Below are 72,089 nucleotides of genomic sequence, written 5' to 3' on the forward strand. Positions count from 1 at the left end.
ATTCAAAGGTCCGTCATCGAAGAGACGGACAGTTCGCAATTAAACACATTCAAGTACAGTTCCAGTATTCCCGAGACATATATCACTATGATATTATCCGGTTGCTGAAATAATGCGTTCGCATTGAGCGAACGGTATACTTCGGGAATATTCTAGAATATGGGATTCAAAATATTCATTGGCCTCACTAGTGAATTACCAAGAAATTTTCATCATTATGCTAACTTAAAAGAAATCGTGTCAATTTGTACGAAATTCTATTCGATAGGATCGTATTCACAAACGAACAGAACCGGGTAGAATATAATATTACTAATTAAAATTGATTCTAATAATATCCTCCTCCCTGTGTCGATATCCCTCAATGCTGAGGGTGGTGGCCTCATGAGGCATTGAGGAAAATACACATGGTGGGGTCCCGCGTCTTTCTACGGCAGTGCTTTTGGAAGATCCTTAGTTCTTCGAGACCGCTGAACTAATATGATTCTAATATATTCTACTGATTCTAATATACGTACCGTATAACATGCGACAATTTTAAGATTCTTTCAATAAATTGAATGCGTCGTATATTGGTTAGCATCACAGGTGAGCTGGGATCGGTACCTATAAAATTTGATACCCGGGATCTGAGTATACTTATTCTTATTTCATATTTCCGTACCTATAATAAAACAAATCGTTTTAACATATACAAAACAAATTAGCTCGAGACCCCGAGGAAAATAATACACACGATTACTGTTATTATACTAACTAATAGGTAGTAAAAAGATGGTTAGGAAGTCTTTATTGTCGATAAGCGCCTGCAACAGATTATTAAGAGTCCAACCTGTCTGTGATTTTAGAAAAAATCACAGATCACACTCCACTATTTTTGCTTAAAAGATATTTAATTAAAATTAAATTTCTGCACTGACTGGCTCCCGAATTCCCAGTTGGAGACCTGCGCTGCGCGTATTCTGAATATTGACTGACTTTTTAAATTGGAAATTATAATGCACTAAATAGAAATGCTGAAATTGCAAGATATGGGATATGAATAATGAAATTACGATCTTGACTAAGACAAAACGTCGTTTTTCTGAACGGACCATAAGACCATATAAATAAGACTTTTAACGGGACAAAGCCGGTTTGAAAGTTCTCTGGCGCGTGGCAATTTTTGTAAGCAAAATTAAAAAAATGTTTATGAATAATGAAGGCCAATGTTTTTTTTATTATGAAAGGATTACTGATGGGTCGTTGACCTCAACAGCTTCGCCAGGGTGGGCGCCTGCCCTTGCTTGCCCAAGCAAAATTTTTGCTAACCTGACTGAGCCCCTCCAAAAGAAAACTGACAACTCAAAACCAGATACGATCATGACCGAAACTTGCGATATTGATTAAAATCGAGATGCTATCGGTCTGCGAGCATAATGCAAATTCCAAATTCGTTCAAAACGTATGATTAGCATTGCTTTGAAACGGTTAAAATTTCCAAAAACAAACGAAATCTCGAATATTTATTTGTAAAGGTGAAAGAAAACCTTTTGCGTGCTGTCGTAATGTGGTTGACGAAAATACGGAATCAGAGCAAAGCGGAGTAAGTCACGGTTGTCTGATATAATACAGTTACAGTTTTACACTTTGGGACAATAAAATTGGATGCTATTTTCGTGATTTATTTTTTATGATTGAACACATGCCTTTTTATGTTAATTCACGAATTAATTTATTATATCAGTGTTTTTATTTAGTATTCTCATTACATTACAACTAAGGGCTAATCTTGATCAAAGATATTTAAATATATTATTATTTTTACAGTAGGTTAAACAAAGGTTTTTACTCCCATTTACCAAAAACAGTTTCACAAATGAACATACAGTGTACCTGCATTCAAAAACTGCCCACATATATTAGAAAGGCAGTACTGCCATTTGAAGTTCTCTTTGAGGTTAAATAGAAATATTATAATAAATTAAGTACAACTAGTCTACTCTTCAGATTAGATGGATATAGATAGGAAAAACTTACTAGTGGTGGTACTCTTGTGAGTCCGCACGGGTAGGTTCCACCGCCCTGCCTATTTCTGTCGTAAAGCAGTAGTGCGTTTCGGTTTGAAGGGTGGGGCAGCCGTTGTAACAATACTGAGACCTTAGAACTTATATCTCAAGGTGGGTGGCGCATTTAGGTTGTAGATGTCTATGGGTTCCAGTAACCACTTAACACCAGGTGGGCTGTGAGCTCGTCCACCCATCTAACAATAAAAAAAAAACAAAAAATAAATAAAAAAAGACTTGTGGCAGTTGCTTGAGCGCATTGGTATATCGTAACTATTTCTTTTAACTAATGATCAGACAAACTATTGTTCCCGTAAGATCTTTGTAAAGAAAAGTTCTACCCGATACTAGTCAAAGAAACAATCGGTCAAAGAAACGTTCTAATTTAATGCCAGTCCCAATGCAATTTGAAGCTTAATGTAATTTGAAATGTTCACGATTGACTTTCACGGTGAAGGAATAACATCGGATAATAAAAGGCTTAGCTGCAAAAATTATACTGTGGTAAGACGTCTTGCCCGGATGGATAGGTATCACTCTGCCTATTTCTGTCGTGAAACAGTAATTCATTTCATTTTGGAGGATGGGGCAGCCGTTGCACTGTAAAAACGGAGATTTAGAACTCATATCTCAGAGTAGATGGCGGCAACAACGTTTTTGATGTCTATGGGCTCCGGTAACCACTTTACACCAGGTGGTCCGTAAATCGTCCATCCAATTAAGCAATGAAATAAAATGCAATTCAGATATGAACTTTATGTTTAAAGCCAAAAGGGTCGCTTCAGGCTGTGATCTAAAAAAAAAAAATTATGACTTCATTTCGAAAAGTGAGATGTATGCGCTCTCAGCGTGATCAAGAGTATTTAACGCTTTTGCAGTTTCACCTGGAGTGTATTTCATCAACTCAATAAAATTCCCGTTTTGCTTGGAGAATAACTGAAACGTTATAAAATATAAATTCAATTGGCACTTAACTGAAATTTCAGAAAATACCGCATTTTACAAAATTTATTACCTTCACGAGCACTAACAGGGAAAACTTTCAAATATTATTGGCCTCAAGTGTACAATGTACGGGCGTGCAGTGTAAGGAAAGCGTAACAAAACGGGTTTAAATTGAGCTCACAATCACTTATTGTGCTCTTAGTTGCGTTTTGAGTTTATAATTTGTATTCTTGCTGTTTCAAATAAATTATAGAACATGTTATTTTGATAACATATTCAATAATTTGTATATGGCTGTATTTGTATTTACAGTAAATAAAAATTGTCGTTGTGCTAAAATTCCATAAAGCTCGCATTGTGTTTGATTCTTTTCGACTTTAGTTATTACTATTGAGACTTCGGCAAATTTCGACGTATCTGCTCTTATTTTCTATTTTCTTCAACCAAAAGTATCAAATATTTATGTACCACTATAACTAAACAATAGATTGTATAAAATAAATGTCAAATCATAAAATTAAATAATACCGTTTCAGTCCACATTGCTAACAGTCATTATTTCCGATTAGAAGATATTATTTTGTTATTTATGTTTTGTATGTTTTGGACTAACATGTCAAGACAAGCGATGCCATTTATTAACTCCGGCAACCTCTTGGTATCGATATAAGTACACGAGTTGATTTGCTTACACATGTATATACATATATAAAATACCATACTTTGTAGCAATATATATCTCTATATATAAAAATTAATTGCTGTTCATTAGTCTCGCTAAAACTCGAGAACGGCTGGGCTGATTTGGCTAATTTTGGTCTTGAATTATTATTTGTGGAAGTCCAAAGAAGGTTTAAAAGGTAGATAAATATAAAAATGCTCGGAATTAAACAAAAATAACAATTTTGTTTTCCCTTTCATGTGTCCCCCGTCGGATGGATTCCTTTTGTTTGTTTTAAGTTTATTTTATACAAAAGTTTAGGTCTTATATTTCTCGATTGAGGCACTAAGAAGCCTGCAGGGTCAACTAGTACATTATAATTTCAAATTCAAACAATAGAAATCTATCATCGTACTAAAAATTCCCTATGGGAATGCGGTAAGTGTTCCGGACGAGCGGACCGGAAGTTCGACACACGGTTCCCTTCCGGCACGTCACGCCGCCTGACCGGAGCCCTGCGGTTGAGCTTTTTTACAAGGGTCGCTACATTGAGAAGTCACCGAATTGATAGGCGAATATCGATATCGATTGAAATCGAATTTTAGCTAATTCGGCCATGGTTCTACGGGAGATAAATTTAAAATTAATAAAAATAATCATAAACATACCCTTAATATTTTTTTCCTTCTATCTATGCTGATAGCCTAGAGGGGCTATTTCAGTTTCACCCTAACATGTAGGTGAGCTCACGGGGCTCAAACCGGAAATGTTACACTGGCCCTAGCAAGAGCAGTGCTTCGCAGAATCTACCACCGGATCGGAAACGCGACCCACTAAGAAGATCCGGCGAGAAACTCAGTGGGCTGTGTCTATGGGTTAATTCACTCGTCGAGCCCTTCGTCGCAAGCGACGGTTTCGACGAGGACGGTGGCCGGAACCTTCAATACATATGCCCTTATGCTCATTTTGTAAGATTTTATATGATTATATAACAGAATAGATATGTATAATAAATGTTTTTTTTCGTAAGCTACATAATAATCATCAACGCAACATTTATCATTAAAAATATTTCCAAAACTCGATAAGAAACTAATCGATAGCAAAAACGGTTACTCAAAGTGATAAAACAGCTATCAATAATTGATGAACAGCCAGTCAATAATTGTCAGCGCGTCAAAACTACTATTTGTTACTTGAATAATTAATCGATTCGAACAACTGTGTTCGAAAACAGAGATCCAACATAATTGCCCCATCACTAGTTAACAACAGATAGCTCTATCTATACTAATGTTATAAAGAGTAAATATTTATTGTTTGTTTGTTTGTATTGAATAGGCTCCGAAACTACTTAACCGATTTGAAAAATTCTTTCACTGTTTGGAAGCTATACTATTCCCGAGTGACATGGCTAAAACCTTGTTGAAAAAAATTAGGGTTCCTTACTAAAACTCCAAATAACGTAACCCAAGGTGTAAAAAAATTACCTAAAATATTCCTTACATCGCGTGCCCTGCGAAAACCATTGATGATAGAATAAAATAATACTCTACGACTTTGTAAAACACATTATTATTTACAAAACGTCAAACATCGTTGAAACTTTTGTTAAAGACCCGAGCAGAGCCGGAGCGGGCAGCTAGTCAATATATAAGAATGTTCCGATACACGATTCCCTTGCTTGCCGATGTTGGGACAAATTGAATGACGCATACTTTCGCAGTCTAGTTTTAGGGGCTAGCCTGTAAGGGGATGAACAAAGGGGTAAATAATTCAAACAAGATGAAGGTTTTAGAATGACGTCAGTCAATTTCGGATAATTGACTTACCATTAACTACTTACTTACATGCTTTATAAATTTTTAACGCATATTTTGAGGTGATGATAACATTTGCAGTGCAGGCTGCACAAAGACGGTAAATAGCAGTGGCTGTTTAACATAATAATATAAAGATTCGATGCCCAATATAAAGAAAAACACGAACGCAATCGAACAAATCAAATATCTTGTGCTGCAATAGTTTCACAGTCCACCTGGTGTTAAGTGCTTACTAGAGCCCATAGACATCTACAACGTAAATGCGCCACCCACCTTGAGATATAAGTTCTAAGGTCTCAAGTATAGTTACAACGGCTGCCCCGCCCTTCAAGCCGAAACGCATTAGTGGTTCACGGCAGAAATAAGCGGGGTGGTAGTACCTACCGGCGCGGACTCACAAGAGGCCCTGCCACCAGTAATTACGCAAATTAAAATTTTTCGGGTATCATTTTTATTACACGATGTTATCCCTTCACCGTGGAAATCAATCGTGAACAGATATACGTATGTGGTTCAAGTCATACGAAGTTAAATGAAATAAACGATAACTTATATTTAAAAACAAATCTTGGTAAATAAATAGCTTTTGAATTTAGATGCAATCGAATTCAATTTGGAAATTTAGAAAAATGTCACAACGTCTATAGATTCTTTTTTCTCAAATTCAATAGACTTATTTCTACCCTCATTGGCCGTTGACCTCCGTGTACTCTATACAATTAACAATTTCAAAAGAAATCGTTGCGAACGAGTCTATCGGAATACACAAGTGGCACTGTCAATAAGCCCGGTCATACAGCGCCTTAATTCAATAAAATCAGACACAGCGACGCGCCAACAGACGACCATAAATATTAATTGTCCACCCTAACATAGTTTATTGACACAAACAGACGACACTGATGTATATCCATAGAATGTCGGATATAAGTGATGTTGTATTCTAATGAGTTCAATGACCAGTTTTTTTTTTAATAACATCGATCAGTTCACAATTTATCTTTTGTTAAGTAGTTACGAGATCTTCTTATACTCGTAGACAATGGATCTGATTCTGAAATTGAAAAAAGATAGATAAATCAATCAATTGGAATAATGGATTCTGTAGTTTTCAAAGGTAAATAGATGATTAGTGTGTGTTATCGTCTTCTGTGGACTCAGAGAACATAATCTATTATCATTAAGCGAAAATGGTTTTAATTGTTTTATTTTTTATTGCTTAGATGGGTGGACGAGGTCACAGCCCACCTGGTGTTAAGTAGTTACTGGAGCCCATAGACATCTACAACGTAAATGCGTTACCCACCTTGAGATATAAGTTCTAAGGTCTCAAGTGCAGTTATAACGGCTGTCCCACCCTTCAAACCGAAACGAATTACTGCTTCACGGCAGAAATAGGCGGGATGGTGGTACCTACCCGTGCGGACTCACAAGAGGTCCTGCCACCAGTAATTACGTAACTTATAATTTTATGGGTTTGATTTTTATCACACGATGTTATTCGTTCACCGTGGAGTGGAAGTCATTCGTGAACATTTATTGAGTACGTATTTCATTAGAAAAATTGGTACCCGTTTGGGATTGGGTCTTCTTCTTCTTCGTCGCTTTCTTCATTACTGAAGGTCGTGTCCCTGAAAATTGACCGTGGCCTGTCTCGTGAGCTTTTTCCACCTCGTCCGGTCCTCAGTTTCTCGAATGGCGGTTGCCACTTGCGGGTTATGTCTACAGTATACTATAACCGAAGAAAATAAGCTTTAGTGCTACGTATGTAATTAAAAAAAAATCAGTAATACAGCACGCACCATAATTACCGCATTAAATCTTCATGAAATTGCACATCGGAACAAAGTCCTGTTAAACATTAATTACTTTGAAACTAATTTAACGTGAAACTCGTCAAACAGTCGGCCATTCGCACGTTTAATTTTTCATTAATTGTCGGCCAGTAGCGGTACTCGACGAGCGTCGGTTTATTATTCAAATACTCAAGTTATGTACTTGTTCAATATCGTACTTAGTGATTATTTAAAGATACATTTACTTAATACGCTTTAAGGGTTCAGAGTTTTTGTACGTTATAGGGTACTGATACAGATATTTGACTCAAAATAAATAAAAAACGACTTGCGTATTTACTAGGAGGGCATCTTTTGAGCCTGCACGGGTAAGTACCACCACTCTGCCTAATTCTGTCGTTGTACTATAAAAACTGAAAAATAGAACTCATGACTCATTTTTTTCCTACCTATGTTGATAGCCTTGAGAGGCTATTTCTCTAGGATTACGAAACAGTCCAATGCTTTGGTCTGGCCTGGGCCGTACTACCCTCGAATCGATCATCCTACGATTCTCTCACAGTAACCGAAGACTGAAGTCTGAAGGAGGAGAACGAAACATTTTTGAATCTATATATATAAAAATGAATTGCTGTTCGTTAGTCTCGCTAAAACTCGAGAACGGCTAGACCGATTTGGCTAATTTTGGTCTTGAATTATTTGTGGAAGTCCAGAGAAGGTAGAAAAACATGAAAATGCTCGGAATGAAATAAAAATAACAATTTTGTTTTCCCTTGGATGTATACCCCGTTGTACGGATTCCTTTTGTTTGTTTTAAGTTTATTTTATACAAAAGTGTAGGTCTTTTATTTATCGATTGAGGCACTACGAAGTCTGCCGGGTCAGTTAGTACTATATAAAAATAGATCACCACTGACGGTGGGGACCGAAGCCATCAGAGGTTGAAGTTCCAGAGTGCCTCCTCAGAACATACACTGTGTCAGTAATATTTATTTTTGCTATTACGAAAATGATATGCTATTTTGTTCATCCATTCTTGTTCAATGCAGCGAACTTTATTATTCAGACGTTTCCCTGTTTGAATATTTAATAGTTCACTTCATAACGAAGTATAACGTACTTTAGATAATGGTATGGTTCGAAGAGAAAATGAAGCACATTATAATATATTTTCAGAGAATAAACTCTTTGTTTTAATGCATAGTGTTCATTTTGTTCGATGTTAATTTTCGGAGCATCCGATGAAATAAAATTTCGAATAAATTGTTAGTAAATTATTTGATATTTACTAAAGCTTTTATAGCTTCCGTCACTAGTATTGACGGTGAGGCAGATGACGTATTTTTGGGGCTAGTATTATCCAAAATATATCCACTCCAGTTTATCAGACGTTCATCACCGGTATCTTCATTTGGGTAAGACCTTAAGTGTCCAGAAATATCAATAAAACTAATGCGAAATCAAATTTTTGAAGCTATACTAAAAACTATAATATTTCAAAAACATTAGCCCGAGTTTCATGGATTCCCAAAAAAAGGCTCATAAAACAAGCAAAGCGGGTAGAGCCGTCCTAATATTGTTTTTCGATAACGCGCAGTCAGCTAGCTACTCACCCTGTGGTCTATTGACCGCGCATTTGCTTAAAATATCGCTTTCATGTACCGCATTTTGTGGATCAAGTATGTTCGGTCGGTTTTTGGGATAAAGACATCTATAACGTCTCGGGTTAGGTCACTTTTTCTGTGCACCAATTTATAAGTAGCGTTTCGAAGATATTATGTTTTAAAGTGCTCTCTTAATAATTCTCAAGTGCAGACGTGCATTAAACGTTCTGTATGTTTCAAGTTTATCTGATCGAAGTTTTAATTAATGAAATTATTTTCTACCTTTTTTTTTTTATTGCTTAGATGGGTGGACGAGCTCACAGCCTACCTGGTGTTAAGTGGTTACTGGAGCCCATAGACATCTACAACGTAAATGCGCCACCCACCTTGAGATATAAGTTCTAAGGTCTCAAGTATAGTTACAACGGCTGCCCCACCCTTCAAACCGAAACGCATTACTGCTTCACGGCAGAAATAGGCAGAGTGGTGGTACCCACCCGCGCGGACTCACAATAGGTCCTACCACCATTAATTACGCAAATTATAATTTTGCGGGTTTCATTTTTAAAACACGATGTTATTCCTTCACCGTGGAAGTCAATCGTGAACATTTGTTGAGTACGTATTTCATTAGAAAAATTGGTACCCGCCTGAGATTCGAACACCGGCTCATCGCTCAACACGAATGCACCGGACGTCTTATCCGTTAGGCCACGACGACTTCAAAACAATTTTGAAGAAATTACAGTTATACGAACTACTTTATAAAGTAAAAGATTGTGAAAATAGTGTGAAGATAGTAAAAACATTATAGAGGAATACCTCTACAATATTTTCACTCCTAACCAACACTCCTCCACCACCTTCCTTAAGTACTGGTAGGTTATTGTATTTTTTTGAAATCCTGTGGGCAATACCATCCTGCTTATTGAATTAGTAGTGAATTACCTAAGCCCCCTGATCACCATCTTGAGTTGACAATATATGACTGACACGGTGGTGCAGTATTAGCACCCCTGACTGTAGCGCGGTGGGTCGTGGGTTCGATTGCCACATCCGGCAAATATTATGGGACCAGCAGGCTTGTTTGCTCTTTGTCCGGGTGTTTACTATGTATATATTTAAACGCATATAAGTATGATGGACAGTCTCTGATACCCATAAAACTGGGGATCCTAAATTGGAATCGAATGACCGTGCGTGATTTCTTCCCAATATTTATTATTATTAGTCATTATATAACAGTGACATCACCGTATGGGGAACACATAAATCACTAAAATCGACAACGACACTATCTCACAAAGTATCCGGCAAATAAACGACGCACGCATAGTAATAGTGTTTATGCAAATTAATATACAATATGTATGGTTAATCTGCAAGTGATATCGCCCGGAAGACGATGTCCATTGCTATCTTTGACGATGAGTTGAGTTTGTTGAATTATCATGAAATTGAGACACACTGTTGTCTGTAACATCAAGCATTTTATAATTATTATTTTTATGAGGACTTTACGTAGATTATCCGTAATTATTGCACTTTAGTTATTGACCATACCGAAAAATCTAGAATCAACGAGTATGAACTTCAACATAATTTTAATTTACATTTTTATTAGATATTACATTTTAATTTTCTCCACGAAGTTTCTTACAAGCGCGTAGAATCTTATAAGAATACTAGCTGTACCCGTCCGCTTCGCTGGGCATTTTAGATTAACATTATGAAGTCGTCGTGGCCTATCGGATAAGACGTCCGATGTATTCGTGTTGAGCGATGCACCGGTGTTCGAATCCCGCAGGCGGGTACCAATTTTTCTAATGAAATACGTACTCAACAAATGTTCACGATTGACTTCCACGGTGAAGGAATAACATAATGTAATAAAAATGAAACACGCAAAATTATAATTTGCGTAATTACTGGTGGTAGGACCTCTTGTGAGTCCGCGCGGGTAGGTACCACCGCCCTGCCTATTTCTGCCGTGAAGCAGTAATGCGTTTCGGTTTGAAGGATGGGGCAGCCGTTGTGACTATACTGGGACCTTAGAACTTATATATCAAGGTGGCGCATTTACGTTGTAGATGTCTATAGGCTCCAGTAACCACCTAACACCAGGTGGGCTGTGAGCTCGTCCACACATCTAAGCAATAAAAAAAAGGCTAATGTGAATGGATAGAATACGCTAAAACATCAAGATATTGCTATAATTTCATTCCATGCCGCCGTAGTTTGAATGAAAACATTTTTATTTTCGTCAGAAATAATTAATGTCTGAAACAAACGTAGCTCAGAGCATTCATTGTTTTAGCGTGAAAGTAAATTAAATAAACCCTTTGCTAAATGATTTAATTCTAAAAAGACTTTTTCATTCGCGTATTTTGATGAAGTTTTATAATAAATAAAGATTCTAATGTAACTAGAAACATTTTAGTTTGCGAAACAAATTTAATTGTTTGCTTAAATTTACGACTACTCGGCAAGAAAATTCTAGAATAATTTTACAATGAATTACATTAAAATATCTGCCACGACGCAATCGTGGATTCCGTTTGATGCTGTTCTAGCAAACATGGATTCATCTCGACTCTTTATAAATATGTATTTTGTAAATTTAATCAGTGTTTTACGTATATTTTTAATAGCATTAAATCTTCAGTGAGTGTACGGGCTCTTTATTATTTTTTATTTTTCTTTTCGCTCAAGTACCTGTCCCTGTGTTATCAATGTAACCATACAAAGCTGCGTAATGCTTAGATCCCAACAAGTGACGTAAAAATTTTCAAATTTAAAAAAATTATTACGTGCAAAATAAATAAACAAAGAAAGATCGGGTTTTAGAATATATTTTTTTATAATTTTAGTGAAAGAACATGACAGTCGGCTTGTGTCAAAAGCAGTATTCGGGAATTTAGGTAGATAAATAATATTTTTAACGGGCTCCAATAATTTTCTTTTTTAATTAATTACTTCTATTTGCTTCCAGTTTATTTTTAAGGTGTATATTGTGTGGGTTAGGACGTCCAGTATATTTTCATTGAGTGCTGCGACTATTCCGAGATTTAAAGCCTACTGTGTTCCCCAATTTTACTGACTAAATACGTAAAACCTGGAAGCAAATGACTTCCATTAAAAAGAAATAACAGAATGTATTTTAATAAACATGATTCACAACATTGAACAAAATGAAACTTTGAACTTCTCTAAGTGGTGGATAGTTTCAGATTGTCACGTCTTTAGGATCCAATAACCTAATATCAAGTTCGAACATACTGCCTAATTGTCAATGCATACTATTTAACTGTGCTTAGTCTAAAAAAATATTGAATATTTAACTTTAAATTTTAATACGAATTTTTTTGTTATAACGGTCTCCAAAAAGATTTTATCTACCAGTCTTGATAACCTTACGTACAAGTGAAGTATTGGAATAAATTATCCAATAACTACACAATACGGTGAGTGCTTCCGATATGGTCCGTTTGATACCGGACGCCAGTTGGCTATGTCGGTTAGTTACGTAGCCGGATTCGAACCCCACACACGTGGTTACCCCACACGGTTTCTTATTCCCACTAAAACAACGAGAAAAAAAACCTATACGCGTATTAATGGCATTAGAACTGTATTTAAAAAAATCGCGGTACGTGATTGGTCGACTTCGTCTCCATAGCCCAATGGATTAGAAATGTCAAAATTTAGCGGGAAAACTGCTTTGAATTGTCAAACTCTATTTAATTATTTCTTTTGAGTCTATAAGTGTGTGTATGTGTGTAGCATGAAATAATAAAATCAAAGGACTATAATTAATACTATTTGTCTTTCACAATTATAATTTTTATTTCATAAAATAAATTGAAATCGTGAACGTGCATCTTTTGTGTAAGACCCCGAAGTGAATCTGTGTTTTCTTTGGATTTTCTCCAGCCTCAGAACAGAAAATGTGGTGGCTACTGAAATTTTCGATTGTGCTACAATGTAAGTTTTATAAAAAATATTTATCTTTTATAATTTGTTTCTTTGATTTAGTATTGAATATTCTTAAAGGTCGTTTTAAATACGAAACAACTAAACTTAAACAAAATAATGATATGATTAAAAGTTTTACGGCTTAATCTCTTAATTTACCGTTTTCGTAGAAACATCGGAAATAATTTAAAAACAGTACAAAACGCGAGAGAAGATCGCAAAAGCAACTTTAACTTCATATATGACTCGTAAAAACCGAACGAATTACCACAATCATATAATTTTGGTTCTACACTCTTATACATTCCATTCTTACCAATCCTACAATCCTTATAAATATTGGCCAATCGTCGCTAGGTACTCGAAGTAAAATTGGCACTTCAATATATTATTGTATATATTTTTTATTGCCTTTGTAGGCAAACGAGCATACGGCCCACCTGATGGTGAGTGGTTACCGTCTCCCATGTACTTCAGCAATGCTAGGGGCAGAGCCAAGCCGCTGCCTACTGCTAAACTGTACTACTGTATATTTACTACAGAAAATACGTCTCCAACAAATGTATCAACAGAAACACGGAACGACTGTCTCGCTGACTGACAAATTCTATACTGTTCGAGATGGTATACAATTTAAAAAGGACTTACGTTATTTTATTTACTTTTTTTTCCCACTTCAACTAATGGTCTAGAGAGACCATATCAGCGTAACCTTAACTAGTAAGTGAGCTCACGGGGCTCAAACCTGACGATGTTGCTAACACGAACCCTAGCAAGAGCCGTGCTTCGTAGAATCTACCATCGGATCGGAAACGCGATCCACTGAGAAGATCCGGCGAGAAACTCAGTGGGCTGTGTCTGTGGGTTAGTTTACTCGCCGAGCTCTTCCGATCCCGAGGGTTCGACGAGAACGATGACCGGATTTTATTTCCCAGAATGTTCTTCGGTCTTATACGTTTTTTAACAAACGTTAAATATTTCCAAAAAAGGGTTACAGTGCATTAATATTACCAATAATCTACCTATCAAGTATTAAGATTAATAAGTGAAACAATTGTTAGTCCAACGTTAATAAGACTTCGACGTGTCAGGACAAAGAGTCCATCCTTAACAGCTCTATTTACACCCTGAGTCTTATCTTAAGTACAAGTGACAGAGCATGTTGCAAGCCCACATGATTGTGTATCATTACATTGATTATTACTGTCGTGAAGCAATCATTCGTTCCAGTTAAGTAAAGCAAAGTAAGTAAAGTAAACTTGGATCAAAAAATTTAAATTGTTAAATATTGAGGTACACATCAGCATTCATCCTTGTTATTTTTAGGCTCAGCCAAAATGACTTAACGACCCAAGGAAGATGGCATAGCTCGTAGTCATGTATATAGGTGACTACACTGGCTGCGTCCACCAAATATACCTGTAATTCACGACTTTGTCCATTACGACTGAAATAGTACTAGCCATCTCTCTTATTACAAGCTACTGTAAAACTATTAGTGCGATTTTACTAATACTAGTGGTCCCCGCAGTAGCCGAAATTCGACTATAATTAATTGAAATTAAGAGTTTAACCTTTATTATGGCTCTATTGTCCAACACTATTATACCTCTATAATCATACAGATATTAATATATTCTATATAATACAGATTTCACCAAAACTACACTATATTCGATAAATAATATTAAAAACAAACAATATTAATCTATTCTCAATTTGACCACAAACTTCAAAGAATAACAAAAGTTTCACAATTGACAATACACCAAGAGTATATTTATCAATGAAGTAGGAAACCTATGGAAATGAAACGTCAACCAAAATTTCGTGCCACTGTGACGTCATCTGGCCACAAAACATGGCGGCTTTAGTGCTGTACAAAAGATTTCAATGTTATCAGGTTTTATCGATAAACGTTCTTGGCTCATTTTATTTTAAATATTGTTGAGTATTATTTATTTGTAGAATTTATACTTTAATGGGAAGTAAGTAGGTATATTGTTATGTGCAAATATAATATGATTTAGATGGGTGAAATCTAAGACAAGTTCGTCCTTCGAATTTGCCAAGTAAACGATATGATGATTTTTAAAAGTTGCTACACTGATTTTATAAAGTTGTCGTTTGTCGCAAAACATAAAGATATGGCGTAGTTCAAAGCCATCAGCCCATTTCTAGCATGCTAAATGTTATCGTATTTTGAGTACGTGTTTTTCTTAGACTATTACAATCTATTTTAATTGTTTTGCTGACTCTAAAGTCCGTAACATACTACCGTAGCGCACCCCAAGGAAGGTGCGCCGCACCATTTGAATCACTTTCGCTTGAGAGTGATTCAAATTTTAAACTTATCAAGGGACCGCGTGAAAAAAAAAACACCTACAGAACATTTATTCATTAATTACAAACGTCATTCCTTGTGACTTCCTCTCTAAAATCACTTAATTATTAAATATTTAACAAATTTACAATAGTGTTTTACTCACTGCGGAATAAAACTATTTTATTTAAATAGTTCCGAAGAGATTTTGTCGGTAGCCTTTTTCCCGAAATATCTAAACAGAATGTCTAAATATGTTTTGATGACATATTTTAAAGTGGTATTCATGATTAGTGTCATGATCAATAGATTCCGACCGAAAAATGGATTTTTCGGATGAGGGCTCCATAATGAATTTAAATACATATAGATAATAGTTTTAGGATATCGACTTTCTTGAGATCCTATAAAATACATTTTAATTATTATTTTTGTATGTTTTAAGCATGATAAATTATGAAATTTTATATAATCAATCATATTAAATCGATATCAAAGTCAATAAATAATGTACAACCCAAAACAGACGGCCGAACTGACGTGACAATGACATTTGGCGCGCTAAACATGGCGGATTTTCGGCCTCATTAGACGGAGACGGAGATATTTACGTATATTCATGTTTCATTTTATGTACGCACTGAAATACTGTTATATTGTTTTCTTGCGAGTTAAAGTGCTGAGTAAGAACGAGATAGATATATGTTTATGTATGTGCCTTCAAAATAGGTGCTATTTATATAAGCAATTGTACGTATAGAACAATATGTCGTGTCCCTACTATATAGGTCTATGATATTTATACGTATGTGTTGTGTCAAATACGTTGTAGTGTCTGTAATGTTTTCTTTATTGATTTAATGTATTTTTTATGCATAATTTAAAAAAAAAATAATCATCCTGCACTTCTTCTCTATGTTCTCTATAAGTGTGGGAAATTTTATACTCCTCCGTCCGCGCAATTTTCGTAAAAAGGGGTACAAAGTTTTTGCTTCACGTATTAGTATAATATACTTAGTCTGGCCATAAATCCTGTTACAATTAAAAATAAACAAAATATTACATTTGAATTTGGAATCTGTCATTTTTATATGATTGCTCATTGAGTTTTTTCATTTTGGCGCCAATACATTGTACAATATTTTGCAATATTAAAATGGAGTGGGGTGATAGAGAAAACCGAATCGCTGTGATTGCATTACACAAAGTAGGTATGGAGCCAAATGCAATTTTTAAAACTCTCCATACGCTTGGTATTAGTAAAATGTTTGGGTACTAGGCTATTAATAGGTGCAATGAGACCTCCTCTGTTTGTGACAGAAAAAGATCTGGTCGTCCACGTAGTGTTCGTACGAAAAAGGTGGTCAAAGCAGTAAGGGAAAGAATTTGAAGAAATCCTGTCCGAAAGCAAAAGATTTTATCTCGGGAGATAAAGATAGCGCCTAGAACCATGTCGCATATTTTAAAAGATGACTTAGGACTTGCAGCCTATAAGAGAAGTACTGGTCATTTCTTAACTGATAATTTAAAAGAGAATAGGGTAGTAAAATCGGAACAACCACTGAAGCGGTACGCAAAGGGAGGTAATAGAAAAATTTGGTTTACGGATGAGATTTTTTTACAATTGAGCAACATTTTAACAAACAAAATGACCGTATTTATGCTCAAAGCTCTAAGGAAGCTTCCCAATTAGTCGACAGAGTGCAACGTGGGTACTTCAGTGATGGTTTGGTGGGGTATTAGCTATGAAGGAATGACTGAGCCATACTTTTGTATAAAAGGTATCAAAACATCGGCACAAGTGTATCAACAAGATACCATTTTGAGAAGGTAGTGAAGCCCCTTAACAACACCATGTTCAATAATCAAGAATGGTCCTTCCAGCAAGACTCGGCGCCAGGTCATAAAGCTCGGTCTACGCAGTCTTGGTTGGACACGAACGTTTCGGACTTCATCAGAGCTGAAGACTGGCCGTCGTCTAGTCCCGATCTTAATCCGCTGGATTATGATTTATGGTCAGTTTTAGAGAGTATGGCTTGCTCTAAGCGCCATGATAATTTGGAGTCCCTAAAACAATCCAAATTTTCCTATGGAATGAGTGCGTGCTTCTATTGATAACTGGTTTCAACGTTTAAAGGACTGTATTGCAGCCAATGGAGACCACATCGAATAAGCTTTTTATATTGATGTATTAAACTAACACATTGTAAAAGTAATAAATGTTATTTGCAATAGTTTTTTTTTGTTATTTATTGTAACAGTATTTATGGCCAGACTAAGTAGACGATTGGAGGAATTATTAAACCTTGTCTGAAATGCCTTCTACGAGCAAAAAAGTCTGCCAACTTAATATTGCTGAGCGAATTAAAGTGTAACAATGATAGTCGCTTTGTATTTTGTAATTCTAATGCACAGGCAGTCTATAGGCACTATTAGAAGCTCCCTGATTCGCTCGTGAAGTTCTAGAAAAATCGATTGCTGTAAATTGTCTGAAATTCGATTATTTTTTTTAAATTCGATATTCGATAAACAATTAAGATGACACTAAATTTATTAACTGTTAAGGTTGTATATTGCAAACTAGTTAACATGATGTGGTCACAAAAATTGTTGTATCAAATTTTTAAACATTTTTCTGTATATTTATATTAATAGAAACTAAAGCGGGTATATTAAGAAATTAAAAATGCAAATACGATGTCAGAACGTCCGACTCGAATGTCTTCGGTGTACGTGCCAAGTTTCTTAAGTAGAATCGATTATTGTAAATTGAAAATGATAGGGTCTATTTTAATACTATTAATATTAAGGTGGATGAACTCTAAGGATGACAATGTCAGTGAACTTTCCACTAAGTAGTTGGCGGAGTTGAATATGTTATATTCGAGAAGATAAAATCCGTAATATATTGAGTAATTAGTAATTTTTCGGCATTTAGAGAGTTCGCTCTGACAGGTTCTACCGTCGTGCCTATTTCTTATATTTTTCAGGGTCTACACACTTTTACTGGTGGTAGGACCTCTAGTGAGTCCGCACGGGTAGGTACCACCACCCGGCTTATTTCTGCTGTGAAGCAGTAATGCGTTTCGGTTTGAAGGGTGGGGTAGCCGTTGTAACCATACTGAGATCTTAGAACTTATATCTCAAGGTGGGTGACGCATTTACGTTGTAGATGTCTATGGGCTCTAGTAACCACTTAACACCAGGTGGACTATGAGTTCGTCCAACCATCTAAGCAATACAAAAAAAACTAGTGTAGTGCAACGTACAAAAATGACTTCGTTACAACTATTTATTGTCGTACGTTTACTGAGTACTGTGTACTGTTTGCTGTCGTGTTTTTTTTTCCTCCAAAATATTCAGTACTTTTTTGGTCACGAAAGAACTTACAAGATATGTCTGTTTCTCCGCTTTAAATACCCTAAAATCGGAAATTAATATTTATCAGTCATGTAAATGAACCCTTATCTTTATTTAGTTGACGTTGATTTGTTAGTGTCGTTTTCTTGTAAGCGATAGATAACCTTTGTTGTGAAATTCAACGATTGTGAATGTGTCATTAGAATCGTATCGTTTAGAAACATCCTTTTCATTCATTTTTTTTTCCTACCTATGCTGATAGCCTTGAGAGGCTATTTCAGCTTAACCTAGCTTGTGTAGGTGAGCTCACGGGGCTCAAACCGGAGAATTGCTAACACCGCCCTAGCAAGAGCAGTGCTTCGCAGAATCTACGACCGGGTCGGAAACGCGACCCACTGAGAAGATCCGGCGAGAAACTCAGTGGGCTGTGTCTGTGGGTTAATTCGCTCGTCGAGCCCTTCGTCGCAAGCGACGGGTTCGACGAGGACGGTGACCGGTGCTTGTATTGCCTAAAAGCACCGTTAATGGATCAGGAGGATCCGTGATGACGTGCTTTGGGCGACGTCGACGGTTTACCATTCGGTCTACAGGATCGGGTATGTAGTTTCCAGCGGCCACGACAAGAGGGTTCTCATGTCGTGCCGTCTTCTCAAAGTGGCGCAGCGATGCCGACTGTAGATACTTACTGACGGGGTCGAGCTCCAGGTCATCGTGGAGGTCCACGTTCCTCTGGAACCATGGTGCTCCGACGGCTATCCTGCAGAATCGGGATTGTATAACCTGAAGGGGTCTCAAGTTGGTGCGGGCCGCGTGAGCGAACACTACACTTGCATACGTCATGACGGGGCGTATACAAGTTTTGTAGAGGGTTACCTTGTTACGGAGGGACAGTTTGCTTCGTCTACAAAGCATTGGGTAGAGTCGTCCTAGTATAAAAGCGGCGCGATCGCGTACCGTTTTTACGTGGGGACGGAATGTCATCCCTCTGTCGAGGGTGACGCCTAGGTATTTGACCTTCGAGGCCCACGGTATGGGATTTTCAGTCATAATATCGATAAATATATAAATATCGATTTTTTAGCCCACTGAGTTGCTAGTTGGATCTTTTCAGTGGGTGGCGATTTCGATCCAGTGGTAGATTCAGCAAAGCACTAACTTTGCTAGGGCTAGTTTTAGCAAATTTGTCAAGCTAGTTTCACCCCATGAGATACTAGCTAAAGTAGGAAAAAAAAAATTGTTTTAAGCATTCGTGGCCTTCTACATTGTACACGTTATTATCTAAGGGGCTCTTACTAGGTACAAGCTTGAAGTGTCCTAGATATTTGGGCATGTTGCAAGCACCATGATCACAGGCTTATAGAACTGTACTCTTTGAATGTAAAAATCGATGTAGGAATCCTTTCAATATTAGTGTTCTAATGTTTCTTTCGAAAACGACCTAATCCATGACCAGACAGGATCTTGTATGACAATCGGCTTAAATGTACTGAGAGACATGTATAAACTAATTCCTTCCGTATTGGAAAGCGTATGGTGAGCCCACTCGGGTAGATATCACCGTGTTGCCTGTTCCTGTCGTGAAGCGGTCATGCGTTTCGGAATCGATGTTTTTATTTGTTGCTTATATGGGTAGACAAGTTCACAGCCCACCTGGTGTTAAGTGGTTACTGGAGCCCACAGACATCTACGACGTAAATGCGCCACCCACCTTGCGATATAAGTTCTAAGGTCTCAGTATAGTTACAACGGCTGCCCCACCCTTCAAGCCGAAACGCATTACTGCTCCACGGCAGAAATAGGGACCTACTCGTACGGACTCACAAGAGGTACCACCAGTAAATAAATAAACAATCGGCTTTGCTGACATCAATGACGATATCGCTCACCGTCAGTTAGGCCGTATGCTTGTCTGCATCCAATGGCAAAAAAGTGTCAAGGTAGCTTTCATTCACGTTATAATGTTTATGGACTCCGGATATCACTTAACATAATGTGGGCCGTGAATTCACTCACAATCCTACGCCTTAAAAAATAAAAGTTGTGTTTTGTATAATCGCTTGGTTGTCATACTTGTAGCCCTGACTGCGGTACCCTGGTATCAGATTACACTATCCTGATCATATTTAGTATTTTTGTTATGATTGAGTTCTAATTTCATTACATATGTGTGCTTTCGGTACTCACAACATGAGATCATCCTAGCAACATCTTTGAATGTGAAACGCTTAATATTATTTTTCAATCATTTCAATAATTAAATACGTGTAATTTGTATGTCTCCAAGCACACCCACGACCACATTAAGCTTAATCCATAAAAAATCTCACATCTTCAATAATTATTTACCCGGATCCGTGTTAATAGAAATACCTGCGTCGAATAAAATCGAAGGTGTTGATTTACGAAAAACCCCGTGAAAATCCACGAAGACGCGAAATACTCAACATAATTGAATCTCGCAAAGCATGCACGCCCCAAGCGTACGGGCTCCATGAATGATGAATCGGCTCCAAGAATTTGACTACAGATTGGATGAGGCTGTTTGAATAATCAAACATTGATTTTTTAAGTTGAAACAAACGTCTCGTTGGCTTATTTTTCAATTGAAAAGTAATTGGTTTAAATTGTTATTAATAGACACAGTCTTACTTATATCTTTAGAGTCTATTAGAGATAAGAGAGTAAAATAACGAAAAATTATGAATGGATAATGAACTAGTATCAAAATAGGAGGATGATATAAAAGCTATTGCTGGACCACGGGGGATACAGGTAGACCAAAATAGAACCAAATGGAAGGACTTGGAGGAGGCCTTCACCATGCTTAATGGATTATTAACCTAAAAATTATTGAAGATGATTAAACATTAAACGCTCACCTATTTACTTTGTATTTTAACAGGAAATAAAAGGTTTTTTATTTTTATTTTGTTATGATTTATAACAAACCAGTAGTCTTACTGATGGAAGAGTGTCTTGTGAGCCCGTATTGGTATTGCTGCCGTGTTAGCAGTAATGGGTTTCGGTTTGAGGGAATGAATAGACATTATACTGTAGAAGTGAGACTTAGAACTCATGTCTCAAGGTGAGTGGCTTCTACTGACTAAAACCTCCTGTCGCTCAACAACCAACGTCCAAACCTCGCGCATGAGACAGAACTCATGAAGAGGCAAAGGGGGGAAAGTGAAGCGTTTAGTGTGGAACACATCTCTCCCATCACCCTCCCCCTCGGGACGCCGGACTGGCGGTCGTCGGCGCCACGACCACAATCCCTCTCGGTCAGCAGGTTATCCGAAGCCCGCCTAGGTGGCGCCAGTTAGAGTGAGCTATCCTACGGAATACCCCGCTGGACCAGAACCAGCGTTGGTCGAGGATAGCCGGCCTTCCATCACCCGGATGCTCTTGCGTAAAACGCGTGCAGAGCAGCTTGCACGTCGTCTTCTTAGGCCTCCCTCACCGGTCCCCAGACCGACATGTGAGGGGGACCCGAAACACTTAGAGGGCCAGGGCTTGGGCGACATCCGCCTCCCTGGCCCCCGCTCGATGGCGGCGGGATTGTGCATCTCTCACGCGCCCCGCCGCCTCCTTCTGCGAGATGGTGCACTCGCAGAAGTCGAGCATCGCCTTCCACGACTTGTTGTCGCCGAGCATCGATGCCACAACACTCGGCAACGACAAGTCGTTTCCTATTTTTGCGACGAGGACACGGCGCCATCCCTCCCATGCGGGGCAGGCGACGAGCGTATGCTCTGCCGTGTCCAAGTCGCAACCACAATGGTGGCACTCTGCCGTCGGCTCGGCTGTGATCCGGTGCAGGAACTCACCGAAACAACCATGTGCAGGGGTACCCTAACCGGAAAAAAAACGTCCGTAACGTAAGATTTTTATTCACTAAATAATCTTGTGTGGTCTTGTACATAATTATTGTCTGATTTAGTATCTTTAAAAAGAGTTACGTATAGCATTTTCATCGGTTTTCATGAGTCACAAACATAGTTAAAATCACTTATATGATTTAATTTGCGATGATTTAATAAAGTGGAAGTTATACCGTAAAAATATTAAATTTGAGATTAGATTGTAAAAAACAGGTTACATTAGTAAGAATTTTTAAAAATTCGAACACCCAGCGACAACACTATCACGGAGTCTTAGTAAAAGTCACATGAACACATCAAATGATTTAAATTAATCAAGTCACCGTCCAATGAAAAACAAATTCGAATCACTGACTATCAACTCGTATGCATTGACCCGGATTTAATTACTACAAAAAAGCATTCATTGTATCAAAAAAATCAGAGCCACGTTCCTCGATTATCTGATAAACAAAAATCGACTTTGTTCACTGCCGTTGAAAGCGTTTCTTAATAAACGGTCGTTTGAAATATGACTGTTCAGTTTTGGCGTCAATCGATAATAATGATGAAAGTTCAAACGTATGGTGCGCAATGACAATCCAATTAACTTGAACTCGACAAATGAAAGGTTTTAATAAAATATTCAATGAATTTATTTCATTTTATTACATTTGCAGGTTTGTTTTAAAAGTATAACTGGCAAAAGGCTTCAGTAATGTTCGTGCTAAATTTAGCATAATATTTTTGGTCATTATAAACTATGTACCGGTGAGGTAACAAACCTGATATTAGGAGGTTTCCGGAGCACTTGGAAATAGATTTAAAGTTTTTATCTTTCTAATAAGCTACTTAATTGTTTAATTAAGTCCTTAATGTGAGCTATTTCATTTTATTTTAAGTCACACGTCTTGTTGGTTGTAAGTTTTTGGTTCTTCTTTTTTTTATTCGTTCAATGGATGGACGAGGATACGACACTTTGCGTTAAGTGATTACCAGAGCCCATAATAAACATCTACAACGTAAATGCTGCCACCCATTTTAGGACATGAGTTCTGAGTCTCGGTCTTTACAGTATAACGGCTGCCCTGCCTTTCAGACCGAAATGCATTACTGCTTCACGGTAGAAATAGGCAAAGCAGTGGTAGCCCCCCATGCGGACTCACAGGACCTGTTCCTACCTGTTCCTTTCAGTAAATACTATGTAGATATTGTATCGTTTGTGTTCCAAATTAATATAATATAACACAGGTATCCTATCCAGTATCCTAATCGTACTCTAGATTATAATACATATATTACATCTCCACCGCCATGTCCCGAGGATTAACTTCGTTGTTGTTAGATTAACAAATACGACAATTTATCTAAGATTACCCGAACTATCTTTTCGGTGCGTATAGTAACATTATATCAATGCTGTATTACTTATCAAATCTAACTTCACATCAACTATTTTTTTGTCTAAGTCGGTCGGACTAACTCGGTTTGTAGAAGTGATGTTAAATTTTTCTAGTCTGACCATAATAATTAGTTTAAAGATTTGAAGATTTATAAAAAAGGCGCCAAAGTCATGATTGAGAAAAAAAATGCACAGATAATATAAAAAATTTGGATATGCGTTTCGTTTCACGCTGTGAACATCTTGAACAACACCATTTAATACCAATTGGGCGGTAAGCTGATCTGCACATCTGTAGTAATGAAAAACGTATTCAGAAAAAATTTAATATACATATATTCGTTTTAAGAACATTCTTCAAGTATATATGCATAAAAAGTCGTGAGGTATTAAAGGGCAGCTCACAGATGTCTCTGTGCTCAGATAAGGGCGGTATCAACCAAGATTGGCGCCGTAAGACAATGTCACGTGTTATGCAAATCGCCGCGGATAAGTTTCGCGGAGTTTCACGCACGGCCGCTTCCAACAGTCCTTTGTCATATGACCATAATTCGTGACGTAATTTACGAAAATCTAGCTCACTTTCAAACGTACCCATAAAATTAAGATTCATCCCTGTGATGTGGAATTGGCTGTAAATTCACGGGATTTTATTTAATGTAAGTGGAGGAGATCACAGATCACAGCTCAAGGCCTGAAAATTTTGATTTGTTACACGCATTAGAAATAAGTCAATTTTTATAAAGCGGTGCCTTCTACGATTTCCAACAGATAAAACAAAAATGCGGACAATATTCCTAATATTCCTAATATTCTTATCTTTTATTCTTTACATTAATGAGAACTGGATTACTGATAGTATTGGATAATAAAGTAATAATAGTTAGTTTGAAATACAAAAAGACACAATAAAAATTGTCCTCAATCTTCACATAAACGTTATGTAATAATTATTAGGAAATCCCAGTTGTCTGCATTCTCAACGTCACCCTATTGTATGGGAAAGTTTTGAGTCTCCCGCGACTGGCTTTAAAAATTCAAACTCCAAGTGACGCTGCAGAGTGAGGCCCTATTAACATTAAGCAAGTCACTTTTGAGACCTCTCGCCTCCAGAAACTTGGGATTGTTCCCTGAAATTCGACACCGGGCCCTTGTTCCGCGTATATTTTTGCCTCGAAATTTGAAACAACCGTAAATTTTACTATGTTTTCCTTTATGTATTCAATGAACTTTGGGAGGCATAAAACATGATTCTGTTAGGGAATTGGGCTGCAAAGTAAAAAAGTAGGGCATTATGATATGGCAAACAGGACTGTGGGCAATCACTGAAGAATGCAGCTAGCTGGGACATTTGATTCAATATATCTGTATACTAGGTGGAATAATAATTGAATAATTAATAATTGAATAATAGTGAATAATAAATGAACTGGTGGTAGGACCTTTTGTGAGTTCGCACGGATAGTTACCACCACCCTGCCTATTTCTGCCGTGAAGCAGTAATGCGTTTCGGTTTGAAGGGTGAGGCAGCCGTTGTAACTACTTAGTCTGGCCATAAATACTGTTACAATTAAAAATAAACAAAATATTACATTTCAATTTGGAAACTGACATTTTTATAAAATTGCTCATTGAGTTTTCTCATTTTGGCACCAATACATTGTACAATATTTTGCGATATTAAAATGGAGTGAGGTGATAAAGAGAACCGAATCGCTGTGATTGCTTTACACAAAGTAGGTATGGAGCCAAATGCAATTTTTAAAACTCTCCATACGCTTGGTATTAGTAAAATGTTTGTGTACCGGGCTATTAATAGGTGCAATGAGACCTCCTCTGCTTGTGACAGAAAAATATCTGGCCGTCCACTTAGTGTTCGTACGAAAAAGGTGGTCAAAGCAGTAAGGGAAAGAATTCGAAGAAATCCTGTCCGAAAGCAAAAGATTTTATCTCGGGAGATGAAGATAGCACCTAGAACCATGTCGCGTATTTTAAAATATGACTTAGGACTTGCAGCCTATAAGAGACGTACTGGTCATTTCTTAACTGATAATTTAAAAGAGAATAGGGTGGTAAAATCGAAACAACTACTGAAGCGGTACGCAAAGGGAGGTCATAGAAAAAAAATTGTTCACGGATGACAAATTTTTACAATTGAGCAACATTTTAACAAACAAAATGACCGTATTTATGCTCAAGGCTCTAAGGAAGCTTCCCAATTAGTTGACAGAGTGCAACGTGGGCACTATCCGACTTCAGTGATGGTTTGGTGGGGTATTAGCTATGAAGGAGTGACTTAGCCATACTTTTGTGAAAAAGGTATCAAAACATCGGCACTAGTATATCAAGATACTATTCTTGAGAAGGTAGTGAAGCCCCTTAACAACATCATGTTCAATAATCAAGAATGGTCCTTCCAGCAAGACTCGGCGCCAAGTCATAAAGCTCGGTCTACGGAGTCTTGGTTGGAAACGAATGTTTCGGACTTCATCAGAGCTGAAGACTGGTCGTCGTCTAGTCCCGATCTTAATCCTCTGGATTATGATTTATGGTCGGTTTTAGAGAGTACAGCTTGCTCTAACGCCATGATAATTTGGAGTCCCTAAAACAATCCGTACGATTGGCAGTGAAAAATTTTCCCATGGAAATTTAGAACATTAAAGCAATAAAAAAAAACATTTTGAAGTCACACAACATTAGCATCAGATTTGACACTAAAAATAATGGTCTAACGTCAAAAGCTTTTAGCGTTACACCATTAGAATCTTTTAAACGAAAATGGATACAAAGCAGACATAGCAAAACCAGAAGGAAGGCTAAGCCCACATCTTCCTCATTAAATGAACAGCCGAAAACATGTTATCATAAAGAGCAAAACAGAATACAAACGATTGCAGTAAACAAAAACACGAGCGCATTGTTCGTCTCATTAAGGCCTCACATGCACAAGACGAACACAAAAAATATCGTAACCACATTCCGGTACTCATATCGCAAACGTACAAAAACGGCGCGTGCTCAAGTAAGCGAGCATCCTGTTGTGCACCTTTGTGCTTGCACGGTACTCGTCCAAGCGTGACCGCGTGTCTTAACGTATATCTTGGGCCTTTAAATACTAGGTTTACCCAAAATAGGGTTGTCAAAATTTAGTACTCAAAATAGGGTTGTCACAAATTCGTACTCTAATAAATAAATCGTTGATTCTATTTGAATTATGTAATAGATTTGGTTTGCTCTATTATGTCTATCAAACTATATGGGTTGACAACGATTCCAATTTACTCATATTGAAACTATTACTATATACTAGTGGTCCCCTGATAGTCGAAATTCGACTATAATTAATTGAAATTATAAGCTTGTACACTATTAGGTATGATTCTATTGTCAAAGACTAATATACTTCTGTACTCACAGATTTCGCTATCATTACACTTTAGACAAATATTAATAAAGACAAACAATATTACTCTATTCTCAATTTGACCACAGACTATAAACAATAAGAAAAGTATGACAATAAACAAATAGTATGCATGCGTGTGTGTCTCAAATACATGGTAGTGCGTGGATTTTTTTTTAAATTGACTTAATGTATTTTTATGCATAATTTTAAAAAATATTAAGATTCTGCACTCGTTCTCTATATTCTCTATAAGTGTGGGAAAATCCATACTCCTTCGTCCGCGCAATTTTCGTAAAAAGGGTACAAAGTTTTTGCTTCACGTATTAATATATAGATATTGAAGAAATTGTGGGCAAGATAAAAAAAGTAACTAATGCCCACTGTTTTTCCCTCCTAATTGTTGGTAGCAGTTAGTACCAGCAACGCATGGTTTGATAGGTTAGCTGACGGAGCTCAACTTGCTAACACTAATCCTAGCAAGAGCAGTACTTCGCTGAATCTATTACGTATATTTTACGTATATATATGAAGAAGAGGTATCGATTGTACTGAAAAACGTTTCTCAAACCCGAATTCATGACGGCCTCCCTACAGACATAATAGCTCTAGGTAATGCTACCTCCCCGTTTGAGCTTACCATTTTTTATCCCTAATTGTCATTTGGCTCCAATTAAAGTAAAACCGATACACAGTTATATATAATTTAAAGTAACGGCTACAATGAACTGTGTATAAATAGAATAAAAAAAGAACAATATGGTGTTTCCACTATATCTTCACTTACTATCGCGTTACGGACTGTGAACAGAGCCTGCGCACGCGTCGCTTCCTCATACGTCACGCTTGGCGCATCTGATACATATTAAAATACTTTCCTCCTTTTTCTTTCTTGAAGGAACTTCGTTATGACGTCCTGCTCTATCTTCAAGTGAATTAATTGGGTGACACGTGCCTTTGCATTTGGTGAACATATGGTATTTGATCATTTATATGTGACTTAGGCATATATATTATGATTATCATTATTTTAGGGTAACTCACCGGTTATTGTATAGTAATTACGGCCGTTTCTAGACCTACATGAGTTCTAGATTCTAGTTCTCGATGGTTAACCCATCTTCCGAATTAGAACGAGTTATTATTTGTAAAGAGGCTCAGAACATACCAGCACTGCCCATTGCACAGTTAAAAGTTATGTGTAGCACTTTTTTTTATTAAACGATGTTTTTCCTTCATCGCCAAAAACATTCGTGAATGTGAATTAAGTGTGTAGTTCATAAGAAGAATTTGGAACTTCCTCCGGGACTAGACATCAATATTGCATCTTTATGTCCATACCTAATCGTTAGTAGCTTAAGGAACTCTTCCAATCCCACGTAGACTGGTAGGTGAGCTCACGGGCTCAACCAGAATTGCTCACACTGGCCCTAGCAAGAGCAGTGCTTCGCAGAATCTGCCGCTGGATCGGAAACGCGACCCACTGAGAAGATCCGGCGAGAAACTCAGTCGGCTGTGTCTATGTGTTAATTCGCACGTCGAGCCCTTGCCCTTGACGAGCTGAATCTACTACCAGATAGGAATCAGAGAAGATCCTGCGAGAAACTCAGTGGGCTATGTCTATTAGAAGTCGCATTACTTAACATAAGTTCCTCTGACGTAGATTCGGCCGCGACCACTTCATTTCTCGACGACAAATCGGAGTAATATTAATCGTATCTCGCGAAAACTTTAAAGGGTTTATTACCGAGAACAACTTTACTATCAAACGAACAAGTATTGCACCGGCCGTTGCTCCTGCGTGCCGCTCTGCTGAACTCCCTGTCCGTCACGGACACTGAACATATGCAGTTTATGATTCATATCCTTTGTACGAAAATGAATTTATAATTTTTTAAAGTCAAGTAAAAAGAAAAAGAATCGGCGATTTAATCTTCTTTTTTTTTTGGAACGAAGTTCCTTATGGAACAATGCGGAGAGGTACCCTAACCGGGAAAAAACGTCCGTAACGTAAGATTTTTATTAGTAATGAACACAGTGTACCACTTAACTTTGAAATAGCATACAAATTAGTAGTGCACAGTGTATGACTTAACTTTGTAATAACGTACAAAAAACAACATATTTTTTTATCATTCATTGACCACGATCTCAGAGCGTTTGTTTGCGCAATACACTAACTCCTATGCAAACAACCGTGAATGAAGTGTACCACAATAAGTTCGCACGTTACCGAATGGCCGTGGGTTGTTGCGAAACCTCCAGTTTTATTTTCTTTATACCTCGAATAGAACTTAAAATTAATATTTTTATAATAAGGAACTTCCGTTTCCGTTGAACCCTATTTGTACGCAAATTACAATGACCTAGAAGTAAACCGTAGAGTACAACTGACATGGAACAAATATTGGAGTCTAAGAGAAATATTCAAGAGTAACCTGCCTACTAATCTCAAAACTAAAGTTCTAAATTCTTGCCTTCTGCCTTGCTTATTATACGGATGTCAAACATGGACGTTTAGTAACAATATAAAAAACAAAATAGTCACATGCCAAAGAGGAATGGAGCATAAAATGCTAAATTTAAAGAAAATACAGAAAATTCGTCACTCAAAAATCAGAAAAATTAGCAAAGCAACTGATATACTAGTTCAAGCCTTAACTTTAAAATGGCAATGGGCTGGACATGTACATGTATTTTCTACATGGATACTAAGTTTCAAGTCAATCGGATGCATGGTTCAGTAGTTATAACGGAACATCCGTAAAAACCACTATAGATTTATATATTAGTATAGATTTGGATCCTAATGTAAAAAATGTACGTAATAATAAGGAAGAAGCTATACATAAGAATAGAAAAAAGCTGTATTTAAATTAAAAAAACAAATAGACATGTATTTTTTTTTTACTATTTTTGTGGGGCATGTGGTGTAATAAGTTTAAGGATAGTAATAAATAAGTATTTGAATAGTAAAGACGCGTTTCATATTCGCTGCAGCGTCGATCCTTTATAACGTTAAAAAACTCTCACTAATCACACAGAAGAACACCAAGAACGAAACGGGATCTCGATCTAGTTTCCTTTTAATTTCATTAAACGTCTACAAAGCGGGCACCCCTTTATGCTATTAACGAAAAGTAAAATATTTGACGTAAAAAGGGACCGTAAAGAATCCACAGAATTGATGGGAACCACGAAACAATATTCGCCCGGATTCCTTTCCCGATAATATGATGTTTCCGGCAGGACGACCGTCTAATGCGTCCTTGTGGAATCCCTTCAATTTTGTACCGGATTATTTCCCGTTGAAGAAAAAAAAATAAAAGCGCCATTTTATCAAAACATCGCTTCCTCGAAATGATATTGTTGGCGTTGAGTGAATTTTCAACGGTATCCGATTTTTTGATTGTTAAAAATATCTTTTGTCCAGAGTTTTTATTTTTTATTTTTAAATAATTCCAGAACTGAACTAAACTAGGTATAATCCTACGATCATATTCGAGTTTATAACCCAATAATGGAATCCTTAGGTAGAAGAGTCTGCGTCATATTATTTATTCGTTCATATTTATTATTATTATTAAACAGAAAATCAACGAGGCCACAAAACAAAAAATAATAATAAAATAAATTTAATCTATAACAAGCTAAACAAGAACAAACCAATAAACACATTATCACTGATTATTTGTAGATATAAAATCCTATAGAGCAACACAATTTAACCACGTAAATGTAAGACATCAAATCATGAGCATTCGTGAGCACACTCCGCGCTACGTACGTACGACGTTATTAAAATGAAAACTTAATGTGAAGTCAGTTCAGAATTCAGGCTAACGGTCCAACAAATTATCATCATCAATATTTATGAACGAAAAAAAAAACTTTCAATCATCCGATACATATTTTGTTCAAAACAAAAAAAAAAACAATTTTATACGCCATCATACATAGCGAAAGCACACGGGTCAGTGTTGCGAGATCGTCCCAGGAGTGATGCGGTATTCAGTTATTATTGATTTTGCCTACACATGGAACAGTTTAATTTTTTTTGTCCCCAACGAAATTCCGACCCCCGGGGCCGACCGCCGTATGTTATTGGCCGAATGAAAAAAAAAATCATACACATGATAGATTGTTTTTTTGTAAATAGCCTCGAGTAGGCACGTTTCGATGCTTACATAACGTAGTAGCCGAGTATCGTATTGAATCGTAATTTGTGATTTTAGGCAATATTTTGTTACAAAGGTTGATAAATAAAATCGGTTACGAGCGACGTAAGATGTTACAGAATCACTGATATTTTTAAATAAACAAGGGTATATAAATAACCAGAATGTTTCAAAACGATTCTGATTGTTATCGTGGATTATAGAAAAAGAAGGTTGAGGCCATCGTTAAAATAGTGATATTGAAGATCATTCCGAATAATTTATTTTAAATTTCTATTAGCATTACAAATCAAACCGCTTCTTCTTTGAATTCCATATACTGAACAAAAGGATGTATTGTATATAATATGACCACCCTGTTTTTTCTGCATCTCAGAAATCCAATTTAAATATCTTTGGTATTCAGTGAACATTCAATACCAGTTTTGGTAATCAGCCTATGCCCATGAGCGACAGTACTTACCATCAGGCGGGCTATAATCTTGCTTGCCTTTAATGGTAATCAGAAGCCCGCATGGTTCGTGTTGTTGTTCTACTTATTTTCTTAAGCAAAAATGGTGAAAAAAGAAAGTATCTATTGAATTACTTGAGCTCCTCAATGGATGATACCGGTATCTCCGTTTTAGTGGCATAGATGGGCAGACGAACCCGTACCTTAAAAAAGAAATCTCTGTTTTAGGTATATTAGAATAATTCCTATCAAACCGAAACATAATAATAGTTTCGCTGCAGTAATAAATAAAACGATAAAACCAACGCCTGCAGAAACACATGTCCATTACTACACATGCAATAACTCCTATCTAAATTACTTAATTTAAAATATACAATATGCCAATTCTTAACACTATTCTTCCAAGCAGCATTGACTAAGTAGTAATATTTAAAATAAAGCATCTCCTTTACGGAAATAAAAAATATACAAGGTTAACTCGGTGGCACAGTATTTAACGCCTCTGACTACTGGGTCAAAGGCTCTGGGTTTGATTCTCACGAGAAAACAAGTTTGCTCTTTATTTTGGATCTTTAACGATGTGTATATTTATTCAAACGTTAATATGTATGTAATCAGTCTCAGTCTCTGTTTCTAATGGTACTTGGGCTTGGAGCCAGCTTGATCGTTTATAATTTGACACAGATTATCTGTTTATAGTATTTTCTTTTGGAATAAAAACACCCACACAAATTATCTAAGCATTTTTCATTTTCGCAGGTGTCAGTTCTGTTCAAATCATAAACATGAGGGTACCAGACATAATTCAGTACGGAACCAAGGACAAGGTCACATTGGACTGTGACTACGTTACCAGTAACGTCACAGGCTTAGTCGTGAAATGGTTCTATATGGACCGATCCACTAGTATATATCAATGGATTCCACCTCAGAAACCTCAAGCTCTGGGGATGTTTAAAGATAAGGTAATTATTCTTTCTCTATCACTTATCTCGTTTCTTCTTCTTTTTCTCCACCTTATCCCACTAGGTGGGGTCGGCACAGCTAATGTTTCTCTACCATTCTCTTCAATCAGCTGTCATCTCAATACTCACTCCTCTCTCTCTCATATCGTCATTCACACACCTTCCATACATCTCCTAGTCACATGCATCTTCTCTCTCCGCATCACATGTCCATACCACGCTAACCGTTCGCTCTTTAATTTGTTGCCACTTATCTCTTTTATTATAGCATATAGAATATAATCTATGATATTATACACTTTTTCCCTTTTTTTATATAATAGACTTAGAATAAAACCAGCGTATTTATTTTCTGTGTACAATAATGTATAATCTAGTTCATATATCACAACAACTATCTAAAAAAAACTACGAAAATTACAACCAATATGAATTACTAGTGGTAGGACCACTTGTAAGTCCGCGCGGGTAGGTACCACCACCCCGCCTATTTCTGCCGTGAAGCAGTAAGTAATGTGTTTCGGTTTGAAGGGCGGGGCAGCCGTTGTAACGATACTTGAGACCTTAGAACTTATATCTGTGGGTGGCGCATTTACGTTGTAGATGTCTATGGGCTCCAGTAACCACTTTACACCAGGTGGGCTGTGAGCTCGTTCGCCCATCTAAGCAATAAAAAAATAAAAATAAAAGTTAAGATTTCATAAACTTCGTTCTTCCAGCTAGACCTAACATACAAAGTATCCCACAATCCGTATACGCAGCACCGAGCTCTGAGGATCATCAAACTAGATCCTGAGTTGACCGGGAACTATACGTGCGTGATCTCAACCTTCCTGGCTGAAGACGAAAAGACGAAACCTATGACTATATTTGGTAAGTTACACATGTACCATGTAATTTAGGGCTTGATAGCTACAATCACTCCTTACAGTAAATCATAATGCAAACAAATTTAACATATGCTATAGATTAATCTTCTTTATTTATTTAAGGATAAAAGTCGTATCTAAGTTACGGTAACAAATTTTTTATATTTTTTGTGTGAATCTAAAACAACATAAAAATTTGTGACTATCCATACAAAACCTTTTTTTTTTACTTTCTTAGTTTATAGTATAATGAATACCATCATAAATTTAATATAATCATTGTAAGTTCAGCCAAAAAAAGGTTTATAAAATAAACATTCGTTTAATAGCTAAAAACTAAAAAACACGCTCCAGTAGCGAATCAATTTAAAAACTTTTACTTCCACCTTTTCAGGCCAAAGTAATTGAGTTATTATATTCGTCATCGTTCCTTGATACGTTTGCAAGTTTTTGTGTTAATTAGACCTTTAGAAGTTGATGGAAATTCGATTTAGCATAATGTTGCATAGATAGCTAGACCCAAGCTAGAGACAAGGCCAGGCCAACAGAAACGCGATGAGAATTAAATTTCAACTACTTTGAAATATACGGCTATCCTTTGAGTCAAAACGCAGAACAATTTTGTATAAACCCACAGAACTAATTTGTGTGGGCACTTAATGCTTCCTCTCAAGTCCGATTTAATTGCTAGAAATATCTCATTATAATTGTTAAATTTTCGCCACAAAACCCAACTTATTATCTCCCACTAAAAGAACACATCAGAACAACCATAACGTACTCTAAAGTTAGATTGCTCAATATACAACTCTAACAACTTCTACCTGCTATACATAGCTTATCATATCACGCTATTATACAATACACAGAATAACGAACAGACACAATGTAACTGTAATGCACAACGGGGCTGCACCTACGCCGCAACACGCTTGTGAGCTGAGACGAAACGGATATTACATCTCAAAACTTTACCTACAACAGAACAGGGATAGCCTGATGATATATTAAATAAGCGATAGCGTTTTTAGTATTTACTTTTATAAATAATTGTACAAGTATTTTGATTTAGGCAGGCAGGCAGGTAGGCAGGTAGGTAGGCCCCTGCTTGGCTCTACTTCTGGCATTGCTGAAGTCCATGGGCGACGGTAACCACTCACCATCAGGTGGGCAGTATGCTCGTCTGCCTACAAGGGCAATAAAAAAAAATATTAATGAAAGATTATAGAGGAAATATTACACAGCAGCATAGTTATGTTTATTGTTGTTTCTATTGACTCCTGTGTCCTATATTTATCTTTTTAATTTCTACTATAAGATGGACTATACTGCTCTCCCAATCAGCGAATTCTTCCGTGCAAGCTTAACATTACTATAGAATCTATGAGGGCATTGTTAATTAATTAATCGTATATTTTTAATGTAGTTTTATATCATTCCATAAATTTCAAAGTGATTTTTGAGTTATTTTCGATTAAACTGGTTAACAAGGTTCAAACATTGAAGCGAGAAGTGCAGGGGAGTTGTTTAATGGATCACTTTATCACACACACACACACACACACACACATCGTGCAATTCTGTAATTAGTGAAACTGCTAAGAGAATAGGCAAAAAAAGGGTGCGTGTACTTATGTACGCGCGTAAGAAGTTATACATTATTTTTATCAAATTTATTTCTTTTTTTTAATTAATATTAAATAATTAATAGTAAATATTTAACGTTAATAATTTAATAATCTTTAGTATGAATTATATTAAATAATAATTTTGTCATTTATATTACGAAAAAATGAATGCTAATAACACTTTTTTTTACGAGTGTACATGCGCGAAAGTTCACCTGCGGCTATATTCAGACTCGCCAAGTTACGTCGGTCGTATTGTAATGATCGATTTAGTGGGCAACTTCATTTCTGTTCATTTTGTGTCACGGTGCGCGCGCATCGTAAAATTTCACTGTCATCAATTTTTCATAACACGCCTAAAGAAGTATAACTTAAAAAAAGAAGACAGTTTTGAATGAACGCTAATATATGTATATAGAGAACCGCTCCGCTCATCCTTCTCTAACAGAAACCTTATTATAATAGCAATGCAGAAGAAACGGTAATATTTAATTTTATTTACGTTAGGTACAGGCTTATGTTATACTAACTTCTGATATAGGCATGGACATCACAATGTATTTAATGCTGTTTACCTCTAGAAATGTTTTCAGTTATACTAACTAAATTTGTATTGGACTAACAGCTATTCGAAAGAAAAAGTCAATCGCATTCTACTCGATTACCCCAATTACTATCTGTATTAACTACTTGTCGTATCTATTTCTACCTTCATAGTATTCCTAAGCACCATGTTAAGATTTCCTTCAAACAAAGTTTGAAAAATGACCTCCATAATAAGCAGCATCTAACTCTACTATTGGCATCGTTTACGATCCTTCACTATCACGTAAATTATATACTTGACTGGTCTTGGAAGTCAAATCAAAAACAATCGACTAACTTTACAGCCTTAAAAGAAATGTATCATTACAGAGCAACAATCACCAGTGATCCTCTTAATGGACCATCAGTTCTGTCATTTGTGTCTCCATTCAGCCATGCGGTCCGTATATATAATACACGCGCCTCTTTTTATACAATGCATGCTCTTTAATGCAATGTATTTGATATCGTGTCTCAAGTGGCGGCATTAACTTTGTAATCTATATAGACCCTACTAAGAGAGATAGAGCTTCATATTCAAATTTAATATAGTATCTAGAAATAAAAAGGGTGTTTTCAGCTTCGCAGACTTATCGAGAAACCTGCTAGTAATAACAGCTTAACATTGCTTAATATTAGCTTTAAGTAAAATGGAAATTCTAGAAAACTGTCATGAAACAAAAACGATCACCCTTTTAACTTAAAAGCAAAGTAAAAGAGTAAGCAAAGCAAAGTATAAGAAAATAGTAAAAATGGCATACATTTTAAACCTGTTATTTAATCCGAGGTCATTCGTTCTAATGGTTAGCCGAAACAAAGGAATATACAGCGGTAATGAAATACAAATGGGTATTATACGGTAAAACCATCAATATTTGGAACAAATTTCACAAAGACCTTTAAAAACTAGAGTTTCTATTGCATTCATTCCACTGCTAATAGAACATATTGCTCATTTTTGTTTAAGATTCTGCTATTAGCTTAGCGATCGCCTAGATCCAATGGAATTTGAGAATGTCTAAGATTTGGATATACGGGCGAGGGACTCTGTTGAAACGAAGTCCTTGCGGGCAAATGAGTACAATAAAACACTTTCTCGTCTCAATGTGCAATCTTAAATGACTTCGCTTGTATCGTAACAGCCACTGCTCCTAAACTCTGGTGGCTGTCTCGTTCACCTCTCATAAATAAGGCGATAATTGGCACCTGGGAGAGAATACCATCACGAGGAGCACGTGGTGATTCTGATGAATGAATGAAATCATTTAGAGCTGTTTTTATGCTCAAAGGTTGTGTTTTGTGATGAGAAGATTGTGTTTCGTCCAGAAACGTTTGCGCTTAAGTATGACAAATACTCATCAAGTGGTTGTGCAACGTTTTTGTTACTGTCCTATTGTATCTTTTAAAATGTGACTTCCCCACAAAAAAAAATTTGGTGCTACAGTATAATTATACTTATATTTGAAGGAAAATTTCTTCTTTAGTCGCATACTTCATTGCTGAAGGTCGTGTCCCTGAAAGCCATTCGTGGCTCTTTGTATCATCAGCTTCCATTTCCTTCGGTTTTCGGCTTCTCTCACGGCGGTCGCAACAGAGAGTTTAGTGAGCGCAGTTATCTGATCTGACCAACGGCTTCGTGGTCGACCGGCGGGTCTTTTCCCTACTACCTTGCCCACCACAGTCAAATTAATAATAATCAAGGAAAATTCAATAATACCCAAATAAAGCGTTTCCAGTTAAAATGCAAATTCCTTGTTGCTGACGTTCGGTATCCATTAAGAGTCGCGTGTCCACAGACTGTTCAATGTTGTTCCAAAACATGGTCGTCGTCCGCTCTCCTACTGGAATTAGAAAACAAAGGTTTACGGTTTCAACTGAACACGATTTGGTGCTCGTAGTAAATTTACACGTCGTACAATTACCCAATTAAAAAAATTACCTCACGTGTTACTGAAAATCATCTATAGATGAGGTCATATTATTGAGTTTGATTTCGTTCTTTCTTTCTTTCTCTCTCTATCACTCTATCTATCTATCTCTCAGTTAGTTATTGTCATTTATGTCGTTATTGAAGTATTTTTTTTTTTACCGATTTTTATTTTTATGGATATACTAGCCGTACTCACCCGCTTCGCTGGGTATTTAAATTTAACATTATTATTTATTATCTTTATTATTAGGGAGTGTATGTAACACTCATATAAATATTAGCCAATCCATTAAGTACATGTATTTTCTACATGGATACCAAGTTTCAAGTCAATCGGATGCATGATTCAGTAGTTATAACGGAACATCCGTAAAAACCACTGTAGATTTATATATTAGTATAGATTATGCCTATGTTTGACATTATTTAATTTGTCAAAAGTTGCTTTGCCCCTGTAGTTTAATTGGCAACATTATTTTTTTATTGGAATTTCATATATAATCTTCTATAGTTCCAGAGAGAAAATTCGACATGATACAAGATCGCCTAGACGAGGACTATTTGAATATCATATGCGCCGTAGAAGGAGTCTATCCGAAGCCCGAACTCAACATACTAGTTGGAAACAGGTAACGAACTCTTGTTACATTCGACTCCGCTACATTTTGTTTTAAGATGACCAAATCAACTGAGTGCTCACTCACTCCACAATGAAGCCTGTAGACATTACAAATACGAATGACTTTTTTTATTGCTTAGATGGGTGGACAAGCTCACAGCCCACCTGGTGTTAAGTGGTTGCTGGAGCCCATGAACATCTACAACGTAAATGCGCCACCCACCTTGAGATATAAGTTTTAAGATCTCAGTATAGTTACAACGGCTGCCCCACCCTTCAAACCGAAACGCATTACTGCTTCACGGCAGAAATAGGCAGGGCGGTGGTACCTATCCGCGCGGACTCACAAGTGGTCCTACCACCAGTAATTACGCAAATTATAATTTTGCGGGTTTGATTTTTATTACACGATGTTATTCCTTCACCGTGGAAGTCAATCGTGAAATTTCCCATATTTAATGCTATTGTTCATTTCATCTTAATGTTCATTGCGGCATATGACATGCCTCACATGACTGCTGACATGACTAATGTCTCGAGCCTTGCCTTCCAGCTCTTGTGGAGCGCTAAAGTCAGGAAATAAATACGGCAGACACTCACCTTTTTGATCAAAATAGCACAAAAATACCTTTTCTCATTTATTAGTAGTGAATGAAAGGCACTTAAATTTGTCTGATAAAATACGTAATAAACAAATGTTTCCGAACGATTTCAAAAAAAATGTGATTTGCGTATTTAATTACAGGTGTTAAGGCATCTTGTGAGTCCGCACGGGTAGGTACTAACCTCCCTGCCTATTTCTGCTGTGAAGCAATACTGAGTTATTACCGAGACAGTTTGAAATGTGGGACAGTCGCTGTACTGTAAAAACTGAGACTTAGTTCTCATGTATCATCGTGGGTAGCGCCATTTACGCTTGTTGAGGTCTATGGGCTCTAATAACTACTTAACATTAATTAGGTAGTCTTAACATCAGCGGTAGGCAACGGCTCTGCCCCTGTCATTAGTGACGTCCATGGGCAATGGTAACCACTCACCATGAGGCGGGTCGTATGCTCGTCTGCCTACACGGGCAATAAAAAAAAGTGGGCCCTAAGTTGGTTCACCTATACTGGCAACAAAAAAAGGTGGCGATACTTTTAGCGGAATCATGGATAAAGTTCGATCCTTAGTTAATGTGTCAAATAAACTACCAACCCTATTTTAAGCATCGCATTCATATTCTTCAACTTTCAAAATGTCTCCATGAATTTTGATGCAGTGAAAAACGTAAGATTATCATTAACGACCAAAATCGAACAGGATTTATCGTATTAAGTATTACAACAAGGAAACTTCGTCGTGCCGGAATAGGTCCGTGAATAATATCGAATGGTTGTCTGGACTCCTGTTTGGAAACACAAGTGTCAAAATTTTGATTCGAAACGTAAATTTTACAACGGTTCGTTACGTTTTTCGGATGACACAAAAATTATATAATCACTAGCGTCCATCGCTTCGCTTCGGAAACATTAAATTTTATTATTGATAACTGAGTCCCGCGATGCTATCCGCGGTTATTGTCGTACCGCGGGTGAAGCCGCGGGGCGAAACTAGTCTATAAGAAATATGCTGCAGCTCAAACAATATATTAAGTGCAAATCGTATCAAAGGAAAAAATAAACCTCACACATGCCTTTCACTATGAAGGAATACCATCATGCGTTAAACATTAAACTTACAAAATTACTAGTGACGGTTGGGCCTATGGTTAGGACAATGCATATTCTGCATTTTTCTGCTGTGATGCAAGCTGTGAAGAATACACACCAGTTCGTACGATGCGAAAACCGCTATTATTTTTTTTATTGCTTAGATAGTTGGACGAGCTCACGGCCCACCTGGTGTTAAGTGGTTACAACACCAGGTGGTTTACAACAGCTGCCCCACCCTTCAAACCGGAACGCATTACTGCTTCACGGCAGAAATAGGCTGGGTGGTGGTACCTACTAGTGTGGACTCGCAAGAGGTCTTACCACCAGTAATTACGCAAATTATCATTTTGTGGGTTTGATTTTTATTACAAGATGTTATTTCTTTACCGTGGAAGTCAATCGTGAACATTTGCTAAGTACATAAATTATGTACTTAACAAATGTTCATTAGAAAAATTGGTACTTGCCAGCGGGATTCGACCACCGGTGGATCGCTATATACGAATGCACCGGACGTCTTACCCTTTAGGGCACGACGACTTCAAAATTATTTTAAATTTTAATAAAACTGCAAAGGCGGTAAACAAGCCAACGAGAACTAAACGTACGAATATTTCGATAATGCTTTTGATAGATCTAATTCTGCGTTCACCGACACAATAATAGACCGTATAAACACTCGCACCTTACGAGTTTTAGTCCAAATAATTTGAATGCTTCTCGAAAGTTCTCTAACAAGCAGAAATTCGAGATGCCAGTATCGAATGCCCCAGCGTACTGGATTCACATTGTTACAACTAAAAGCTATTTTACGAACGCTTTTGTTTCATTAATGCTTCGTTAATCACTAGCCTTTTGGTCTATTAGTCGATACCAGGCCACGGAGCTTGAGTTCAATCACCGATCATAGTCAATTAATTACCTGTACCAGGAGAAATGCCAGGACAAATAACCATCATCAATGTCGAAAACTTTCCATATATAGTTTATGTGGATTGCTTTATCTAATTATTGAAAGCATTTCTTACTTAGGTTTGCAGGTCTATTTTTATGGCACAATATGATATTTCCTTCATGGTGATATCTTTAATTAAATACCCTTTAGGTTGACTTTAGAACCACAGTACTTATTAGACTACACATGACTCATCAGTGATCTGGTGTAAACTAGTTCCTAGACCCCATAGACATCATAGCTTGAATGCCGTCACCCTTGAGAATGAGATTCGAGCTTCAGTCTTATTCCTCTCTTCTTTGAGATGAAAAGTAACACTGAAGTGCTTTGTGGTAAACATTTGCTTAGATGTCGGTACCGACTCATGTAGCTTACGATCCGGCATACAATAATTAATGTCTGTCTACCCTTTTTTTATTGCCCTTGTAGGTAGACGAGCATACGGCCCACCTGATGGTGAGTAGTTACCGTCACCCGTGGACTTCAGCAATGCCATGGGCAAAGCCAAGCCGCTGCCTACCGTTAATTACTCTCCACAAGCCTCTCATAATATATTACTTTTACTGGTGGTAGGACCTCTTGTGAGTCCGCGCGGGTAGGCACCACCGCCCTGCCTATTTCTGCCGTGAAGTAGTAATGCGTTTCGGTCTGAAGGGTAGGACAGCCGTTGTAACTATACTGAGATCATTTACGTTGTAGATGTCTATGGGCTCCAGTAACCACTTAACACCAGATGGGCTGTGACCTCGTCCACCAATATCAGCAATAAAAAAAATATTATTCAAAGAACAAAGCAGTTGGTTTTCCGGTGAAGATCAGAATCTGGCGTCGTACTATTGTAGATTGACACCGCAGCCGATCAATAAATTGTAATATGATCCGCAGGCTACTGATAGATACGAAGTCATCGATCAATTTGATAGACGGACGGTACACGGCGCTGACCACCGCCGTCGTGAACGTGAACTCGCTCCCGACAACTGTGGAGCTGCTGTGCGAGATGCAAGTGCCGCTGGCCAACTACTACAGCAAGAAGAGGGATCTGTTTTATAGAGGTTGGTACTGTGCATAGCAAAAGATCTCGAGAAAGGAGTCATCATTGGTCAGGCCAAGTGGCTGAATAACTCAAAACTCTCAGGCTCTTGATGATCAAAGATCGGATCGGAAATCGAAAAGTTTGCTGCAGCATTTTCGTCCAAGACAAGGGAAAGACTTGAAGAGTTAGAGGGGTACTGTTGAGTGTTTAATGTCCTTAGGGGGTATTGAAAGATGTGGATCATTAAAGTGACCCGACCTTTCAGAATTGATAGGGGCATTCGCGTTTAATCATAATCCATAGCGGTAGCCGCTCAAGACAAGTCGAGCCAAAAACTAGTCTACGTATCTAAAAAAGCTCAGGAATGATCAGGATTAGTGATATTTAACCTGATTTCAACCTAATTACAAACGTCTCATATCTCAGTAGGTGTTTGGATTGATTGCTCCCTGGTCCCGTATCTCCCTTGGTATATGCTAGGATACGATTGGTATATGCTAGGATAGGATTGGTATATGGAGTATAGGATGCCCTTGGTATATGCTAGGATTGGATATGCTATTGACTAGGATCTCTCGTCTAACCATAGTTCCGTTCACAGATCCACCGACAACGACTCCGGAATCACCTAACTCGGCCCCCGCACAGAGCGACGATGGTAACTATGATATTAATATATACCAGAATCCACTGATATAAATGGCTACTAAATATTCAAACTAAAGCATATTTTATATAGAAAGCAATTCCCTAATTTCGAGGGTCAAGCAGTGGGCTCCGATTTGGAACGTGAGGTAGCTGCATGCCACCCCGGCCTCATATCTCAAGGCGATTGGCGTGATGTTCCTGGACCTCTACAACCCTACAGTCAGATTGACCATGAAATTTCCCAATTTAACGCAAATATTTTTATTACAAAAATAGGTTTTAATACTATATCAGTAGTTTGATCAGCGTATACTTTCTTTCAGGCTACAGAATAGTTTCAAGGTCCCAATTGATTCTATTGTTGCTGTTCATACAACGCGTGAGACTTAGGAACACGTGACGGACACACATTGATATATATTTACATATATATAGTTACTATTCGCTGACGCAAATCAAGTGTAAGCATTTGTTGTGTACAAGTCTTTAACAAATAATCGCTTCATTTATCTGACGAATATTTCAACAAAGACCATTGTGCATAGTTTTCGTGACTTTATAGGGCTTTTTTGTCAGTTGAGACACAAATTTTCCTACAGGTAGCCCTCCTATAACACGATTAATACATTCCTACACAGTCCCGTGTTGTGCAAAACCGTGTTATATGAGACTTGATAGGAGTGTAATTTTCTAAATAAAAAAGCTCAACTTCATCATCATCATTCTCCGGCCCTTCTCGCAGTCAACTGGGATCGGCCCAACAAGTTTTCTCCTTCCACACTCTTCTATTATATACCATTTCCTCACTCACTCCCCTCTTACACATATCGTCTTAGAGGCAATCCATCCATTTTTTCTTAGGTCTACCTCTTCCTCTAAAGCCTTCCACATTCATATCTAAAACTCTCTTAAGAACCTTATTGTCATTGTCATCTCAAGTACCTGTATATATTTTTTTACGTAAAATATAGGTAAGCGGTACAATTTCGGTTATTCCCATATTAAACTATGTGTTCATAACTTCATTATCTATAATAAATAATTTTGAAAGAAAATCTCATTATCGTGTTATAGAAATACCGTGCTATAAGAGTGTTACCTGTGATCTGTTATTTACTTACCAATGACGAAACAGAAATCGCGAGGCTTTTTTTTTCTTCAATCCTTCTTCGTCATTCCCTCATTAATGAGGATCGCGACCACACGTATGCAGGTCTATCCATGAGGATCGGTCCTCTACGACGGGAGCCGCCAGTTGGAGGCTGCCCCCAACTGTCCTCCTTAAAGTGTCCTACTTTTTGCTCATTTCCCCTCCGCTTGACCTAAAGTGAGAAGCTTTTTCAAGATTATGCCTTGGAGAGCGCATGATATTTCCGAAAAAGCGTAGTGTCCGGTCTTGGCAAATGACGGAGACCCTCCCTATGATTCGTCAATGAATTCAACAAAAACCAATATTTGATTTATAGATCCATTCATTTTCGGGACGGGAAACTCTTGCATTAGCTATTAAAAATGTTTTAGAATAAGTTATTCTGTATTTTGTAATGTATAATGAAGGTTAGGGAGGTATTTATAAAATGTCACTTTAATTTAGACATCACCTTTAGAAACGCAATCGAAGTTTGACCTTGAAATTGTTTTTTTTTTTAATTTTTCTCGTCAAATCACTATAAAATTAATATAAAAAAATTATATGTATGTACTTATCGCTATATTGTCGACCAAAGATGACGATGTTGATGTTACGACATTCAAAGAACGTAATATATTTTGTATGTGAACATTCCAATGATTCTTGTCTAGTCTGTCAATAAATGTTTTGACACAAAAAACTGCTTGTGTTTTATTTTGGGCTGGACAAAAAGACCGGTATTCTCGAATTGAGTGGCGAAGGTACGCTGACAATCACAGAGAGGTGGTGGGGTCAACCGATCAAAGAAACCCTAGCTATCACAGCATATACACGAATAACTGCTAGTAGAACGTCCACTGGTAGCTACCACCTATTTCTGCCGCTACGCTGTAATCCATTCCGGTGTGAATGATGCAGCAGCCGTTGTACTACAGAACTGATACTCAGTAAGTATATCTCTATGTGGGTAGTGAAATTAACGTTGTTGATGTCTATGGGCTCCGGTAAACATTTTACACGAAGTGACCCGAGAGCTCCTTCACCCATCTAAACAATAAAAGGTAAATTGAAAAAAAAAAAGTGTGTGTGTGCAAGTCACACTGAACTAGTCGGGGACGCGAGACCATGTGGAGCGTTTCGTGATTTGTCGGCGCCGCTCGGAGCCGCTTCGGAAAGCCAATCGCGGCACACTTATTTTTTCGTTTCATTTTATTTCGTTTCATCGAGTTTGAAATCACAACGATTCTAAAGAAGTTTTACTTCAAAAAACTTTAACCAATTAGAAATGAATACTTATTAAAAATTAATCTTGCACTACCCAGTTTGTGTGTCTATGGGCACGATATATAAATTAAGACCATGTGAACCATAAGCTCCTTTATCCATGTACAGAAACCAGTGTTCATTCAGTGATCGAATTTCGACCACAATCACTGACTTTAATATTTAATTCAATTTTATGCATTACACGTTATCTTTTGTTTTGCCATTTTTCCTACAAAGATGGGGAATAAAACGAACCATTTCAATATTTTTTTATTATTCTAACACTAAAGCTTATCAATAACAGCTTAACAACAAAAGAAAACGGCTGAATAACAAAAGAGAAAAAGATAACATTATGTATTTACCTATTTATAGGCCATAGTATAATTAAGATAAGAAAAAAAAAAGATATTTTCTCGAAATAAAAGAACGCCATCAGTTCTTTGAGGCCAATGAGTGTCTTTCACAATATATCAACGGCCCCTATGTACAAAGCGCCATGTCAAAAATAGTGGTTTAAAGTTTCAATCTGATCTGTAATTAAATCTTAAAAGTAACTTCTATCTTTTAGTATTGATTTAAAGTATTCAATTTAGGCGGGTTTTAATGGTATAATAATTATTTATATTTTCCTCGATTTTCCCGAAAAGTAGTTATATGACTGTGTCTATCACAACTATGAAATGGATTATAAACGTTTAAGTCTTGTATGTCTGTTTGTACGTGGAGAATGTCAAAACACTTTTTTTATGAAGAAACAAAATAAATGTGAAAGGAAAGGCTGTATATTGTAACTATTTTTAAGTTTTTTACTTTCAAATTGATGAAAAAAACAAGTGTAAAAAACATCAATAATATAGACATAGCCTTTTATATGTAGCTTCTTAGAACGGACTTAAGGTGTACGTACATTTTATGTAAATTTTCCATAATTAAAATCACAGATTTACTACAATACAACTTTGGTCTTATTAAGTAATTTAAAGTAAATAATAGTTTCTACTGATCACTATCCCGTACATAATTAAGTTCTCCGCGTAAATGACATTAAGTTTGAAAAGTTTGCTTCCGCATGGAATGACGCTTAATTTATAAAACCGTATAAAACTTCAGGGAAAGATGACTGTATCTACATCAACAAAGTATATTTATTGTTAACAGTTAACGTCTTCTACGTTTATTGATCTTTTGAAATATTTCTTCTAAAATTAAAAATTATATGTTGTAATAAACGTATTGACAAATAGAAAATGCTTATGAAATAAAAAAGGATTGTGTGGTTTTATGAAACCACGGTAAAAGTGAAACTGTTCACATTATAGACATTTAACTCTGACAAACAACATTTACATTAAAACACTGACAAAAACAAACAAAATAGCGTGGAGCACTGGCACAAATAAGTAATAGTCTATACACTATACGATCAGCTGCTGCGAACTATAGGTGCCGTCATATTGGCCTAGGCTGCTCTGACGAGCGCCTTTCACTTTATCCCTACCCCGCGGCCGATCGTCACGCGACATGCAACACACAAACGAAAAAGTTTGAGACGATGTAATAAGAGTTTCACTTTAAAAAAACGTGATTTTGAACATGACTGTTTATACGTAGGGACCGTCGATATATTTTTATACGAAGGATTGGTCAAAACACCGCAGTCGTTTGTGTCAAACATGGCCGGCCCAATAACAATTCCCGGCGATTTTGTCACAACGATGCGTTCTGCTATACTCATTACAGAACTTAGTTCCGATGACTGAGTGTGATAAACGCACAGGACAGTGCCGTCGAAAACTTTGTGCCGGCTCGCCCATAAGCGTGATTGCACTGCCAATGTCCCTAGGGCTGGCGAATTCTATTAATAAATGTATTTTCTGACGGAAAACATTTAATTAAAATATTTTACTATTCAATGCGTTATGGTTTCATACAAAACTAAGTAACTTGATCGAACTAAAAATAATAGTTTGACAATTTTTTTTTTATTGCCCTTGTAGGCAGACGGGCATACGGCCCACCTGATGGTAAGTGGTTACCGTCGCCCATGGACGTAGGCAGCGGCTTGGCTCTGCCCCTGGCATTGCTGAAGTCCATGGGCGACGGTAACCACTCACCATCAGGTGGGCCGTATGCTCGTCTGCCTACAAGGGCAATAAAAAAAAAAAAAAAAAAAACTTCAGCAATGCCAGGAGCAAAGCCAAGCCGCTGCCTACCGTACTTACTTACAGTAACCATTGAAATATAATAATATGTATCTTTGTTCACATTGCGTCACTTAAAATTCAATTAAAAAATAAAATAACTAATTAAATAAATAAAAAGAAACTGACTGAAAATCCTAATAAATACGAATAAAATACTGACTGCATCCAACACGCAACCCGTCGTTCGATTAGCAGATCGGCGAGGCGATTATTACTTAATCTAATGAAAAAGTTTTGCCCACTTTACTATTAGGTACATTACGGTGACTCATTTATAACCGTATTATTTGTACATTTTGCGTTCTGTCTTTACGGATATTATGTACAACAGAAGCACAAACCTATACTATTTTATACTAAAATAATTATGAATGTAACAATAATTATTAATAATACCAGTAACGTAAATGGTTTTATGAGTGCGGAAATATCATCTATTTTTTATTGTTGTTGAAGCCGCCGCATTACACTGATACCGATCCGATACCGATCATCAGTCGTCTGGAGATTTCTGCCCAAGAAGCTCATGACGCTTTTATTTAAGCAATTCGCCCACGACTTCTATCGTTTTGCTTCTATCTATTCTGTACCCAGACCGCTTTTTCTCTGGTCTGAACGATGTGTACTTGTTTTTGAGAGTAAATTTACATTCCAATCTGTGTGTAGTAAAAATTGAATACAATAACCTGATTTTCGTAAATTGAAATCAAAATTATCATCCAGGCAAGGGCTAGAAGACGGACAAACGGAAGTCATCACCTTACACCCTTATCTGTATGCTTACATTTGACAGCCCTGGGGAAACATGTGAAAGCTACGTTCACGTTATTTCCCACGCGCCGCGACACAATGACGGCTATTTTTTCAACGAACATCCAATCCTTTCCCGCAGTACGGTCCCGTGTGAATTGGAAACTGGACGCACCTGCTCTTGATAGCCCGGGATGGTTGAGGTGTGTGTTTGATTGGACACTCGTGATATTTAGATTTAGAATAATTGTTTAAAGCAAAACACGCATTAGCAAGAACTGACATCCTGACTTTTCTATTCTATCAGCCCATAGACGTCCAATGCTGGACATAGACCCCTCCAAGCCCCGCCACAAAGGTCGGTCCTGCATAGCTTGCCTATCCTATGTACTTATCCATGGAGAGGGCTCGGCGTTTTCCCTACAAGAACAAATCAGAAATGAGGAGGTGCGCAGGTAAACCACGGTAACCGACATCCTGACTTAATCTACCACAATCAGGCAAGCGTTCGTTCATTTTGTCGTTTTCTTCAAAGTGGGTTACGGTCGCATTTTGATTCTGCGATGATTATGGTCCATGTATATAGAACAAATATACTCTGAGGAATTATTTGAGTTGATTTTGTTATCTCTTTTTTACCGAATACCATCAGAGCAAATTTCATCCCCACTACTAGGTACCACTGGATTCATTCACAAAGATCTCTTTTGTCACGTACCATTAGGCTTTGGAATGAATATAAACGACGCTGTTTCCTGTATTGCTTCGACATATTCTTCTTTAAATAACGCTTGAGAAGAAAGAATCTTCAGCGGTAACCAGCAGCTTGACTGTATACCTCGCGTTACAAACCCGGTGAACACCGGTGAATACTCGCCATCAGGTAGGACGACTGGTCTACAAAGTAAAATAAATAAATAAAAAAGGCCTTAAAATAGTTCACTAGTGTCATCATGACAATTATGTCGATCACGTATATACTATGTACAGTACAGGTTGCCTACTGATTGTGTCGACCGCAACTCACTTCAATACTTCAATACACAAATATACTAACAATATTATCTCTGGTTCTCAGAAATATATCGGATAATTGACAAGTATTTTCAAATTTAACCAGATTAAGAATAATTATTTACCTTTTGTTCTCCTATGCTTTCGATCTATGAAATTGAAATAGACAATTCCCAGAGTATAAGCCAGGACGTTGTCTTCGAAGTTTACGCTTACCATAGACTATTTTGAGCGTTTACTACATTCGTCTCTTTTTTATGCCTCGAAATCGGTTCTGTATAATATTCAACAGGTGGTACTATTGGTACTATTGGTGGTGGTATTTTTACTGGTGGTAGGACCTCTTGTGAGTCCGCACGGGTAGGTACCACCACCCTGCTTATTTCTGCCGTGAAGCAGTAATGCGTTTCGGTTTGAAGGGTGGGGCAACCGTTGTAACTATACTGAGACCTTACAACTTATTTCTCAATGTGAGTGGCGGAATTTACGTTGTAGACGTCTATGGGCTCCAGTTACCACTTAACACCAGGTGGGCTGTGAGCTTGTCCACACATTTAAGCAATAAAAAAAAGCTGCCATTAGCCTTATAAAGAGGAGCTCGCATTAAAAACTACCGCATTCTTGGTCTAGAGGGGACAAAAAACTAATAACTGTCGGCGTAGCTGCCTCCTTTTTAAAATATTTCGGATCATCTCGCGTCGCCGATGTAAAATACGCGACCCATGGGAAATTTATTTGCGGTCTCTTCTAAGCTGCTATAACGTGCCTCCGATGTCCCTTACCGTCGCAGAATTAGTTAGGAATCGGAATTTTCTCGAAGATCGCTACGAGATCCAATTCTGTGCAATTGTAGATGCACAAGAGTACGGTCTCATTGAATTTTCATTCACGAGTCGAAGGTCAGATGCTTCAGGATATCGGACCGAAAATCTTGCATGAAAGTCTGTAGCGTCTTCTATTATATCGAAAAGGAAAATAACAATTATAATTCGGTGCAATGATTGATATATAAAAAGTTAAGAGACGTTATTGTTTTACAGAATATGGCATTTAGGATGCAGAGCGTGTAAAACATAAAAGGCACTAGAATTTATACTCGTAGGCGGATGATAATTATCCTGTCATATATAATTATGATAGAAGATAATTAACAAAAAACGGAATCGCTTTTTTTAAGATAACAGGAAGCCTGTGTACGTACAAGTCCCGACCAACGATTTTTTTTTTATTGCTTGGATGGGTGGACGAGCTCACAGCCCACCTGGTGTTAAATGGTTACTGGAGCCCATAGACATCTACAACGTAAATGCACCATCCACCTTGAGATATAAGTTCTAAGGTCTCAAGTATAGTTATTTTGCTGAGATGCATATTTATATCGGTGGGGCACAAAAGTACTGGAGTGGAGACCTCGTACTGGACGTCGTAACGTGAGCAGACAGCCAACGAGGTGGACCAATGACCTGGTCAAAGTGGTCGACTGGATGAGAAAGGCAAGAGACCGAAGAGAATGGTGTGCATTCAAAGATACCTACACTTAGCATTGAGTGGACACGGGTTGAAGAAGAGATATTTATCCTGAAATGCTGCAATGTTATCTTTATAATCATCATCTTGCGAAATAGCAGTATAAACTAAAATCTTGCCGCCCAAGCTGAGCAGTAGAATTTACGCGACGAAGTATTTGAATCCTGACAACTACTGGACATCAGGTAAGCTATGAGAGCACGTCCACTTAAAACCCGAAGGCACTGAAAGTTTTATGAAATTAGTAGATGGCCCGTTGTTTTGCCATATAAATTATTTCTAGGAAAGATAAAAACCTAGATACCGACTGCAGCGCCATCTGCCGGGCTGATTTGTGCACCTAAACCATCCAGGGTGCCACCCAAATGCATACAAAAAAAATCATTCAAATCGGTCCAGCCGTTCCGAAGAGTTCAATGACAAACACACGCACAGAAGAAATATGTTTAAAAATATTTCATTGAAAAAAATATGTTTGAATAGCTTAGAAAGAAAGAAAGAAGGAGAAAGAAACAGCTATTTCTTAAATTATTTAACTTAAAAATGTTAGATGAAAATCCCATCAAGCGCTTCACAAATTTTAGTACTTTAGAGAAACTCAAAACAGTCTTTTTTTTTTATTACTATTGATGGGTGGACGAGCTAAAGGGCTAATGGTGTTAAGTAGTTACCGAAGCCCATACCTAAATATCAATAACTAGCGACCCGCCCTCGCTTCGCTTCGGAAACATTAAAACACACATGAAACCAAAAAAAATAAATAAAATAAAAATTTAAAAAAGTAGCTATGTTCATCAGGGACAATGTCGGCTTCTAATGGAAAAAGAATTTTTCAAATCGGTCCAGTAGTTTCGGAGCCTATTCGAAACAAACAAACAAACAAATCTTTCCTCTTTATAATATTAGTATAAAAGTATAGATGAAAATGCCGCTACCCACCTTGAGACATGAGTTCTAAGTCTCAATTTTTACAGTACAACAGTTGCCTTACCCTTCAAACTGAAAGTCGGTCCTCCTACATGATAAAAATGGACAGGGTGGTGGTACCTACCCGTGCGGGCTTACAAGATGTCCTAATATCAGTAAAAATACCGCCAGCGTTACAAATAGCGCAAAAAAACACAAAGCCTTTAATCAAAACCAATAGCAGTAAGGAGTCTCTAAAATGAATTGAGACATCCTTAATGATCTTTTATTTACTTACATAACTCACACACAGGTCACCTCACAGATAATTATACAAATTTTGCGACATTGACAATAACACAAATAGATTTACAGAAATTGGATATTGGTCTCGAAAACAAATAAAATTTGTAATTCAATACACTATCGATGTTATTTTAAGAAATATTTCAACAAATTCAAGTAAAATCGGATATTTTATTAGGCTGCAGGATCGTGTTTCGTCAATAAATTCTATTGGCAATATCTACTGTTTTATATAAACGTTCTATCGAATTCAATAGAAGTGTTTGGAAACTAAATCGATTTTTTTGAAATGACAATAAAACATTACAGTACAAATAGTATTGTGATCTAAGCCTGGTCAAGCATACGGCCCACCTGATGGTGAGTTACCGTCGCCCATGGACGTCAGCAATGCCAGGGGCAGAGCCAAGCCGCTGCGTACCGCTTAATACTCCACAAGCCTCGTTTGAAGAAGGACATGCCATAGTGCTCATTCCAAATCCGGATGCTACGTGGCAGACAAGATGTCTGGAAGCGCACTTGGGATGAACGCAGTGGTTCTAGGTAGTTGGATGAACTTTACTCCAGTGGCGGACGGTGCGATAATAAAAACGAGATGATGGAATCATCTCAAGCAATTACTCAGAGCAGAGCGACTATAATTATGAGCTAGTGACGAATCATTAAAGATAGTCCCATACAATCGCTGCACCGAAGCACATCTCATTTTTGCTTCCTAAAACCACTGTGCTCATTGACAGTGCATATCAGATGGTCTTGAAAAACTCTCTTCAACTTAACACAACCCTCCAGAACAAGCCTGCAGTTGATACTGGTCAAACAAATTTTGGCCAAATTGGATATTGGCCACAAATATCAGTAAATGTAGTTCAATATTAAGCAGTCCATATTGTAAGCTTAAACTCCATGCTTTACGGGTGCTGGAAACACGGATAAGAGACAAATCGTCAATGGACTTAATCGATCAGACATTCGGCGCACTCGTCTTGAATGATGCGTCCATACGGGGTTTCGAATCTAATAAAACAATAAAATCACTTCGTTGTTGTTTCTAAAACCAGCCCCACTCATACCCGATCCTGTGGACCGAATGGTAAACAGTCGACGTCGCCCTAAACACGTCATTACGGATCCTCCCGATCCATTAACGGTGGTTTTAGGTACCACAAAGACCGGTCACCGTCCTCATCGAACCCGTCGCTTGCGACGAAGGGCTCGACGAGTAAATTAATCCATAGACACAGGCCAATGAGTTTCTCGCCGGATCTTCTCAGTGGGTCGCTTTTCCGGTCCGGTGGTAAATTCTGCAAAGCACTGCCCTTGCTAAGGCCAGTGTTAGCAGTACTCCGGTTTGAGCCCTGTGAGCTCACCTACACGTCAAGGAGAAGCTGAAATGGCCTCTCAAGAAAAGAAACCGCCCCATGTCCCCAAACCGGTAAATACGTTAAACAAATATGTACAACGTAAATTCTGATATACTATGTTATAATACAAAGTATATTTTTATTATTACCTAGCAGCCCGCTCCGGCTTCGCTCGGGTCTCTAACAAAAATGTCAACGATATTTGACGTTGTTTTATTTTTTTAAATAAAATAACACTTAGGGCGGATTCGACCAAACTTAAATTTAAACTCGAGTAACTATACGAGGAATAACCTATTCCATGATTTTAATCTCGAGTAAATTCATAGTCGTTTTTCCACGTATACTTGCGCTAGGAATAACAATACGCGAATAGCAGAGTGAATGGTGAACAAAAATAAAATCCGGCAAATAAATGTTGTTGTTCAACGGCATAGTGTAAGAGCATACAAATCGTCAACTCGATTTTGCCGTATTTTAGTGTGAAAAAGTAGCTGTTGTGTAAGATATCCAGCTGTCAAACGTATTATTTTTATTTCTTGTTTGTTTGAGGGAATTGTCAAGTTTTGTCGTGTGGTTTTATCTTTTTTCGTTTAAACGTTGCATTCAGACTATTAATAATCATTTAGTGCATTGCGTTGACTTGAAATTAAAACAGAATAAATATTTATGAAATGACAGATATCAGATGTTGGACTGACAGACGCCATTACTTTATTCTAGGAATAGCTCCGTTATTCCGTGCGAAACGGCGGTATAGTAACAATTCCCGAATAGGCCCACTATTCTTAGAATTGTAGTTGGTAAAACGTAAAATTGATTTACTCTCGATTAACTGACGAGTTATTCTAAGAATAAGATTTACTCTTGTTTGGTCGAATCGACCCTTAATGCGGCATAACTATAATAGTTAGACATGTCATGCTGTCGCGACACTTTTTGTAACCAATAAGGTGTTCTACAAAGTCGTAGTACATTATTTTATTCTATCTATTTCGGTTTAGGTAAATTTTAGGTAATTTTTTACACCTTGGGTTACATTATAGGAGTTTTAGTAAAGATCCTTAATTTTTTTCAAAAAAGATTATAGCCCGTGTCACCTGGGAATAGTGTAGCTTCCGAACAGTGAAAGAATTTTTCAAATCGGTTCAGTAGTTTCGGAGCCTATTCAATACAAACAAACAAACAAATATTTCCTCTTCATAATCTAATATATAAAATTCTCGTGTCACAATGTTCGTTCCCATACTCCTCCGAAACCGCTTGACCGATTCTCATCAATTTTTTTATGCATGTTCAGTAAGCCTGAGAATCGGCTACTATCTATTTTTCAAACCCTTAAGTGATAAGGGTTGTCCACCCCTAAGATTTATTTTTTTATTTTTTGGACAATTATTTTATTGTTATAATGAGACATTATGTGGTTGAATGAGGTATTGTTATTTTTATATTCCTTCATCGTTCACAGCGCTACATACCTCTTTCACTCATTTACCACATCCTTACACACTTACAATAAATTAGTTTTTTTTTCTACACTAGAAATTCTCCCTAGAAATCTTATTTAAGGCAACACAACGTTTGCCGGGTCAGCTAGTATTAGTATAGATTTAATAAAGCCTACGAATCACAAAATGCCAATACAAAACCTTACCCCGCACTACACAAACATTAATCTAAAAATAAACAATTAAGACAAATTCCGGCGATGCTTCAACTAAAGATGAGTATAATTAAATTTCTGAATTATATTCGTTTTAGTGTAAAATAAGGAGAAATCTTCGTTAATTTCCTTTGTTGCTCACAATAGAGTGTTATTTATAAGTAAACTTTGTAAGAAAATAACGTATTCCGCCCGTCGACCGAGAAAGGGTTGTATTAATTAAAATTACTTAAAATACGACTCGATTTCCGTAAATACTTCGTTCAACTCGCATTTCTCGTGAACGTTAACGTTTTTGAGAAAGTTTTAAATTATAATACGATCGGTATCAGCATATCGTATTATCAGATGATAGATCTTCTAAAAGGTACCGATTCGTATTTAGGCACGAACCATTTATAAAAAAGGTTGTAACGAAGTCATTTTTGTACGTTGCACTACGCTATTTTTTTTTATTGCTTAGATGGAGAACGAGCTCACAGCCCACCTGGTGTTAAGTGGTTACTGGAGCCCATAGACATCTACAATCCAAATGCGCCACCCACCTTGAGATTTAAGTTCTAAGGTATAATAACAACGGCTGCCCCATCCTTCAAACCGTAACGCATTACTGCTTCACGGCAGAAATAGGCAGGGTGATGGTACCTACCCGTGCGGACTCACAAGACGTCTTACCGGCAATGATGACGCAAATTATAATTTTGGGGGTTTAATTTTTATTACACGATGTTATTCCTTCACCGTGGACGTCAATTGTGAACATTTGTTGAGTACGTATTTCATTAGAGAAATTGGTACCCGCCTGGGATTCGAACACCGGTGCATCGCTCAACACGAATGCACTGGACGTCTTATCCTTTAGGCCACGACGACTATAAGTATGTTCGCGATTGCTTATAGTTGCATTAAATGTAATATTCAGTCAGAGGATATTAAGAGTGACTAACAACCCGCCCTCGCTTCGCTTCATAAACTGTATTCATTATTGATTTTTCCACTATTTAATGGATGTTATTAGACATATAAACCTTTCTCTTCAATCACTCTATCTATTAAAAAAACCGCATCAAAATTCGTTGCGTAGTTTTCAAGATTTAAGCATACATAGGGACAGATATAGGGACAGAGAAAGCGACTTTGTTTTATACTATGTAGTGATAGTGATTGACTCAGTGGCGAAGCAGTGCCCCTAATTCTGGACAGAGGGTAGTCTTTCCGGTGGGCGGATATCGTTCGAGGATTTTTAGGCCCGGGCGGTCAACTATACTACGAGCAACTTGCCTTTCCTCCGCCATTTGAACAATAAATTATTTTGTGAAAACCGCTTTTAAAAAGTATACATAATAGTAATGTTGCTCAGAGAACACTTAAATACCTTTTGTTTTCAAAAGGTAAATTGTCTTTATTAGCATAAAAATGGTAAGTTGATAAGCGATATTCTGTATTATATTCTAACGTGGACATACATCACGTATAGTACAGTAATAGTTGCAGCGCAGTATAAGCCGGAATCAATACTATATCATAATTTAACCCGGACATGACTACGGGTAACTCAGTGTCATAAGTCAGTTGTCTCGAGACGGCACCGTAAATCTCAATTTATTTTGATTTACACAACTACCGACCGTCCGTCCGCCTCCTATACATTGAAATGCAAGCGGCGTTTCGTAAAAGCTGTTTTGATATTGCGAAGTGAAGTGAGTTCAATGAGCCGTATTGAGATTTTTGTTTAGAAATACTCGTACATGACTGCGCCAGGGATGATTCAACGGCAGTTCCGTCATCAATAAATTTATAGCAATAAAAATCAATAAAGGCTTTTGAATAATACTGGATGAAACTCTCAACAAATAATTTTCTTTTAATACTGTGATACTGGTGGTAGGACCTCTTGTGAGTCCGCACGGGTAGGTACCAGCACCCTGCCTATTTCTGCCGTGAAGCAGTAATGCGTTTCGTTTGAAGAGCGGAGCAGCCGTTGTAACTATACTGAGACCTTAGAACTTATATCTCAAGGTGGGTGGCGCATATACGTTGTAGATGTCTATGGGCTCTAATTTATTTATTTTTTAGTGTACAATAAAGAATCTCTCTCTCTCTCTCTCTCACGAGGCTCAAGCTACGCCAACTCTAGCAAACGCAGTGGTTGGCACAATCAACCACCGGTTCGGAAACGCGACTCATATCCCGCGAGAAACTCAGTGGGCTGTGTCTGTGGGTCTGTGGGGTGTTACTAGCCCTTCGTCACAAGCAAAACCGCCTGCTGTGAATATACTGTGAGCTCTCGTGCGCAACTACGACCGATATACATATTTCTTCACCTAAGCGGTCGTTCGATCCGGTTTAAATGGTGGAATAGCTATAACTAAGATTAAAACTCCACGTCTCAATGTTGGAGTAATGGCTTGCTAGCATTTACCTTCTAATATCAACCTATGGCCTGCACTTAACACCAGAGAGATCGTAATATGGATCTGTCATCTACGTAATAAAAAAATTTAACTCATTAATCCTTTTTCAGTAAAATATAATTAGAACAACCACGAAAAATTACAAATTGTTGTTAAAAAATTAAAATTAATTAAGAATGACACGAAACAAAATGAAACTTTTGCAATCAGCGACACTTCTAACACTTCGAAAGGCCTTTTCTAAAAACCTATTTAACTTCGCACCACAGAATGCTCATTCAGAAAGGAAGGATTAAAATATTATTTTCGGAATATAAATGAACTCTGAGTCAATTCAACTTTATTCTAATTCAAAACCTTTTTTCGTAACCATGGCCTACAGAATTAAATTCGTTTATTCTTAGAGCTATTTTTTTTAACTAGAGGTCCCGCAGTAGTCGAAATTCGACTATAATAATTAATTGGAGTTGTAAGTTTGTACACTATTGTGATTGTATTTTATACTTCTGTAATCACAAATTTCGCCAAGGCTACACTATAAAAAAATATTAATAAACACAAACAATATTTAATCTATTCTCAATTTGACCACAGACGTCAAGAACAAAAGTTTGACAATAAATAGTATGCATGCGTGTGTGCGTCAAATACACGGTATGTAGTGTGTGTAATGTTTTCTTTATTGATTTAATGTACCTTTTATGCAGTACTTTAAAAAAATATTAGCATTGTGCACTTCTTCTCTATATTCTCTATAAGTGAGGAAAATTTCATACTCCTCCGTCCACGCAATTTTCGTAAAAAGGGATGGATACAAAGTTTTTGCTTCACGTATTAATATATAGATAATCAAGCAATGATTGATTGCATTTTGTTCAGTGTTCGCTCGCTATATAAGAACAATGCTTTTAATACCTACTTTTAAGATTTAATCTCGGGTTTGTTGTTTTAAATTTCAATGTTTCGATTAATCCACCGTTTACAATGATCACGCTGGGCTTAATCAAATTATTCTGTGAAAGAAAAAACATAGACATTTATTTATTAACTCAGTTAAGGTTAAGGTTAATTAATGTAATTAAAAAAAAAAATTACACTATTCGTAGGGTTATTTCCATCTCTAAGCATTCACAATATGATGATGAACTCTCAAGTGTCAGTCAAGTCAAGTCAACTCTTTAACAACTCTTGTGACAACAGATTAAAAACTCTCGAAAGATAAATGATCGACTGCTTTACACCAGGTATGCGGTGAGTTCGAAACCAAACTAATATTACGCCAGTAAGAATAACGCCATCTATCGCCGAAAAGTTGAACGAATATCGAAGGATCTAGTAGCGTCTAGAGCGCTCGAGAAGTACAACGCAATCTATTGTCAGATAGCGGAAACACAATACTCGACTTGTGTGGAATATTCTCGATAATTCTAGGAATGTGGTATCGGCTATAAAAACGTTGCAGGGATGACACGCAGTCAGTTAGTAATCGGAACTACTCGAAGCGAAACAGCGAACGGATCACTTGAAGTGAAGCGGAAGAAGCGAATTGAGAATTTTAAGATGGTCTGTGTGTGTTCTAAGAGATAAATACAGTTTTAATTTATACTTCGGTGGAATTTTATTTATCCCGAACCCCGGCGCGTAACAATAATGACAATACAAACCATAGTCTGAATAAAAAAAAAAACACAATTTCACATATCCCCATTCAACAAATACACGGAAATTTTCCAGTAAATAATTCACAAACACGATCTATCCTTGCACACGCGCACTTGCAATACACTACAATTTGCATATTGGATCATTCCGAGAGAGTTAACAAATCTCCGACGGCTTTACATGTAAAATCGATTCTGCCGCTGTTTGTACGATGCTATTGAAGTTTTCGTTTATTGTGGAAATTAGTTCAGGCAAATGAATTTTGCTACACAGCTTAACGTCATCGTATAAGTTAAAAATATATATAATATAGCCTAAAATATAACAGCACGAGAGCACACGTGAGCCAAACAGTGTGCCAAGTTCGTGACCTCCATGACCCACACTGCCCAAACGTCATTATGAATCAGTGAATTCTTGGATTATAATTATAAGCGGCTTACAGCAATCGAAAGTATAAATCGAAATAATTACATATTGTGACATACTGTGCCAATGTTATCAATTGCATTGGTATTACTGATATTTCGGCTCTAGAACTCACGATGGCTTACGTCAAAAATAGATAGATCAGTGGTAAAACGCTAGGGTAAGCCCAAAACGTAGCCGGGCACAGGGCTCATGATCTAAATACAATGTATTTTAATATATATCGTAATTATATTCTTATACTCATATTGCGCGCGTTTAATTGTTGATTTGACGAAAATTTAGTTTTTGTTTTACTGTGTTGTCTTTTATCAGCATCTTGAATAAAAGGAGAAAATGTGATATGAGATGGGGCAGTTCGAGTTCATTTGGATGTTCTCCTAACCTTTCTTACATAGATTCTTCTTTTTCTTCTTCTTCTTCGTCTACTTCTACTTCTTCTTCTTCTTTTTGTCCTTACCCCGTATCACGCAGGATCAGCGCAGCAAGTCCTTTGATCATGTGCATAGAGACTTGGCTTACCTGAAGTCAACCCTCCTTGAGTTATTAATTTTTTCAGTAGTATATCCATTGCAATGTGCTATAGGACGAAACTTTTCTGTTTATTCTTGTGGTATTTCTTAACTTAATCCGGCTTTGGTTCCATGATTTGATTATTCTAAGCCTTTACAATAAAGATTTGGAGATTTAAATATCAAATTATATTTAGATAGATGTTTTCAATGTCACGTATTTTTTTTTTACTGTTTTATTTATACTTGTATATTTTCTGTATTTTCAAAATGTTAAAATTATAAAACAAATGTTCATAGCTAAGTAACTAAAGATAATAAATATTAATATTAAATTACATCAACAACATCTTAATGAACTGGAATTTCAATTGTATCAAAAGTCATTATGTACAAAAAATACGAGATGCTTAACTTGAATTTAAATCTTTTATTTTATTACATTGTCGGTTGAACTTACTTAAGACTCACCTGGTGTTAAATGGTTACCGAAGCCCATAGACGTTAAAATGTAGCCTTAACATATGAATTCTAAATCGTAATAGTAAAAGCTATCCCACCCTTAAAACTGGTAATCCTAACTGCTGCTGCAGCGTGGTAGAACATTTCGTTGGCAGCGGCTTGGCTCTGTCCCTGGTATTGCTGATGCCCATGAGCGGAGCCACTCATCATCAAACGGGCCGTATAATCATCTAGCTAGAACAAATAAAAAAACCGTGCGACTCACAAAAGGCGGTAGTATCACTAAATCACCTTAAAAATGAACTCTTGAATAACGAGTGATACAATTTTTGTCGCGTAACATATTATGATAATCAACTGGAATCAATGTTCATGTTACATTCTTAATCGGACATCTAGTCCAAGTGATCAAATTAACATTATTATTCGAAGGTACATATTGAAGAATTTATTACATAATAAATTCTTCAATATGTACCTTCGAGTTCAAAAGCCTTTCAGTATGTACTGAAAGGCTTTAACTTGATAGGCGGTGTTCTGGACTAATGTAGGATAGACCGGCAATAAGGCTTTTAAATGAAAGTAAGGACTGTCGCACGATAGGTATATTATTTGGTTAATTTATGCCGCACTAACGTCGATATCTGTGATACGACAGGGGAAATTATCTTTTAAAACAAAGGCCTATCTAGATGGTACATACAGTTCGCTACCATCTAAGCCTGCGTACAGGAATTGCATCCAATAAAAATGTTAAGACATCGTTCGTTTCAATCTGTATTCGGTATCTCGTACCCTCAAGCCGATTTACATGTATAGAGGAATAGACCTACTGTTTGCTTTATGCCAATATACCGGTCTTGTCATATACCGTGCCTTTGAATGCGCGCTAAGTAAACAAGTAGTAACGTCGAGATCTTTTTCGAAATTACTGATTGAATCCATCCAATCGATTTAATAATGTGAGCAACAATTTGATTGTCAAGAAGATTTTCTATATAAAAGATAGTATTGCCAACCAACACTTTTGAGATTAAACCTACAACTTACCGTCTTAATATGGAATTATATATTTTTACTGCCATTGTAAGCATTTGAGTATCCGATTCACCTAATAGTAAGTAGTCACTATATTTCATGGATATAATTACTACCTACCAAGGCGACAGCCCAACAGCTTCTAGCCGCTGCTGACTGTCCGAAACTTCATCGCGGTATATTTTATCTTCGACTTGTATTTTAGCGCAATGAAATGGCTCCCAATTTTTTTTATTTACCATTGGTATGGTAATGGCATTGGTATGGTATGGTTCGAACGTTCGAAAGCTGGTGCCTTCGAACTTTCGAAGTTAGTTCAAGCTTAAGAATAGCTTTAAATGAATACAAATGGCTTTACAAGAAAATTACATATAGAAACTAAAAGCAGATCAAGAATTTAAATGGGATTAAATTTGAGCGTAAATTTAATGTATACGATTACGTAAATCACGAATACTTCTCAGTTTTCGTGAGTACTTGGAACTAAAGAGATGATTGAGAAAATTAAAATTTGAATAGTTGAATAGAAACGTTGGAGGCTCGCGAATAATGAATCTAAAATGTTCATGTCGAAATAATAAAAATAAACTCAACTAAGCCCGTTTTACTAAACATAGGTCAATTATAATACCTAAACTTACCTTATACCTTATAGATATACCTAACAATCTATTACTGGTGGTAGGACCTCTTGTGAGTCCGCGCGGGTAGGTACCACCACCCTGCCTACTTCTGCCGTGAAGCAGTAATGCGTTTCGGTTTGAAGGGTGGGGCAGCCGTTGTAACCATACTGAGACCCTTAGAACTTATATCGCAAGGTGGTTGGCGCATTTACGTTGTAGACGTCTATGGGCTCCAGTAACCACTTAACACCAGGTGGGCTGTGAGCTCGTCCACCCATCTAAGCAAGAAAAAAAAAAAACTAAATGAAAAAGTTTCCGGAAATGAAAACCTTGAAATAAGCAGAGAGATTCACATCAGAACAATGCAAATATGTATCTGACGAAAACAAAATTACTACGATTATGCTTTTACACGTTTCTCTAAAACAAATAAGATGGCAAGCGTACGGACGAGCGCGTGCTCGTTACGTTTCTAGAATATTCCATTCATTTCTTTGAAAACCTCTCATTTAAATTGTTTCGTAAACAACATCTCTGCTAATGAAGCGGGCTTTGTAAGATTCTTGGCGGTGAACATAATGTAATGCTTGCAAACCTTAAGAATATTTATTGGAAAGTTCTTATCTGATGTTTTAACAAGTGCTAGATTATTGACGAATTTATTCAAAAGACATCAATCAGATCGCAAATGACTTTAAGCCTAATGAGAGACCTTAATCGAATCGATTGACAACTATGCTTTTATTTGCCTATCGCACGAGTAAATACACGTCTAGCACTTATTCAAGATTGAGTTCCATGATGAATAAATAATGTAAAAAAATTAAATTTTTAACTAGTGGTAGGACCTCTCGTTAGTCCGCATGGGTAGGTACCACCACCCTGCCTATTTCTGCCGTGAAGCAGTAATGCGTTTCGGTTTGAAGGGTTGGGCAGCCGTTGTAACTATACTGAGACCCTTAGAACTTATATCTCAAGGTGAGTCGCGCATTTACGTTGTAGATATCTATGGGCTCCAGTAACCATTTAACACCAGGTGGGCTGTGAGCTCGTCCACCCATCTAAGCCATAAAAAAAAAATGCGCGTAATAAATAAATTTGCGTATTTATTGGTACTGCTATTTAGTCTCTGTGAGCTCGCACGCCTGAATTCACAAATGCGCATTCCTGTATCAATAACGGGACAGCCGTTATACAATACAAATGAGATGTCAACCTCATGTCTCAAGGTATCTAGATATTTCAGTAACTACTTAGCACCAGGTAAGCCATGGATTAAATCTATTATACCTACATAATAGAGGTACACACACAACAGCATACAATTAAACTTAAATTTATTTTAAACTAGACTGTATAACATTTAAATTAAATATAAGAAACCCGATGTACACCACCTACTAAGCCAGTATATATTCTTGTTGGTTGGACATAATTAAAACAACCCTTACGGTTTTAAACATTTAAACTATGAAATGACAATAAACAACGTGATACTAAGCCGTCGATGACAACGGAACACTGTTAAGTATTTTAAAGAACGAAAATAATATTATAAAGACACTAAAAAGCCACTATATTAAATCGTAAAAACAGTTTTACTTATACTAAATCAGCATTATTTTATGCTAATTTTACTATGCACGACTTATTCTATACTTAGCTTTACCATTTAAAGGAAATAGAGCGCAGAGAACTTAAAGAGAGCGTGTGGGTTATTCGAGACGACATCCAGACGTCTTTGTCAGCGACAAAGCGAGGACTAAAAATTAATTATTCAAACAGCCGTTCTTAGCTTCAATAGACTAGCGACTGAGGTGTTCTATACTAGCGCTGGCACAGTGAGACTGTAGGGTCAGCACAAATATTCAAGACATGAAGGAATAACGGAGCAATCGAATTTAACATGTTCTGTGTGAATTCAATTTGAACAACCCTGTCAAGGGCGTATTTGGAACCACAAATCTGTAGGCTCGAACTAAAAGTAACGAGCCGTCGAGACAACGTCCATGTCTGTGTCTACCGTAAAGCAATAATGCGTTTCAGTTTGAAAGGTGGGGCAGGCGTTGTACTGTAAAAACGGAGACATCAGAACTAGTGTCTTGAGATGGATGGCGGCATTTACGTTGTAAATGTCTATAGGTTCCTGTAACCACGTAACATCAGGTAGGCCGTGAGCTCGTCTACCCACGTCTAAGCAATAAAATCATATATAAAATGAAGTGTAAAAAATGTACTTCTGTTATGAAATTGTTTTTTTTTTTTTTAAATTCTGCTCACTGATAATACTATAACTTCGTATGACATCAGCCGCGTTCAATTAATTCACGTACATACGACTACAATATTTCTGCTCACTTTACAATTTTATGAAGATTTATTCAAAACAAAACCAATCTCTGTGATGGTAGGATGGTCCGTTTTCCAACATACGAACGGCATAAATCTCTGGTATATTTAAGAAACTATGGTGGCATTGAAATCTTAAATGTCTTTGTAAATTTTATTATTTTTTCAAGCTCCGTGAAAATCTTCTCAGTACTCTTCTACTAAGCATCACAAGAAAAGCGAGAACATATTATTTAAAAAAATCTGTTGTCTGTAAAGTCGGTTTACTGACGATACTTTTTTTTTTTATTGCTTAGATGGATGGACGAGTTCACAGCCCACCAGGTGTTAAGTGGTTACTGGAGCCCATAGACATCTACAACGTAAATGCGCCACCCACCTCGAGATATAAGTTCTAAGGTCTCAGTATGTTACAACGGCTACCCCACCCTTCGAAGCGAAACGCATTACTGCTTCACGGTGGAAATAGGCGGGGTGGTGGTACCTACACGTGCGGACTCCCAAGAGGTCCTACCACCAGTGATTACGCATGGAAGTCAAGTGAACATTTTTTGAGTACGTATTTCATTAGAAAAATCGGTACCCACCTGCGGGATTCGAACACCGGTGCATCGCTACATACGAATGCATCGGACGTCTTATCCTTTAGGCCACGACGACTTCAAAAAACTTGAACGTGACAACGTCATAAGAAAATAGTAATGGAATGGTTTCATTTTTCAAAAGAAAATTTCATTTTTATTTTTTTTATAGATATTTTGTATGGATATAGAGAAGGAGGTAAATGGAAATAACTATCGCTCACTCAAGTAGGAGACAGACAGATGTCGAACGCTGCCGAACGCGGAGGCCGATTGTGCCTCTTTGTCGCTCGTTGCGCGCTCTCGCTTGCACTTCAAACCTTAAATGAAACGCCTCAGAGCGAGGTAACGCCGCATGAGTCATGTTTTTTCGTGCGTGCAGCCGGCTCCACCGAGTTATAAGACGTTGTCACGTCAAAAAAAAAACAATGGAAATTTTTGTTGTCTCCTTAGTAAGTAGACAAGCATAAGCAACTGACATTAGTGGCACATATGCTAACTGTGGACCCTTATCACATTACCTGAAACTCTTCCAGCTGAAATGAGCTTAATTAATAGTTCTGGAAAACAGTTGAACGGATAGCCCACGCAATGAGAATTGCTCTCATTTAAAGACATCGTTTATACCAGAGACCGGGATGTCCAGTGTAAAGAGTCTTTAAATCCGGTCTGCACATGGTTATGTGATATCTCTTTTAGCCTTGAGCGGCTATTTCAGCGTAACCTTAACTAGTATGTGAGCTCACGGGGCTCAAACCGGAGTAATGCTAACACTGACCCTAGCAAGAGCAGTGCTTCGCAGAATCTACCGCCGGATCGGAAACGCGACCCGCTGAGAAGATCCGGCGAGAAACTCAGTGGGCTGTGTCTATGGGTTAATTCGCTCGTCGAGCCCTTCGTCGCAAGCAACGGGTTGGACGAGGGCGTTGACCGGTGTGGTATCACTGACAAAGTATCGCAGGGCCAGTCCATCACCATTAAACCTAGTTGAATAAAATTTTAACATAGGCATCAGGCAATCAGTATTCAAGTCTCGCAAAAGAATCTCTCTTAAGTTGAAAACTTGGATAAGTTAACGAATTAAACTCTAACGAACCGCCCTGTAATAGAACTAAGTAAATAACACAGTTCCAACTTCTGATTACTTAATTCTATTACTTCTGGTACCCGAAGATTACTTCCTAATTACGCGCTGTTAATTTTGTCCACTCTCATATTTTCTTTGATGAAAGTAGTGAGTGAAGTTTCACTTTTTGTTTTCATTAGCGTCATTATTGATTCTCGTTTTTGCCGAAAAACTAATTAAATACCCATCTATGAACCTAACATTTATATTTTGAAATTTAAAAATTAGTATCAAATTTGTATTTAAGCACACCTTATCAACACACAGCTAAAATCCTTGAAATCCGCGGGAAAAGCTACATTAATATTATTTACCTTTAAGTAATTTTTTATCAGGCACAGAAGTGAATTTGGTGTAAGTTTAAATTTTAAAATATCTACCCAACTCCAAAGCAAAGCTTTTGCTTAAAAATTATTGAAATAGGAAAGTCATAGTATTTCTGTATTTCTTCATATTATAATGAACTGTTTAATTGTTACTCCACACCCCTAAATAATGATTAGAAGGCTAGGCACTATTCAATCGCATTAAAAGGTTTTCAAACATACTTTTGATTTAAAATATATATATATCTATAAGTATACTAATACTATAAAGCTGAAGGGTTTATTTATATATTTGTTTGTTGAACGCGCTAATCTCGGAAACTACTGGTCCGATTTGAAAAAATATTTCAGTATTAGATAGCCCATTTATTGATAAAGGCTATATAACATCACTAAGACCAATATAAGCGAAACACCTATAAAGAATCTTTCAAAATCGGAGTATTTTTCCCTTTGGCGAGCTTCCGCTGCATGCGCTGCAGAAACGGTTAAAATTTCGCTAAAATAATGTGTGACAGAATTGATCCCCTTTAAAAGATCTAAAAAAATTACCGCGACAGCATATATCTATATTTTAAGGTTGGCTGGCTCACTATAACCTATTTTATCCTGATCAAATTTGTTCTAATGTAAAGCATTATTTGTGAAGGTCTTTTTATGAAGACTAGAGGTCCCGCAGTAGTCGAAATTCGACTATAATTAATTGGAATTGTAAGTTTGTACGCTATTATGATTGTATTTTATACTTCTATAATCACAAATTTCGCCAAGATTACACTATAAAAAATATTAACAAAGTCAAACAATATTTAATCTATTCTCAATTTGACAACAGACGCCAAGAACAAAAGTTTGACAATAAATAGTATGCATGCGTGTGTGCGTCAAATACATGGTATGTAGTGTGTGTAATGTTTTCTTTATTGATTTAATGTATATTTTATGCATTATTTTAAAAAAATATTAGCATTGTGCACTTCTTCTCTATATGCTCTAGAAGTGTGGGAAATTTCATACTCCTCCGTCCGCGCAATTTTCGTAAAAAGGGATACAAATTTTTTGCTTCACGTATTAATATATAGATGATATTAATCCCTAACCAAATAAATATGTTATTCATTGCAAGTATTTAACTTAAAAAAAAATTTCCATCACTTGATTTTAATGAGCATCTCGCTATGAGAATTTTAATAAGTATGAGAAGATATCGCAGTTTTAAAATAACATGGCAGCAAAATTTTGATCAAGCGCGCAATATTGATGTCCGACAGATGGCGTTCGATTAGTTACAATAAATGCGTTCTATTCAGATTACTTACAAATATAAAGTACGTAATTATTATTTTAATATTTGTTTAATATTTATCTCCTAACGGCGGGAAACTTTGGAATGCTCATAATAAACTCATAAATAAATTCACAAGTTCTATACGCAAAAGTAGCTCTTGTTTGCGTCACAATGCCGACCAAACTTCTTGACGAGAAACACGAAATCGCAATAACACAAAACAAGTTGTCAAAATCTCTGTCGACGTCTCAATAATTTAATGTAAACCTCTTTGGCTTTTAATAAAAAAAACAAACGTTAACGTCAAAGCGAGATGGAAAGTTCCGGAACAATTCCCGAACTTCTGTTTACATTCGAAACTTGAAAGGTCGTCAAGTAACAATATTATTCTAGAAAATCCTGCTACAAATTTGTTACGCATTAAACGAATATAGGGGTTTTATTCTGGGTTCGTTTTACAAAATTTAACTGGTTCTATTGTTCATGCACTTTTTTTTCTTCTAAAGAGCGACTGAGTCGAAGTTCGAATTTGGAAATCTAGCAAAATATTATCGTCTATCATTTTGCAAAAACCTTTACGTTCTGTAAGTATAGTTACAGTTTGTAACTATACTTGAGACCTTAGAACTTATATCTCAAGGTGGGTGGCGCATTTACATTGTAGATGTCTATGGGCTCCGGTAACCACTTAACACCAGATGGGCTGTGAGCTCGTCCACTCATCTAAGCAATAAAAAAAAAGCACTCAAAGGGATGTAACAGATACTGGGTCTGGCATTTAATTTGACTTGCGATTTTGTTTCGACTAGAATAAAACCCTTAGCGTTCGTCGTTTCCTGTGTTTTTATTTTTATTTACTTTTTTAAATGATATTAATTGTATTTTTTTCTTCAAACACCTAAACATTTTTTTACGGTTTGATTTCGCAATTTTTATGTCGAATATTTCGTGATCGCCACGGACGACTACTGCGAGAACTCGAAAGTGTTCTAAACGCCAGATATAATGTAATGACTATAAAAATACGAGATTAAACCGTAAAAGTAATTTTAATGAAATTAATAATTGTGTTAATTCTTATTCAGTGATTTCTAACTTATGTCATCAGCTTTTCTCCTCTTATACTTACTTATGGCATAGTTTGGCCTAAACACTGTCAATCTTACAAAGCAATTCACTGGGTCAATAGGGACTTACCCTTTCATATCATTATGTTCTTATATAGGTAGTACAAAAATAATTACAATTTTAAGTGTCCCCTGGGACTATTTATTGCATTTCGAATAAATAATCAATTGGTATGAATTTAGTGTGAAATATGAAGATGTCAGCGTGTCTATAAAATAAAAGAAGAGAGAGAGAGAGAGAATTACATTATTGGTGTTGTTATTGAAAACGTGGTTGAAGTTATTTGACCTCTTTATTATCAAAATCGACCTATTGGTTGGTTTTAACAAACAAACAAAACAATCAAACTAACAAACAAACAAACAAATGTGTATTTTGGTAGGCAGCGGCTTGGCTCTGCCCCTGGCATTGCTGAAGTCCATGGGCGACGGTAACCACTCACCATCAGGTGGGCCGTATGCTCGTCTGCCTACAAGGGCAATAAAAAAATAATAAAAAAATACCTGAGCACTGTTCGTATATTTTTTCTTACATACGGACACATAACATTACAAAGCTTAACAATTACTAACTAATGGGAAGAAATTAAACTGAGTGATAAATTGATAACTAATGGCGTTTCATCAATCGACCGTGACCTATCCAAACAAAATGGCAATAACAGCGAGCCCCCGGCCATGCGGTTAAACTATTCCATGCATTTCTGATTGATTCAATATCGTGCTAAAGCTGCACCTTAGTGAGTGAATCGATTTTGTGGCATAAAATATTTCGATTTCTTAGTAGACATGAATCATATAATCATAACATTAAATATATCGAACATGAAATATGAACTTTCACTGAACCAGACCAGACCCACAATAATTCTACACCGAGCTTACGAGTTTAAAAATTTTCCTGCTTCGACAATCAGTGCTTTCTACGCCTATAACCATTTCTACAAGCATTCGTCTTTTGGGCTAAGTGGATCATTACTTTCATTACAGTTTTTTTTTTTGTTTTTTTTTTTATAAATTCTCATGACGAAACAACATAATATTTTTCCTTTGTTTTCGTTTGTCAGTAATTACATCCGTATGTTTTCAGAAAAAGTGTAAGCAATCATCCGTTTTTTTGCTATCCTAACTGTGCTATCCTAACGTCAATGATTTTTTTTTATTACTTAGATGGGTGGACGAGCTCACAGCCCACCTGGTGTTAAGTGGTTATTGTAGCCCATAGACATCTACAACGTAAATGCGCCACCCACCTTGAGATATAAGTTCTAAAATCTCAGTATAGTTACAACGGCTGCCCCACCCTTTAGGCCGAAACGAATTACTGCTTCATGGCAGAAATAGGTAGGACAGTGGTACCTACCCGCGCGGACTCACAAGAGGTCCTACCACCAGTATAAAATAATAAAGATGTCACATGACAGTGTAGCGTGGCCCGATTATACTGTGACCTAATACTATAAGCGGTGATTAGTACCGGTACGCGCTGGAGTTCGGGATAAATAAAACTTCCACTGAAGTATAGTTACAAATTAAAACTCTATTTAACCCTTAGAACACCTTAGGAACACTTTGCAATTCGCACATCACTTCTTCCGCTTCGTTTCAGGTGATCCGTTTACTGTTTTGCTTCGAGACGATCCTATTACTAACTGCCTTCGTGTCATCTCTGCAATGCTTTTATAGTCGATAAGACATCTCTACAATTATCGAGAACATTCTCTGTAAGTCCAGGCGTTTCCATATATGTTTCCGCCATTTGATAATAGATGGCGTGGCACTCCTCGAGCGCTCTCGATTTTACTAGTTCTTTTGATATTCGTTTCTGCTAGATGGCGTTACTTTTACCGGCGTAACAGCACATATATATTTATAAAGCAATTTTTTAAAATATTTATTGCATTGTTGTATACACAAGTTCACGATCCACCTATTATTAAGTCGGTACCGGAGTCCAGGGACATCAATGGGGGAATATTGCCATCCACTGTAACATATGACGTCTAAGGTCAATTGTATAGTTACAAAATGTAACAGTGGCTACAAGACTTGTTAAGTTTAAACTGCTATTTATTAAGTTGAGGATTCCAAGTTGTTTTGTCCTTAGTTTAGTTTACAATAATTGTTTGTTTGTAGTACAATTAGTTTCTGTGAAATTGGAGTTGGACATTCAAGTTACGAGGAACTTTTCAGCAACTATAGTTAGTTGTTAATCACTTTTAGATTATTTTCGAAAACATTGAATTCGTTCCTTTAATTATTACAGTTGTGTATTAAAGTTTACTAGTGGTCGCCCGGTAGTCGAAATTCGACTATAATTAATTGAAATTATAAGTTTGTACACTATTAAGGTTATATTTTCAAGGGCTATTATACTTCTATAATCACGATAAGACTACACTATAGAAAAATATTAATAAAAACAAACAATATTTAATCTATTCTCAATTTGACAACAGACGTCAAGAATAAAAGATTAACACAAATAAATAGTATGAATGTGTGTGTGCGTCAAATACATGATAGTGTGTGTAATGTTTTCTTTATTGATTTAATGTATCTTTTATGCATTATCTTATAAAAATATTAGCATTGTGCACTTCTTCTCTGTATTCTCTATAAGTGTGGAAAATTTCATACTCCTCCGTCCGCGCAATTTTCGTAAAAAGTGATACAAAGTTTTTGCTTCACGTATTAATATATAGATAAACACTTATCTAGACTTCTTGTCTCAAATTGTTATCGGTGCCAGGGTCCACGGTGTGATGCTGCCCTTTATTACGAATCCATGGTTATTACAATAATTAAAAAGCGCAAAAAATATTTGAATAAAATACTTTTTATTCGTTATCCATCCTTCGTAAATTCAGATAGTGTAATAAAAAAGGCCAAACATCGTATTATAGTCAAGATACATACATAGAATGCACATTGAACAACTAACTATAAATAAACTTTATACACACAAATCTGACGAAAGTTTTAGAATATTTTATTTATTTATTGACGAGTATCTTGTTATCTTGAATGATATCAACTTCCCACGTCCCTATTTTAGTGCTCAAACAACACACGTCTGTTATTTAGTGGCGATTGCATATGATTTCGTACCAGATACGAAGGTAGAATATTTATTGCGTGAGGAATTAGTTTAGATTTTTTTTTTATTGCTTAGATTTGTGGACGAGCTCACAGCCCACCTGGTGTTAAGTGGTTACTGGAGCCCATAGACATCTACAACGTAAATGCGCCGCACACCTTG

The 72,089-nt window shown here is 36.9% G+C and overlaps 1 protein-coding gene and 1 non-coding gene across 2 annotated transcripts; both read left to right on the forward strand.

Moving 5' to 3' along the window:
* The first annotated feature begins 12,358 nt into the window (after window positions 1-12,358).
* On the forward strand, window positions 12,359-44,511 carry LOC101737868 (uncharacterized). Its single transcript, XM_038015118.2, has 7 exons — window positions 12,359-12,858; window positions 32,586-32,791; window positions 33,511-33,664; window positions 38,315-38,432; window positions 41,957-42,126; window positions 42,709-42,765; window positions 43,079-44,511. The coding sequence occupies exons 1-7, from the start codon at window positions 12,822-12,824 to the stop codon at window positions 43,153-43,155; spliced, it is 819 nt and encodes a 272-aa protein (XP_037871046.1). The 5' UTR covers window positions 12,359-12,821; the 3' UTR covers window positions 43,156-44,511.
* On the forward strand, window positions 13,627-13,704 carry Mir2808a-1 (microRNA mir-2808a-1). The gene has a single exon (NR_107394.1). It is a non-coding gene; the product is annotated as a microRNA mir-2808a-1 (primary transcript).
* Window positions 44,512-72,089: the final 27,578 nt, after the last annotated feature.

This window comes from Bombyx mori, chromosome 13 (genome assembly GCF_030269925.1).
Source record: "Bombyx mori chromosome 13, ASM3026992v2".
NCBI lineage: Eukaryota > Metazoa > Arthropoda > Insecta > Lepidoptera > Bombycidae > Bombyx > Bombyx mori.

What these genes read in the sequence shown, in the direction of transcription:
- LOC101737868 (XM_038015118.2), top strand. Translation starts at nt 12,822, where the DNA reads ATGTGGTGGCTACTGAAATTTTCGATTGTGCTACAAT. An exon ending in GAAACCTATGACTATATTTG is followed by an intron (nt 33,665 to 38,314) that starts GTAAGTTACACA and finishes AATCTTCTATAG; the next exon opens with TTCCAGAGAGAAAATTCGAC. An exon ending in GAGGGATCTGTTTTATAGAG is followed by an intron (nt 42,127 to 42,708) that starts GTTGGTACTGTG and finishes TTCCGTTCACAG; the next exon opens with ATCCACCGACAACGACTCCG.